The sequence below is a fragment of the Lynx rufus genome, unplaced genomic scaffold, assembly GCF_022079265.1.
Source record: "Lynx rufus isolate CCGP_SWC_20201006 ecotype Redwood Valley unplaced genomic scaffold, mLynRuf1.p SCAF_48, whole genome shotgun sequence".
Taxonomy (NCBI): domain Eukaryota; kingdom Metazoa; phylum Chordata; class Mammalia; order Carnivora; family Felidae; genus Lynx; species Lynx rufus.
The window spans coordinates 480645-541558 of NW_025814865.1; the positions used below are offsets into that span (position 1 = coordinate 480645).

Consider the following 60914-nt stretch of genomic DNA (forward strand, 5'->3'; position numbering starts at 1 on the left):
GATATGAACCTGGGCGCTGGCCTTTCTCTCAGGTTTGTGCCCTGTCCTCCCTCACTCAACTCCCCATTGGTTCAATCTTACTGACCTCACACGCAATCCCAATGTGTGACCCATCCCTACGGACAATGTCCTACGTCCCGCCCTTCCTGGGAACTGCAATGTGCAGGCACAGAACACTTACACCTCTGGACAGCCGCATGTATACATGGACACGCCCCAGAGCGTACCTGAGCAGAAAACACACACAAACACTTCATGCTGTGTATCTCCCATTCTATATTTCTTCAAATGTATATTCTTCAAATGTACTTCTTCCAATGTCTTTCTTCAAAACCCTGTGCCACGTGTCACCACCAGCCTTGTCCTTCTTTCACGGGCAGGAGAATCTTGTGGACCATCGGTGAGCATCGGAAGGGTTTCCACTGGGGTCCGTGAAGTGCGATGCTCCTTCATAGTCTTCTCAAGATCGTGCATATCCCTGGGATATACGGGTACACACAGACAGAGGCACACAGACACACCCACACCCACATCGATACACACACACACACACACACACACACACACACACACACACACACACACGACAGGTGAGAGTCTCATCTGGGCCCTGTTTAAGGTTGCTTGAATGTTTCCAAACGGAAGGTAGAATGGGAGGGTGTGATAAGCTGTGCCAAAGCTGACAAGTGGCTCCAGAAGCCAGACAACATGTCAGTTGGTGGCAGGAGGCCTGAGGGTGGGGCTCATGGTCCTGGAATGACAGTTGTCACCGTGCTATCTGATGAGCCAGCTTGGGATGTCCCGCTCTGCTCATTCTTGTTGTCTAGCCCACTGCCCACCTTCAGCCTCCCCAAAGGGGCAAAGCCTCTTTGACACGTTACGTCTTAAGACTCCCTGTCTCAGGCCGATGCCCTTTTGACCTGGCGTCACCTCCTGTGCCACTGTGAGTCTCGGTGCCTCCGTGCAGAAGAGAATTGTGCCATGGGCCCCACGGCACACATTTCAGTGCCCACACCCTTGGCTGCTCACCTCTTTCCCTCTCAGTGCTCTCTCCTGGGGCCTCCTCCACCTTGAAATACGGCAGGGGATTGCGCCAAAGATCCTCTATGATTATCTGGTAGGGGAGACAGGCCAGGCCTCAGGTAGCTATCCCACGCAGTGGGGGAACCCATGAAAATCACCTCCCTTCCTCGTTACAGGGCCCCACCTCAGCAATCCTGCTAGAGCCGGCAACGCTGTGGTCAGAGAACCAGTTGAAGAAGTTGAGGCTGCTGTTGTCATGCCTGCGTCTGTAGGCCTCCTGTCTGTACCTTGGGTACCACTGGATGGGACTGGAATGAGACGCCCTATACCCTGCAGGAAGACGAGTATATGAGAAGGCGCCAGAGAACTAATCACATTCAACCCTCCACCCACTGCCGCCCATGCATTCAGTGGACACTTACCAGCAAGGCCAAGGACATACTCCTTCGTGACGACTTCATTCTGGAAGTAGGGGTTCTTGCCAAAAAACAGCAGGATCGTCCGGCATTCCCTGGGAAACTTGTGTTCCTCCACCTGCCGTGGTAGAAATGTGGGGCAGAAATGTGAAATCTTGTTCCAGGAGACCCGCCCTCCCCTGAGGAAGGAACACACCACTTCTCCCCACCACCTCCCCTGCCCACACAGCCACCCACCCACACCGCCTCCCACTCCCAGGCCCACCTTCAGATTGGTCATGTGGCGAAGCATGCTTTCATCGTGCTTGCTAATCAGGGCTGACATCTGAGGGTGGTTCACAAACTGCTGCAGGTCAAAGAGCCTTCAGGTGCTGGGCATGAGAGAGCTCGACCCAGAGAACCAGTGTGGACAGCATCCTGGCGTCCTCCCCCAGGGACTGGCGTCCTCCCCCAGGGCCTCACGCCCTCCCCACGGGCTGCATCCAGGCCCACGGGGTCTCCGCATTCCGCAGGGCTCTGCTACACACGCACAGGAGGCTGTGCACGCCCAGACGCCCGCATCCACGCCTAGCCTTGTGTGCTCATGAGGACACTGAGGACGCTTACTTCCACACAGCCACACAGCACACATCCGGTCTCGCGCCGACCGGACCGGAGGGCATTCGCATCGCCTAACCCGCAGCAGGAGGCTTAGCGGGACCCAGACACGTGCCCCCACGCGGCTTTGCGTGGGAAGAAGCCCTCGGTCATTTCCCCGTCCTGGCCTGGACCTCCACCGCCACTCCCCACTCTCGCAGCGCTGTTTCCGTGCCAGGTGCCACGGACAGCACACGTGCCTCCACCACCCCAGCACTGCCCTCCTCCCACACTCATTGCAGAGCCAGGACCACTGGATGGGATCACGTTTGCACCTTCCCGGCCACTGGAGCGTGGCTTAGCTCCAGTCCCTGTCCCGGGTTCCTCTAAATGTCACCTCCCTTTCCTTCCTCTTGTGCAAGCCCAGTCCCCTCTGGACCCTCCCCCAGCAGCAGGAAGGATACAGCCTTGGCCCAGAAACCACGGATGCCCTGGATGAGGGCACTTCTCCGTTCCAGATGATGCCGCCGCCTCTGCCACATCCTGAGTTTGAGTCGAGCGTGCTCCCGGCTGGCTTGTTTATTCACGGGCTGTAGCTCTATCTGAAGGGCCTCCAGAGCCTCCAGCGGGGAAGGGCAAGGACGGAGGCCTGTCTCGAACTGCTCCTTCTTATCCTGCTTCACCTGCAGCTCCAGGGCTTCTTCCACCCATCGGCCTTCCTGCTCACGCGGCTTCCGTTCCTCCTCCTCCCGCTCCTCCTTGTCCTCCTTTCCTTCCACCTCCTCCTCGCCCTGCTGCTGCTCCTCCAGCGCTCCCTTCTCCTGCTCCTCTTCCTCCTCGGTTTGCAATTCTGCTCTCCCTTTAATGGCTCCCACGCCTTCCCTGCCTCCTCCTGCTCCTCCCCCTGGTCCTCTTCCCCTGCCACTGCTGCCGCCGCCGCCGCCCCCACCGCCGCCGCCGCCCCCGCCCCCGCCGCCCCGGTCCAGGCCCCGGTCCCCGCCGCCGGCGCCGCCGCCCCCCCCGCTGCCGCCCCCGCCCCCGCTTGGATACCCTGGTGCTCCTGCTCCTCCCCTTTCATTTCCGCCAACTCCTCCTCCTTCCGCTCTTCCTCCTTCTGCTTGGGCTTCTGCTTCTCCTCCTCCTTCTAATCTTTTACTCCTGCTGCCTCTCCCCCGCTTCCTCCTCCTCCTCCTCCTTCTGCTCTTCTGTTCCTGCTGCTCCCCCTCGTCCTTCAGGTCCTCCTCCTCGTGAACCTGGACCTTCTCCTTCCCCGGCTCCTGCTCCTCGTCCTCCTCCCCCTTCTTCCTCTGGTCATGCCCCTCTTCCCCAGGCGCGTCCTCTTCCGCGGCCGCCACCTCAACCTCGTGCTCCACCAGGCCCCACAGCGCCTCCACCGCCACTATGTCATGCCCCAGCGGCACGGATATCTCGCTGGGGCCGCCCACCTGCCCCTCGGGTCGGGCCTGGCCTTGCTGCACAGGCTGTTCGCTGGTGGCCTGCAAGCCTTCGGCCTGCGCCACCTCCGGCCCTGCCGGAGACCCAGTGTCCCCATGGGCCCTCGTCTCTCGACCGCCCCCTTCCCGGTCGAAGGCGGCATGGGGCCTCCGGGCATCCCCAGTGTTTCGGAAACACGAGTCGCGCAACATGCGGCCCCGGCCCGAGACACGAACGGTGGCTCCTACCGACGACGAAGCGGGAGGTGAGAGCACGGCCCCCCTCCCCAGACCCAGTCGGGGGAGCCCGGAGGGCAATGGCTGGCAACTCGCTCCCCCTTCCTCCCAGAGCCCAAACGTCGACGGGGCGCATGCGCACGGTGCTGTACCCAGGATGCCTTGGCGGTGGCTATCGCTCTGCTGCCGCTGCCTCAGAGGCCTTTGTGGTGAGAGGGGTGCGCCTGCGGCTTTGAGGCTGAGGGAGCTCCAAGCCACGCCCAGGCTGCTTCACTGCCTTCAGGACCAATCATAGGGAGGGTGGTGTGCGTGGCTTCGGCGGTCCCGCCCCCTAGGTCACCCGGAAACTGGGGCGCGTCTGTTGCCTAGGCGGGAAGGCTCTGGGCCCCACGCAGTGCAACTCCTCCCGGGGGCTTGCAGCCGGCCCTCTGTGCCCTCTGGGTGTCCTGTTTGGCTTCTGGCCACGCGAAAGCGACCTTTGCATTCCACGGTGCGCTGGGCACGCGGCTATCTACACACACGGGTAAAGGGGGACCTCCACGCTTTTCCCACTTACACCGCCACCTTTGTTCATTGTGCCCCGAGTCCGACCAATCCACTGAGCGGATCACCTTGGCTGTCCGCGAGACGCACTTCAGCTGTGCGCCTGCTGTCTGTGCCCCCTGGTTTTCCATCTGCTCAGCCTCCTTTGCATACTCTCTACGTCCATCCTTGCTCCAAGAAGACATGTATGTCATGACAGCAGTCTAGCAGTGCACCGGCTAGGGAAGGTCGGTGACAAGAGGTGTGTGACGTGGGGAGGACGCCACACTAGGGGAGGCTGCGTAGCATGCGCGCTGCTCTTGCCGTTTGTCCCCGTTGCCTGCAAAGTGACACACTGGCAAGCACACACCGCCCCCCTCATGATCGGCTGCCCATCCCTCCCGTGTGTGGCAGTGCACAGGAAAGACCCGTGACCATGGGCCCTGGGACTCCTGGGGCTTGTGTCTGTCTCACGGACAGCGGTCCCCTTCCGCCCACAGTGCTTGGCCATCTTCTCACAGGGAGCCTCCCCAGGCCTTCGTTGGCCGTATGTCTGTTCATCCTGGTCCCATTTCCTTTACCACTCACTTAGGCGGCAGGCTGCCATGAGCGTGGGCGCTGACTCCAAACACTGTCCCCCTGTGCCACAGACAGCATGATTTCAAGGGCCTCCGAAAGGTGTCAGGGGGCTGGGGGATGTAGCTCTGGGAGGCAAGTGAGGGACACGCCCCAGGGTCTACACGAAGCCACATTACCACTTTGGGGAACCAATGAGCTGCAGAGGGTGTGAAGTGAGGGCAATGATGTGGTCTCCCTCCCTGTCAGGGCACTGGTGATGTGGACTCCCTGCCTGTCTCCTTCAGACAGCAGCAGCTACACACACACACACACACCCCACACAGAGCCACTGCAGGATTGGAGGCTCGAGATGCATTGCCTGGCCAGGCACCACACTCATGCGCTGCCTTTTCCCTTTGGTGGAATGCAGCGCTCCCCTCCCTCTTCATGGGACCAGGAGGCTGCCAGGCAGGCGGGGGCTTCTAGGATTGCCAAATTGGTGTGCCGGGCCCTGTGGCCAACATGTTGCTTCCGTGACACAGAAGAGGTTCCTCCAGACTCGCTGGGCCACGTCAGGAGACGTACGGGGTACCGAAATGCTCCGGGGTGGCTGTGATATACGAGGCAGCACACCACAGCTTCAGGGGACAGCAATGCATAGAAACGCAGGTGGATGGGGAGAGGCTGAACAGGTGGTAGGGGGCTGAGAGGGGGTGGCCACTGTGACAGACAGAGAGGCAAACATTTACCCCGAAAGGGAGAGGAACAGGTCCAGTGGTGAGCCCTCAAGCTGCCCTCAGCAGAGGATGTAGGGGGTGGGCAAGACAGGAAAGCAGGCCCAGACCCTGGTGCACCTGGCCTATGCAACTCACTCCCTCCAGAGAAATGGGGCCGGTCAAACGCCCATGCATCGCTGGAAGACCCCGTGGCAGGAACGTGGGAGCAAGTGTGGGTCCCAGGTGCAGGGACTGCCTGGGACAAGCAGGCAATGCCTTTCAGTTTGAACAACACCTACCACAATATTGGGGCCCAGGGGCCGGGCCCCAACTTCGCAAGGGACCCTAGACCAGCCAGGCCTGTCTCTGCAGGGTCATCCGGGAGGATGTTCACCGAGACCCACACCCTGGCTGGGTACACAAGGCCTTGCGATGATCCCCCTAGGCCGGTCCAGGAGCAGGACCGGACTTACTCAGGCTATCTGCTGCCTCCCTCCACTAATCCCCACTTCCTCGCAGGGAACTTTGGTCCTCCTCCACTGGGCCATGCAAGGCCCAACCCCAGCTTGCCCCTGGCCAAGGCAACACAGGACGAGCGGGCCCAGGCAAAGTCCAGGCTTTCCTCCCGTCACGAAAGGTGATCAGCTAGCTCCGTGTCGATCCCAGGAGCGAAGGGACTGCACTCGCTGGACTTTGGCACTTGAGCCTCCCCCTTACCCACCAAGTCAGGAAAGCCCCCAGTCTCTCTCCTTCGCTAGCCAACGGCCTACACACACTCACTCGGGCACAAAGATGCACGGCCACGCGGCACGTGGACACACACACGCACGCGCTGCCAGCACAAACGCTAGGTCTCAGGCAAAAGTACTCACAGGCGCCAGCCACAATACACTCACAGACACTCTACTGGACCTCTGCACTCACTCATGCCCTCTGCCACATCCCACTCACGAGGCTAGCGCCTCCCCACGACCCACACTTGCTTCTCCCCCTCACACAACACATGCATTTGTCCTGGGGCCCAAACCCGGCTGAAAACTAGGGCAGATTCAGGACTTCCATTGGGTCACGGAAGCTGGCATTGAGATGCCAAGGAAAGGGAGCCACAACTGATACCAACCTTACAGTACCAATGGCATTGGAACATGGCATGTGGAGAAACAGCAGCCACGACTAGGTTCCCAGCCTCCTCGGCTCCTGCCCTTTCTTCACACCCTCTAAACACTGGGGACTCCCTTGGGTGTCAGTACCTCCCAGCTGGCTGCAACCTACAGGGCAAGGGCCAAGGGACTGACCTTTCACAGTTCACATGTATACCCAGCTTGTGTGGGCTGCCTGGAGGCACTCACGGCTTAGGAGGTCTGGATGTGCTCTGACCCCGTTACTTACGCGTTCCTTTGTGTGTTCCCTTGCAGCCCTGTGCCATCAGCAGCCTACTATGTCCATAAGGACATGCACAGCACACGGAAACCCAGATGCACTGATACTGTCCAGGGACAGGACAGAGACAGAGAAAGAGAGACGGAGGTGGGGGAGGGAGAAAGCGTTCCCTAAAGAAAATGATCACAGGGACTCAGAGACAGACAGACACCAGAGGGACATGGAAGGAGGCAGAGGAAGGAGAGTAAGTCATGACTATAGATAGCCACAGAGGGGGAGTGTGTGTGTGTGTGTGTGTGTGTGTGTGTGTGTGTGTGTGTGTGTGTGTGTGTGCCAGTGCCTGTGCGTGTGCGTGTGCATGCGTATGAATGGGTGAAATTGTCTGGGACTGAGACAGGGGTGTTGCCACGATTCCTGGACTCTCGAACGCCCTCTTCCAGCAGAACGGAGGCCCGGTATTCTCAGGAGTCTCAGCGTTTTCCGGAACACGACTCATTCGCTTTGGGGCCCTAGCCCATCCTCAGGCTGGGGCCATAGAGCACACGGAGTGGGAACATGAGACATGAGGCTCCAGACTAGGCCCAGCAGGTGGAGCGTCGAGGCCCAAGGTGTTTAAATGCCTGCTGCCTCCTTCTGGAGCCCACCAGCATTTGGGAAGCACGCCCATGGCCCCGTGGCCCTTCGGACACTGCAGTAGTTGTGGCTGTGGCTGGGGCTGTGGCTCTGGCGGTGGCTGTGGTGGAGGTGGGGCAGAGGCAGGGCACTGAACTCTTTGACCGTGGGTCCTTGGGGAGAAGGATCTCCAGACCAGACCCAGACAGTTGGCTGCTGTTCAGGAACAATCAGCAGGAAGGGAAGTGGGCGTGGCTCCAGCATTTGAGCCCCTTCCTCCCCTTCCCGGGTCTGGAGCCAGTGCTCTGCCTCCCCCTCCAGGGTGGCCTCCCTGTTTGGTGCATGTCCTTTTCCGCTTTGTCATCGACCACAACTGTCCTGTGGGATAGCTCATATCGGAGAACTGGTGCTACAGATCTCACCTCTTTGGGGAGGAGCCAAGATGGCAGACAGCATGGAAGTTTCTTAAGTGTCTCGTGTGCATGAAATACAGCCAGACCAACACTAAACCATCCTACCCACCCAGGAAACTGACGGGAGGATTAGCACAGCAATCTGCATATCCTGAACCACAGACTTCAACAGGTACGTGGCATGGAGGAGTGAACTTGGAGAGCGAGGAGGCTCAGGAAGGGAGGTGCTTCTGTGCCCGGAGAGGCGAAGGAGACTGGGCAGGTGGAAATTTTACCAATTTTCTTTAATATTCTTCTACATTATTCTTTCCTTTCGTGTCTATATTCACAAATTCTGTTTTACTCCCATATTCTCCTTCTAGTCTATTTCAGTGTTTTGATTTTTCAAATTCTCGCAACATTTCCCTTTGTAATATTTGTTATTTTCTAAATTTTTCTCCACTCCCACTTTTTTTCTCTCGTGTCAAACCCCTTTCAACACCCAGATGAAACATGCCTAGAATCTACCATCATTCATTCCCTTTTTTACGTGTGTGTTTTTAATTTCTTTACTTTTAACATTTTATAATTTGAATATTTCATTTGAATTTTCTACCTCATGAGTTCCTTTTCTCCCTTCAAAATGACAAAAGGAAGGAATTCACCCAGAAAGAAAGAGCATGAAGCAACGAGAGCCAGGGATTCAACCAACACAGATACAAGCAAGATGTCTGAAGCAGCATTTAGATGTCTGAAGCAGCATTTAGAAGCACGATGATAAGAACACTAGCTGCGGTCCAATGTAGATTAGAGTCCCTTTGTGCAGAGAAACCATGAAGTAAAAACTGGCCAGAATGAAATTAACAATGATATAACTGAGCTGCAATGACGGATGGATGCAGCGGTGTCAAGCATGGAGGAGACAGAACAGAGAATCAGCGATATGGAGGACAAACTGATGGAGAATATGGAAGCAGGAAAATCGAGGGAGATTAAGGAAAAGAGCACGGTTGAACAATTAGAGAAATCAGTGACTCATGCAGAGGGAACAACATCAGAATCACAGGGGTCCCGAAGAGGAAGAGAGAGAAATAGGGGCAGCAGGGTTATGTGAGCAAATCATAGTGGAAAATTTTGCTAACCTGGGGAAAGACACAGCCATTGAAATCCAGGAAGCACCGAGGACCCCCATTAGATTCAACAAAAACTGACCCTCAGCAAGGCAGCAAGGCATATCATATTCAAGCTCACAAAGTACTCAGGCAAAGAGAATCATGAAGGCAGCAAGGGGAAACAAGTCCCTAAACTACAAGAGAAGATAGATCAGGTTTGCAGCAGACCTACCCAGAGAAACTTGGCAGGCCTGAAAGGGGGGGGGGGTAGGATTTGTTCACAGTGCTGAATTAGAAACTTACGCAGCCAAGAATTCTTTATCCAGCAAGGCTGTCATTCAACTTAGGAGAGACAAAAAGGTTCCCAGACAAACAAAACTTAAAGGAGTTTGTGACCACTGAATCACACCTGCATGCAATTTTAAGGGGGGACACTCAGAGGGGAGAAATGATTATCTATCTATCTATCTATCTATCTATCTATCTATCTATCTATCTATCTATCTATCATCATCTATCATCTCTCTATGTATATGTATATGTATATGTATACTTATAATTCTATTTTTATTTATTTATATTTATTTATATTTATAGGTAGAAATATAATTAGATATATAGAGATATATAGATATATAGATGTAGATGTAGATATAGATATAAAGATATATAGATTTTTTTTCTCCAACTCTTCAAAGAAGATAATGGCCATAAATTCATAAATTTCAGTACTCAGTTTATTTTTTTTTCAACGTTTATTTATTTTTTGGACAGAGAGAGACAGAGCATGAACGGGGGAGGGGCAGAGAGAGAGGGAGACACAGAATCGGAAACAGGCTCCAGGCTCTGAGCCATCAGCCCAGAGCCCGACGCGGGGCTCGAACTCACGGACCGCGAGATCGTGACCTGGCTGAAGTCGGACGCTTAACCGACTGCGCCACCCAGGCGCCCCTTTCAGTACTCACTTTAAATGTCAGTGGACTCAATGCTCCAATCAAAAGACATAGGGGAACAGAATGGATGAGAGAACAAGCTCCATCGATATGCTGTTTACAAGAGACCCACTTTAGTTGTAAACACAACTTCAGAGTGAAAATAAGAGGATGGAGAATCATCTGTCATGCTAACGGTCAGCAAAACAAAGCCAAAGCAGCCATACTTCTATGAGACAATCTAGACTTTAATGTAAAGACTGTGTCAAGTGATGCACAAGGGCATGATGTCATAATCAAGGGGTCTATCCACCAAGAAGACCTAGCAATTGAAAACATTTATGTGGCGTATTTGAGAGCAACCAAATACACAAATCAATTAATCACAAACATAAGGAACCTCATTCTTAGTAATGCCATCATAGGAGGAGACTTCAACACCCCCCTCGCTGCAATAGACAGATCATCTAAACAAAAAAATCAACAAGCAAACGGGGGCTTTGAATGACACACTGGACAAGATGGGCTTCACAGATATCTTCAGAACATGTCATAATAAAGCAGCAGAATATACGTTCTTCTCCAGTGCTCATGGAACATTCTCCTCTACAGATCATATCCTGGGGAAAAAAGTCAACCCTAAGGAAGTTCAAAGAGATCGAGGTCACACCGTGCATATTTTCAGACCACAACACGACGAGACTCGAAATCAACTGCAAGAAACAATTTGGAAAGGTAACAAATACTGGGAGACTGAAGGACAGCCTACTAAAGAATGAATGGGCTAACCAGGGTCTTAAAGAGGACATGAAAAGTATATGGAAGTCAATTAGAAAGTATATGGAAATGATAACACCTTTATATCCTTAAAGAGGATATGAAAAGTATATGGGAGTCAATGAAAAAGTATATGCGAGTCAGGGATAACACCACAACCCAAAACCTCTGGGACGCACCAGAGTCGGGAATAAGAGGACCTATCTAGCAAGTCAGGTCTTCCTAAAGAAGAAAGAAAGATCTCAGAGACACAACCTCACCTGACGCCTTAGGAGGCTGTAAAAAGAACACCATAGGAAACCCAAAACATTCAGAAGACAGGAATTAACAATGATTAGAGCGGAAATTAATGCTATTGAAACCAAAAGTCAAACAAAACAAAAACACACACAACCTCAAACAAACAAACAAACAAACAAACAAACCAAAATAGGAGAACAGATCAATGAGCCCAGAAGCTGCTTCTTTGAAGGAATTAACAAAATTGATAAGCCAGTCATCAGTTTGGTGAAAGAGGAAAAGGAAAGGGCCCAAATTAATAAACTCAAGAATGAAAGAGGAGCGATCACAAGAAACACAGCAGAAAGGCAAACAATAATAAGAGAACTTGGGGCGCCTGGGTGGCGCAGTCGGTTAAGCGTCCGACTTCAGCCAGGTCACGATCTCGCGGTGCGTGAGTTCGAGCCCCGCGTCAGGCTCTGGGCTGATGGCTCAGAGCCTGGAGCCTGTTTCTGATTCTGTGTCTCCCTCTCTCTCTGCCCCTCCCCTGTTCATGCTCTGTCTCTCTCTGTCCCAAAAATAAATACACGTTGAAAAAAAAATTTAAAAAATAAAAAAAAAATAATAAGAGAACTTCAGGAGCAATTATTTGCCAATACAATGGGCAATGTGGGAGAAATGGACAAATTCCTAGAAACATACACACTACCAAAGCTGAAAGAGGAAGAAGAGCCAAATTTGAACAGACCCATAGCCAGTAAAGAAATCAAACTGCTAATCAAAGACCTGCCGAAGGAAGAAGACTGCAGGGCCAGATGGCTTTCCAGGGGAGTGCCAGCAAACATTTCAGGAAGAGGTAACACTTATTCTCTTGCAGCTGTTCCCAAAATAGAAATGGAAGGAAAACTTCCAAACTCTTTCTATGAAGCCAGCGTTACCTTGATGCCAAAACCAGAAAGAGACCCCACTAAAAAGGAGAAGTATAGACCAATTTCCCTGATGCACATGGATGCAAAACTCCTCAACCAGATATGAGACACTCGGATCCAACAACACATTAAAATGTTATTCACCACGACCCAGTGGGATTTGTACCTGGGATGCAGGGCTGGTTCAACATCCACGAAACAATTAACGGGATTCATCACATCAATAAAAGAAAGGACGAGAACCACAGGATCCTCTCAATCGATGCAGACAGAGTGTTTGACAAAATACAGCATCCTTTCCTGGTAAAAACCCTCAAGAGAGCAGGGATGGAAGGAGCACCCATCGAGATCATAAAGCCATGTATGGACGACCCGACGTTACTATCATCTCAGTGAGCAAAAGCTCTCAGCTCAAGTCACGAACGAGACAGGAATGTCCACCCTCTCCACTGTTATTCAACATAGTATTGGAAGTCTGAGCCTCGGCCTCTTCACCCTTCTGCTCCCCCTCTTCAGCTACTGCTCTTCCAGCCCTGGCTCTACCTTTTCTCCTCCTCTTCTTCTCCCTCTGCTCACGTCCTCCTCAATTTCCTCCCCCAGCTGCTCCTGCTCTTTGACTCGTGCTCCTCCTCTTGCTCGTCCTGGACTTACTCCTCCTCCACTTCTTCCCTCGCCTGCACCCCATCATTCACTCTTCCTCCTCCTCCTCCTGTAACTCCTCCCAGTCGTCTTCCTCCATCTGATCCTCCACCTCCTCCTCCAACTCTTCCTCCTAGGCATCTTCCTCCTTCCCCAGGTCCTCTCCTGCTACTGCCCTTCCTGCCCTACCTCTGACTTTTGACCTCCTCTTCTTCCCTCTGCTCTCGTCCTCCTCAACTCCCTCCTCCAGCTGCCCCTGCTCCTTTGGCTCGTGATCCTCCTCTTCCTCGTGCTGCACATCATCCTCTTCCATTTGTCCTTCTCCTGTACCCAGTCATTCACTCCCCCTCCTCCTCCTCCACTTCTTCTTCTAACCCCTCCCAATCCTCTTCCTCCAGCTCCTCCCGCTCCTCCTCTTCCTCCTCGGTCTCTTCCTCCTTCTGCTCCTACACTTCTGCTCACGCCATTCCAACCCTGGCTCTACCTTTTCTCCTCATCCTCTTCCCTCTACTCTCGTCCTCCTCAACTTCCTCCCCCAGCTGCTCCTCCTCCTTTGGCTCGTGCTCCTCCTCATCCTGGACATCCTCCTCCTCCACTTGTTCCCTCTCCTGCACCCAATCATTCACTCCTTCTCCTCCTGCTCTAACGCCTCCCAGTCCTCTTCCTCCAACTCCTCCTCATCCTCCTTCTCCTCCTCGTCCTCGTCCTCCTCCTCCTCCAATGCTTCCTCTGGTCATCCTTCTCTTCCCCAGGCACATCTTTGTCCCTTAAGACCACCACAATCTCCTCTAAGAATGGGAGCAAAAGCTCTCGCACTGCCCCCAAGCCATCCGCAGTGAGCACCGGACCCTGGGGCATGGGCCCTCACAAGCCATCGTGTCCCTGCAAAAGGAGCCTGGCAACCTCCCGGGGAGACCTGGTAGTGGGAACCTGGGACAGCGACAGGGTCCCCGGTGCAGCGACACCCAAGGGACGATCGTATCGTGCTCTGTCTTTTCAACAACACCTATAAGCGGTATCGGATCTAGAGGCCAGGCCCCAACGGGCCTCACATGCGGCCCCTGACCAGCCAGCCCTGTGTCGGCAGCGCCATCCAGGAGGAAGCTCACCGACACACATGCCATGCCTGGGACCCCAAGGCGCTCCGATCACCCCCTAGGCAGATAAGGCCAGGGCTAGGTTACTCCATGGGACCTGATGCATCCCTACAGTCGTCCCCAATTCCTTGTAGGACAGGTCGGACTTCCTCCACTGGGCCATGGGGTCTCCATGCTGTCCAGCTGGCAGCAGCCAACACATGACCAGCGGTACTGGGACACTGTCCAGCCTTTCCTCTCATGCCGGACGGTGGCCGCGTCTTTACCGAAAGCCCTGTAAGGGGGCAAAGGGCTGTGGGGAAGGCAGGTAGGCGGGTAGCCAGGCACAGATGAGACCACCCGCTGTGATCCCGCAGGGTCACTGGGACTTCAATCCATCTGGCCCACACGCAAATGCTAGGGATGGGGCTTTGGGGGCAGTGCGGCTTCAGGCTTGCAGCTTCAGCGTCAGGGAGCTGGGCACACACACCTGTGGGCAGAGCCGGCAGCAGACTGGGACCAGTGTTCCTCCGTAGGCCCCCTTGACCCTCCACCACCTGAGAAGAATATGGGGGGTGGGCTGTAAGGCTTTAGACTCCCCAAAGCGCACACACAGTGGGCCACGTGCTGCCCGCTGCAGTTTGGGGCGGGGCGGGGGGAGCACGGTCGGGATTCCTGACTCCAATGCCCACAGCATTCTCCGTCGACATGCAACCGCTGAGACACTGAGAAAGGAACCCAGTTCCCCATGTTACATGAGGCCAGGAGTCGACAAAGCCTGAGGCTAATCAGGGACGCCCGCACAGGGGCTGAGAGGCTCATGCTGGCACCACTTACGTGCAAGGGGAACAGAGTTCTGGGACACACCTTGACATGTCCCGAGCCCAGCTGCAGCGGCAGTGGTGATCTAGTGTGGCGGGGAGAGGTGTTGCAGGCAACGAACTGTCCCCTAAGAGAGCAGCTGGCAGGCTGCTCACCTGCCCATCCACACTCGGATCCCCACACACCACACTGCTGCGGCACTCCAGGGGGACGCAAGTCACCTGAGGGCTAGGGTCCAAGCTCCTCCCTTTCCCTGGGCCTGGTGCACAGGAAGCAGAGAGGAGAGCCCCGAGGAAGAGCTGACTGGTGACAACACATGGCACGTCGCCTAGAGCAGAGATTCTTGCTGGACGCCTCCCTCCAGCGAATTACCTACGCCCTCTGCACACAACGTAGCCTGACAGCTTGGGTTCTTTAGCTACTCTGTGCACAAAGTCTGGGCACAACCTTGTAGCCCCTCCGTATTTGCTACTGTAGGCCCACCAGGGCAACTCAACACACACACACACACACACACACACACACTCACTCACTCACTCACTCACATAGGCACACACTAACACACACACAAGCACACTCACTCACAAGTGGTCCACTGGCCGCTGGGCACAGGCTTTCCTCCCCTCGGTCCCCGTCTTGACCTTGCACCAATTTCCCTTTTGCACCTGACTTGAGCCCCCTGGCAGAGCAACGGTTGCACCGTCCCAGCGATTACCATCAGGATTCAGGAGGGAAGGGACTGCACTCTTGTATTGTGGCACCTGACCGTCCCACATAAGCACCTCATCCACAGAGACCCCTGTGTCTCCTCTTGTCTCGCCAGCGGCCTACACACACACTCCCGCACACACAGAGACACACGGCTACGCAATTGCACGAACATATGCACGCACACACTGCCGGCACCACCACGGATCTCAGGCCCAGTGTGCCACAGACGCCCACACACACTCGCAGGAACTCACGCTGGATCTCCGCCCTCGCGCGTACTCTCTCCATGAAATCCCACTCATAAGCCTCTGTGCTGCCCACAACCCACACCTGCCTCTTCCCCTCACACATCTCCCATCCTGAGCCACTGTCTCAGGACAGGGCTCGGGGTCAAAGGGACCCCGGGTGTGGGAGGCAGCAGCAAGGTATACTGGCATCGACTGTGAGAAGCCTGCCTACTCCTGAGTTCTCCGGGGACACGGGGCCTTAGCTCTGATCCTCACTGGAGGCGTTGCTCACTGGATTCTCTCTCACCAAGGAGACGACACCCCTCTGGGAGCAAGGGTCCTGGCTGAAATTCCCCAAGTCCTGGCCACACTGTACCAGGACCCAATGGACCAATTTGCTCCCGCTGTGCAATCCCCTTCCCTGCCTTTCGGCTCTGGCCTATACAACAAGTCTCCACATAACAGGTCTGTCTCTTCCTCCTCCTCCTTGCAGACTCTGCCTGCCCAGGAAGGCAGGCCTCTGTGCACATGGCAACACCTGCCCCACACTGGTACTGCACCTCTCCTGCACACACAGAATCACCCTGGCAGCGGCTAGGACAGTCACACTCAGGTTCCGTCCTCGTCGTCCCTCCTCGGGTCCCCCATAAACACACACACACACACACACACACACACACACACACACACACACACACACACAGACACACAGACACACACACACACACACACAGACACACACACACACACACACACACACACACACACACACACACAGAAACAGAAGGGTTTTTAGCTTCCTGTATGTGTCCGCATAAACATCGTGGCAACTCTTCAAGGCTGCCACATGTGATCACTTCCCCAATTGTCTCCGGGGCTCGTAGAAGACAGGAGACGCATCCACCCATCTCTTCCAGCACTGGTCGCGTCCTCCATTGTTCCTGATGGGCAAACATAGAAGTTCTGTGCCTTTCACGTCCACACAGATGCAGAGCCCCTGATGCATATGGGCACACGCAGACACATTCGCGTACATGCACACACACGCACCCCCACACAACAGACACCAAGAGTGATATGGGATATTTTCAAATACATCCCAGATGGTGCCACTCTTTTGCCTCGCCCTTTTGGGATCCCTCTTGCTTTGTCACCCAGGGATTCCTTTCCAGCCCCCAATGGCCTTGGGCTAGTTCTAAGAATGGCTGTCAGGTTGCGGGAGGACATGGCGTGGTGGGGCACATGGAAGGAAGTGCGAGATTCTCACCACAGTGGCGCCTGGGGACACGGCAGCTCCAGTCCCAAAGACTGGCAGGCAAATCCAGACTGAAGGAGCAGGGGGAAGCCCGGGAGAGGGCGGACATCCACGGGGAGCATCTGTGGTGGAGAAGCATTGCTCCTCCCGAGTGGCCCTCCAAAGCCCCAGCCCACAGCACAACTGCATTTGGTTTGCAGGCATCGACCCACTGTGTGTTTGCAGCTGAGTCCCTGCAGGTCCCTTGTCATCCTCCCACCCGCTCCCCATGCTACCTGGGTCCCAGTCTCGGCGGACCTTCCATTTCCAAGCCAATGTCTGGCCCACGTTCCTTGCCCATACAACACATGTGTCAACACACTGCATACTGGGGTTCTCACCGACACGTGCGCACGTCAGGTCATTGTCCTCTGGTCCCTTCCTCCCACAGGTAGTACTGCAGGGGATTGGGCCACAGGTCCTCGATGATGATCTGGTAGGGGACACAGGCCGGCGCCACATTGGGCATAGCCCACTCTCCTCTCTGGCCGGGGGCCACCCACATCCCACTGCTGACGAAGGCCTCAGGGGCCCCACCTCGGCAAACCTGTTCGTCCCTGGGCAGCTATGCTCACACAGCCAATTCAACAAGTTAAGCCTGGTGGGGTCATGCCTGCGACTGGGAGCTCCACGTTCATAATCCCAAAACCACTGGACTGGAGTGGAACGAATTGCCCTGTAGCCTAAAGGAAGAGGGGATTTGAGGAGCAACCAGACGGCCTCCTCTCCACCCACCCCTCCCTCCTGCCCCTGATTCATGCTCATCATCCCCCTGCCCAGCACCACCATGGGACCCACACTCTACCAGCAAAGCTAAGCTGATACTCCTTAATGATCACTGGGTTCCAGAAGTACGGGTTGTCCCCAAAGAAAAACATCACTCTGCAGCGGTACTTGGGATGGCCCACTTCCTCCACCTGCCGTGAGCAACGGGACAGGAAGGGCAAGTGTCCTCCCTCGGGGTCCTGACCTCCTTGCCTGGCTGTGAGGGTGAGCACCTTTGCCTCACCCTCTCCTGCCCAAATCCCACACCCGACGGGACGGCCCCCAGCCACAGCCTCCCCGGTCTGACCTCTAAGTTGACCACGTAGCTGAGCACGTCTTTGTCCTGGGCACCGTTCAAGGCCGACAACTGGGGGTGATTCAGAATCTGTGCTGGGTCAAGGAGCTGTGCCTTCAGATGCTGTGGAATCAGACACGGCCCACAACCACAACCCTCCCAGGCTAAGAGCAAGGGACTAGATCATGGCATGTGCAGAAAGACCAGGAAACACTAGCCCCCACACTCCTCAGCCTCTGCAAATGCATCAGACCCCATCGACACTGCGCTGTCCGTTGGCTTCCTGTACCTCCCACGCTGTCTGCACACAGCAGGGAGAGACTCCGCTGCCTGGACTCCTCACAGTTCCTTCATATACCTGACCTGTGTGGGTTGCCAGCAGCCCATCATAGCTTGTGATGTCGGCATGTGCTCTGACCCCTCCTCACGGCTGGGTGTCTTGGCATATTCCCGTGAAGACCAATGTTGTCACCGGCCTTCTGAGTCCAGAAGGAATAACACGGCTTACAAGAAACCGACTGCACACTTACGATGCAAACGGAGGGTGTGGGAGGGAGAAAGAGATCGAGAAGCACGGACAAGGAGGGCAGAGGAGGGAAAAGAAAGTAGACACAGTGACACAGCCAGTCAGGAGAGAAAGACATGGGTGGGACCCAGCCGGAGCCTGTGGACAGAGAGGGAAGCAGGAGTGGAGATACCAGGAGAGAGTCCTGTGTGTGTGTGTGTGTGTGTGTGTGTGTGTGTGTGTGTGTGTGTGGGTGTGTGTGTGTGGGTGTGTGTGGGTGGGTGGGTGGGTCTGTGGAGGCAGATTGTACCCCGCTCGGAGTAGGTCTGAGTCGTCCTCCTGTCTGGATCAGGGGGGTGGCATGGTTCCACTAAAGGCCATGAGTGTGTGTCTGAAATGCTCTCTTTTGACGGAACTGCTAGAAAACGTGCACAGCCTGTGAATGTGAAGGTGGGTGTGCGGCCTGTGTCACTCTCCCATTTGGCAGCGAAACGTTTCCTTGCCTTATCTGCTCTGAGTGAAGGCTGCTCTGTGCTACCCTAGCTCTGGTAGCATGGGGACACATGCCTCACGTCCACAAATAACGTGTGAGAGCAGCCTGCAGGCCAACGCTGGCGGACACCTAGAGGAAGCAGGTCCAAGTCCCCAAGTCCCCCCATCCCCAACAACCGCCCCTGTCCAAGGCCTTACATTGGATCCCAGACCGCACCAACCCAGGGCCAGGGACCACTGCCCAGCTCTCCTCCCTGGGGGCCATCGCCCTGAGGCACCCTGCTCTCAGGGCCCAGCCCTCCTGCACAACACCCCCGCCATCACCCACCAGCACAAGGAAGGATACCGCCTGGGCCCAGAAGCCAGGGATGTGCTCGATGATGGCCCTTCTCTGATCCAGGTAAGAAATCCGCCTCCGAAGAATCCTGCGCTTCAGCCGCCATAAGGCCCTGGAATCTTGGGCATTCCCAGCGCTGATCTCCAGCTGAAGACGCTCCAGCGCTGCCAGCGGGTCCTGGGCTGAGGCAGGACACAGCACTGGCTCCTGCTGCTGCGGCTCCTGTGAGAGCTGGGGCCCCTCCTCCGCCTCTGCATCTGCCTCGGGCTTCTCCTCTTGCTCCGGAATCTCCTCCAGCTGCTGTCTCCCCTCCTCCACCTCCTCCTGCTCGCGCATGTCCTCTGCTTCTGGCTTGGCTCCCTCAGAATTCTCCTCTCCAGCCACCTCTTCCTCGGTCGCCTCCCCGTCCTCTTCCTCCACCCCGATCACCACCTCAGCCGCCACCATTCCGTCATCCAATATCACCACCAATTCCTCCGCTGGGCTTGCCCCCTGTATCTCACACCCGGCCTGGGCTTCCTGCACCCCTGAACCTGGGGACTGCGGCCAGCCCACGCCCTCCAGCGCCCCTGCATTCCCACGGGCCCGGGACTCTCGACCTTTCTCATCCAGGACGATCAGGGCCCTGGGTCGACGGGAATCACCGCTTTTTCCGGACCGCGACACGCTGGCCATGACGCTCGGCCCCGGCCCCAGTGTAGCTAGGGCAGCCTCAGGACAAGGACAGGGAAATGGCAGCAGGTGGAGAGAGCCTTGCCCTCAAGGCGGTTGGCTCCCTGTTGCCTCCCGCCTCAGCCCGCCCAAGTTGGGCGCAGGCGCACAGGCTCTGGGATTTGACGACTCCGCATTGGCCGCGGCTGCCGTGGAGGCGGGGCCTAGACAGAGGCAGTGAGGAGTGTGCGCATGCGGCCTGCGGGCGAAGTGGTTCCAGGGCAGGTCAGGCCCGCTGGCCAGGTTGGCGGAGCAATCAGTTGCACGACAGCAGGGCAGGGTGTTGGCCGCCGGCTAGCGCACGCCAGCGGCCGGTCCGGGCTCTGGAGCAAGGGCCCAGCCGCCAGCGTGGACCCCGTTTTGCCGCATGTCCTCTTCAGCGCTGTCACCTTCCAGGCCTGACTCGCGAGGTCCCCGGTGTCACACAGTCTGTGTTCGCTTGTACACCCTTTCCCCAGAGGCCTCACTACGGGCACCAGAGCACTCAGCACAGGAACGTCCGCAGCGTGAGCCACTGTCTGCTCCGTCCCCTTGCCCCTGTTTCATGAAGCTGGGGCAAGGCCTGGAGAAGTCCTTAGGTGTCGCGCCTACCGGCGCCACATGCCCGTCCGCACGGTTTCTCCTCCTTGGCCATCAGGCTGAGGGCGGCGGTAAGGTGGGCGCCCACCCAGAACCAGTGACACCCACCCTAGACATACCCCACGGCCGTGTCCTTGCAAGAAAGCAGCTCAGCAGAATTCACTGCACTGCAATTCAGAGCAAACAACAACCCCCAGAGCCCCATCTGCCACTGGTGCCCTGCTGATCTCCGTACAGAGCACCAGGGAGATGGGGTAGTAGGATTTAGCAGTTTCCTCCGGTCCGGAAATCTAACCTTCCACTAAAAGGAGGACGACTCCAAGCAGGGCGCTTAGGGGCCCCTCACCGAGAATTACAAACTTGTCTGTGTCTGTCTCTGAGAAAGCCCCGTGCCTGCTGTCACTAGTACACACGAAAGCAGACGAGTTCCCTCCACGTTTCCCAGGTGCCAACGAGAATTCTGAAGAAGCGTGCACCCAGACACAGAATGTCCACTGAGAGAGACAGCGAGAAACAGACACGCAGGGAGACAGAGATATAGAGGGAGAGAGAGAGACACACATGCAAGCAGATGAAGGAAGGACGAGTGGGGGGGAAGACCGGCCTGGAGAGGGAGAGTCACAGGGAGACTGGCGGGAGAGACAGGGAGGAGGAGCAAGACAAGAAGAGACAGAGGGGCACCTATTACAAGGAAGACAGGCGGAGACAGGGGGAGGCATTAGTGAGGGAGAGGAGGGAGACGAAGACAAAGAGAGCTGGAAGGAAAGTGGGAGGGAGGGACAGGAAGAAGACAAGGGAGGGGGAGGCAAGGGGAGGGTAGGAGGAAGGAGAGCAGGGGCAGCCGAGGCGGAGACAGGTGGGCTGACTCTGATGACAGGGCAACTGCAGTGTGCACATTCATCTGGTGAAGTTCACCTGTGCAATTTCCACAGAGACGAATGCTGTACGGTGGTCAGCCCTCAGCACAAACGGCACCGTTCCCACCTGGACCTTAAGGGCAGTCTGAAACGATCCCTGAACTAGAAGGAAGCTGCAGTGAGGCCATTCTGGGTGAGGAAGAGGCCACCGCAGGGAGGAAAGCAAGGACCCGATCCCCACAGGGCTGCTGGAGGCCCTGTACTGACCAGCAGCAGACAGGAAACGGGACTGCCGGAAAGAGACCGCAGAGACCTAGGGACAGCACGTGCGGGAAGAAATCACGTCCCCAAGCTCGGCAAATGCAGGGAAAAGCAGAGGCTGCACATCCGTGAAAGTCAATGCTTTCCGAGTGGAACCAACGAGGTTCTCACAGATGCCCAGGAAATGTGCTCCACTCTGAGGCCCCTCGCCTCTGGCAAGCTTCTCATCCAGAGCGACTCATCACAGAGAAAGGGTGCACCGTGAGCAAAAGAGCCAAGGTCTCCTTCGCATCCCCGGACGCAGACAGGTGATCCGCCCAGTAATTTCAAGCCAACGTATGGTGATAAAGGTTACATTCCACCACAGTGATGGAGGAAACTCGCACCCGAGGGGAGGACAATGAGTGAGAACCGCATCCCAGGCTGTAAGGTAAGGACAGACCGTCCAGCTGTATTGACGGGTCACGAGACCGTGACTCAAATGTCTGTACAGACACCGAGGGTCTGCACAAGCACGAGGGCTGGATACTTGTAAGCAGGTAGCTGGATTTCTGAGTCTGGGCTGCCCGTATGATATGAAAGGCTAACACGTGCAAGCAGAGCTATGCCCATGTGATGCGGCTCAGCCCCCTGGGGCGGTACTTTGTACCCTGTGGAGGACCCGGGAGACGCATGCAGGCGGGCTCCTTGTGCACCTCTGCCACCGGGCACATATGTGGGAAACGTAGGGCCAAAGGGTCCGCCGTCGGGCTTAGTGTGGCTCACCCTTCAGCGGGTGCATTGAGCATCAGTGCAGAAAGCACTGGGCTCCCTGAAAGAGGCCAACGCCTGACAGAAACACAGTGGTGCTGACCCCTGCTTGATGGGCTCCTGAGGAGACTAAAAGGAGTTAAAGGCATGCAGTCCACCAGAGAGTGGAGTGGTGTTAAGCAGGGGAGGGTGCGATGAGGAGGTGTCGGGCCTAGGGTGTGAAGAGGCGGTCATGCCATGTGCATGAGTTCTGGAGATCTCACTTGCACAGGGCAGCCGTAAGCAACGCTTCACCGCCTCGTCAGGTTTCTCAGAGCTAAGTGCTCTCACCACAAACATAGAGGGTTTGCTGAGAAATGTCCCGGTGAAGGGGGCTGGACGGGGCGCTTGCACGTGAAGGATACGGGCACCTCCGTGACTGCCCGTTGTGTACCTCAGTCACGCACTAGTCCTGGTGGACTAAGCTGAGCTCAGTACCCTGCAGTCAAAGGTGTCTGCACGGTTCCCGCAAACATGAATCAGACTCCCAGGTAGGAAGTAAGGGACCAATGAGGGACCAGAACACACAGGAGGCACACGGAAACGAGACACACGCTGGCAGGGGGAAGTCTCTCCCAGCCAGGAACATGCCACATGGCAAAAGAGTAAGTGGGAAAACGTTGCTAGACCGCTTTTCACACTTCACGCCTGCACCTGCAACGTGCAAGCCAGTGACGTTTGAGCCCCTAGGGTCCAAAGGGTTTGGAAACAGAAGGACGGAAAATAGAGGCGCGACTTAATGCTCACAGCAAGGCACCTGCGTTTGGGGACATTACCTGGCTGGCAGTGAGTGCATGGCCAATCCTCTGACGAAGGTCCTACGGGCACGGAAGGATTTCTGGCTCCGGGAACATATCAGAGACCACGCAGAAGCCCCTCCCCCTGACAGCAGGACAGCAATTGGATCTGTCAGTGGAAGAAAGGGGTTGAATTCAGAGGGAAACCCACTCAAGCGCAGGAGCATACACCAAAGACAAGACAGGCCAGCAGAGCCGCAGCTGACACAACACGCAGGTGTGCAGAGACGAAGGCGGTTACACGGGTACAGCTGTGCCCACTTGGGCCAGGCAAGGAGGCATCACCAGAGAGGCGTTGGCACAGGCAAAGCCAGGGAAGGACCCAGACACGCCAGGGCTCACTCAGGGAGACAGAGGAGCACAGGCAAGGCAAGACATTTCCTGGACACAGAGAACAACAGGACGATCCCGACAGGCCAATGAGAGACACGTGTGGTTCAGAGACATGGAAGTCAGAAGGCTCCTGAATTGCCGAGGGTGTCCCCTGTCGAGGGACAGCACTCTGGAGCCCACACACGCTGGTGTTGTGGTGGAAGAGGCCGCTAGGCAGCACATAGAGTTGTGCAGGGGGTTTAGCAGCTCCTGGACCCTGGGGCTCCCCAGGGAGTGCTGCGGCGACGGGAGGACACCCGGGGCTGCAGGGTGTGCGGCATGAGGGCTGTAATCCGTCGGACACAGAGCACCCAGGCCTCTGACCACGGTCCCTGGACACAAGTGTCCACACTTGAGGGTTCGGCTCTGGGGGCCGTGAGCGCATTCCACACCCACACCTTGCCCGTACCTTCTCTTTGGGACAGGCCGGGCGGAAAAGTCACCCTGGCCCCTCAGCAGGTATTGGCGGCAGATATGAACGTGTGGGGGACCCTGTGTTCCCCTGTCCCGTAAAGTGTTCCTGTTGGGCAAGACCTATCAAGTAACGGCCTGCTTGTGCAGAACGATGCCCCAAAGGGCCCGGCCCCGTGACCACTGAGGCCGTGTTCCCACTGCAGAATCATGGGCCATACTTTCTTTGGATGTTCACACCCAAAGACACGGGCCAGCACAGGGAGCTTTTCCAGGGTACCCCGACGTTTACACATCAAGCAGCTGAGAAGACGTGCTTCTCCAGCCAGTGTGCAGACAGCAGCGAGAGAAAGACCTGCCTTCCCTTCTAGAGAGTGCGACAGCCTCCGCCCTGGAAGAGGTAAGGCTTGGGCGTACAGATCCCCAACTCCACAGCGTGCTGACACCCCGCTGACCATGTTGTCTGCATACTGGTAGGGGCAAGAAGCCTCCATGCATTGGGACTGCCAACGCCTTCTCCGGAATAGAGCCACTGCAGAGAAGGCTCTTGTACTGCAGAGCTGTGCAGTGGGGATCCTGGGGGGCTTGGGCAGCTTGGGAGACGGGAAGATTAGTGTGGGGATGTCAGTCTCAGGCACGCTGTGCTGGGGGCCGTGCAACTTGGGGATAGAGAAGAGCCTGCGATGGACAGGGCTGAACTCTGTCTATTGCCCTGCTAGCACGGTGGAGCCTTTGCCCCATCCCTAGCACAGACATCTCTGGCAAGCAGCCATCTGCTGTGTAAGGAGTACCCCAGCACTCGCCTCTTCCCAGGTGAGGCTCGTCCCAGTCCTTTCTAAGCTCCAGGCCTGCCCGGGACCTCTGCACAGAATGCTAAGGCTGCACAAGTCCATCGTTCCCTATGTGGCCGAGGCAGCCTTTGTCCAGGCACTCGGGCCAAGGAACGCAGGCTGCCTGGGACGAGGCGACCTCTCTGAGCGCCTGCTGGTGTTTGCCCTTGGGAGTCTTCTCACAAGTCTCACATGGTGTGTTGGGCACACGGCAGAAGACTGTGGACCCAGAGGAAGAGCAGCACCAGACTCATCACGGCTGATGATGAGAGGGAAGCGGGCACAAGGGAGAGGATGGCGTGTCCGTGGCCTTTAAGAGCCCCACCTCCCCGCGACCCTCCCCTCTGTTGGCTTGCAATCTGGGCCCCCCAGTCGTAACCTGAGGTCATTTCAGAAACAGCAAAGGTCACACAAGGGCATCCGTACTAGGACTCCTTCAGGAGTCTTGTGGGTGTGTGTGTGTGTGTGTGTGTGTGTGTCAATATGTGAGAGTAAGTGAAGCAGAGGGTGGGAGGCTCAGCTTCAGGAAGTGGAACCAGGAAAGTTGGCTGTGATTTTGGAGTTGCGTGAGACTGTAGTGGGCTGTTTCCTCTGCAGTGTGTACGTTCTCCCTGCCAACTCTGCCTGAAGCAGAACTTCATCGGTCTTACCCACCCACTCTCCCTCTGGTCCCTCGGTTCCCTCCCCTGGACACCACCAATCCGACAGCCTGCTCACAATCCCTCAAATATGTATGGCTGCTCCTGAGATCCTGACCTTGTCCACGAGACAGTCTGCATTCGTAGACATCTGAAAACCAGAGGGTATTCAACCCTGGGAATTCCTCCCTGTGTGGCGGTTCAGTCAACATGACTGAGGATGTCACCATGCGGGATTCTGGGGGCACCATCATGGACATCCCCAAACCCTGAGTATTGGACATCCCTGGCCTGTGCTGGCCTCTGCATTTCCTTGAACTTCCTCATTTTCACAGGAAAGATATGAACCTGGGCGCTGGCCTTTCTCTCAGGTTTGTGCCCTGTCCTCCCTCACTCAACTCCCCATTGGTTCAATCTTACTGACCTCACACGCAATCCCAATGTGTGACCCATCCCTACGGACAATGTCCTACGTCCCGCCCTTCCTGGGAACTGCAATGTGCAGGCACAGAACACTTACACCTCTGGACAGCCGCATGTATACATGGACACGCCCCAGAGCGTACCTGAGCAGAAAACACACACAAACACTTCATGCTGTGTATCTCCCATTCTATATTTCTTCAAATGTATATTCTTCAAATGTACTTCTTCCAATGTCTTTCTTCAAAACCCTGTGCCACGTGTCACCACCAGCCTTGTCCTTCTTTCACGGGCAGGAGAATCTTGTGGACCATCGGTGAGCATCGGAAGGGTTTCCACTGGGGTCCGTGAAGTGCGATGCTCCTTCATAGTCTTCTCAAGATCGTGCATATCCCTGGGATATACGGGTACACACAGACAGAGGCACACAGACACACCCACACCCACATCGATACACACACACACACACACACACACACACACACACACACACACACACACACACACACACACACGACAGGTGAGAGTCTCATCTGGGCCCTGTTTAAGGTTGCTTGAATGTTTCCAAACGGAAGGTAGAATGGGAGGGTGTGATAAGCTGTGCCAAAGCTGACAAGTGGCTCCAGAAGCCAGACAACATGTCAGTTGGTGGCAGGAGGCCTGAGGGTGGGGCTCATGGTCCTGGAATGACAGTTGTCACCGTGCTATCTGATGAGCCAGCTTGGGATGTCCCGCTCTGCTCATTCTTGTTGTCTAGCCCACTGCCCACCTTCAGCCTCCCCAAAGGGGCAAAGCCTCTTTGACACGTTACGTCTTAAGACTCCCTGTCTCAGGCCGATGCCCTTTTGACCTGGCGTCACCTCCTGTGCCACTGTGAGTCTCGGTGCCTCCGTGCAGAAGAGAATTGTGCCATGGGCCCCACGGCACACATTTCAGTGCCCACACCCTTGGCTGCTCACCTCTTTCCCTCTCAGTGCTCTCTCCTGGGGCCTCCTCCACCTTGAAATACGGCAGGGGATTGCGCCAAAGATCCTCTATGATTATCTGGTAGGGGAGACAGGCCAGGCCTCAGGTAGCTATCCCACGCAGTGGGGGAACCCATGAAAATCACCTCCCTTCCTCGTTACAGGGCCCCACCTCAGCAATCCTGCTAGAGCCGGCAACGCTGTGGTCAGAGAACCAGTTGAAGAAGTTGAGGCTGCTGTTGTCATGCCTGCGTCTGTAGGCCTCCTGTCTGTACCTTGGGTACCACTGGATGGGACTGGAATGAGACGCCCTATACCCTGCAGGAAGACGAGTATGTGAGAAGGCGCCAGAGAACTAATCACATTCAACCCTCCACCCACTGCCGCCCATGCATTCAGTGGACACTTACCAGCAAGGCCAAGGACATACTCCTTCGTGACGACTTCATTCTGGAAGTAGGGGTTCTTGCCAAAAAACAGCAGGATCGTCCGGCATTCCCTGGGAAACTTGTGTTCCTCCACCTGCCGTGGTAGAAATGTGGGGCAGAAATGTGAAATCTTGTTCCAGGAGACCCGCCCTCCCCTGAGGAAGGAACACACCACTTCTCCCCACCACCTCCCCTGCCCACACAGCCACCCACCCACACCGCCTCCCACTCCCAGGCCCACCTTCAGATTGGTCATGTGGCGAAGCATGCTTTCATCGTGCTTGCTAATCAGGGCTGACATCTGAGGGTGGTTCACAAACTGCTGCAGGTCAAAGAGCCTTCAGGTGCTGGGCATGAGAGAGCTCGACCCAGAGAACCAGTGTGGACAGCATCCTGGCGTCCTCCCTCAGGGACTGGCGTCCTCCCCCAGGGCCTCACGCCCTCCCCACGGGCTGCATCCAGGCCCACGGGGTCTCCGCATTCCGCAGGGCTCTGCTACACACGCACAGGAGGCTGTGCACGCCCAGACGCCCGCATCCACGCCTAGCCTTGTGTGCTCATGAGGACACTGAGGACGCTTACTTCCACACAGCCACACAGCACACATCCGGTCTCGCGCCGACCGGACCGGAGGGCATTCGCATCGCCTAACCCGCAGCAGGAGGCTTAGCGGGACCCAGACACGTGCCCCCACGCGGCTTTGCGTGGGAAGAAGCCCTCGGTCATTTCCCCGTCCTGGCCTGGACCTCCACCGCCACTCCCCACTCTCGCAGCGCTGTTTCCGTGCCAGGTGCCACGGACAGCACACGTGCCTCCACCACCCCAGCACTGCCCTCCTCCCACACTCATTGCAGAGCCAGGACCACTGGATGGGATCACGTTTGCACCTTCCCGGCCACTGGAGCGTGGCTTAGCTCCAGTCCCTGTCCCGGGTTCCTCTAAATGTCACCTCCCTTTCCTTCCTCTTGTGCAAGCCCAGTCCCCTCTGGACCCTCCCCCAGCAGCAGGAAGGATACAGCCTTGGCCCAGAAACCACGGATGCCCTGGATGAGGGCACTTCTCCGTTCCAGATGATGCCGCCGCCTCTGCCACATCCTGAGTTTGAGTCGAGCGTGCTCCCGGCTGGCTTGTTTATTCACGGGCTGTAGCTCTATCTGAAGGGCCTCCAGAGCCTCCAGCGGGGAAGGGCAAGGACGGAGGCCTGTCTCGAACTGCTCCTTCTTATCCTGCTTCACCTGCAGCTCCAGGGCTTCTTCCACCCATCGGCCTTCCTGCTCACGCGGCTTCCGTTCCTCCTCCTCCCGCTCCTCCTTGTCCTCCTTTCCTTCCACCTCCTCCTCGCCCTGCTGCTGCTCCTCCAGCGCTCCCTTCTCCTGCTCCTCTTCCTCCTCGGTTTGCAATTCTGCTCTCCCTTTAATGGCTCCCACGCCTTCCCTGCCTCCTCCTGCTCCTCCCCCTGGTCCTCTTCCCCTGCCACTGCTGCCGCCGCCGCCGCCCCCACCGCCGCCGCCGCCCCCGCCCCCGCCGCCCCGGTCCAGGCCCCGGTCCCCGCCGCCGGCGCCGCCGCCCCCCCCCGCTGCCGCCCCCGCCCCCGCTTGGATACCCTGGTGCTCCTGCTCCTCCCCTTTCATTTCCGCCAACTCCTCCTCCTTCCGCTCTTCCTCCTTCTGCTTGGGCTTCTGCTTCTCCTCCTCCTTCTAATCTTTTACTCCTGCTGCCTCTCCCCCGCTTCCTCCTCCTCCTCCTCCTTCTGCTCTTCTGTTCCTGCTGCTCCCCCTCGTCCTTCAGGTCCTCCTCCTCGTGAACCTGGACCTTCTCCTTCCCCGGCTCCTGCTCCTCGTCCTCTTCCCCCTTCTTCCTCTGGTCATGCCCCTCTTCCCCAGGCGCGTCCTCTTCCGCGGCCGCCACCTCAACCTCGTGCTCCACCAGGCCCCACAGCGCCTCCACCGCCACTATGTCATGCCCCAGCGGCACGGATATCTCGCTGGGGCCGCCCACCTGCCCCTCGGGTCGGGCCTGGCCTTGCTGCACAGGCTGTTCGCTGGTGGCCTGCAAGCCTTCGGCCTGCGCCACCTCCGGCCCTGCCGGAGACCCAGTGTCCCCATGGGCCCTCGTCTCTCGACCGCCCCCTTCCCGGTCGAAGGCGGCATGGGGCCTCCGGGCATCCCCAGTGTTTCGGAAACACGAGTCGCGCATCATGCGGCCCCGGCCCGAGACACGAACGGTGGCTCCTACCGACGACGAAGCGGGAGGTGAGAGCACGGCCCCCCTCCCCAGACCCAGTCGGGGGAGCCCGGAGGGCAATGGCTGGCAACTCGCTCCCCCTTCCTCCCAGAGCCCAAACGTCGACGGGGCGCATGCGCACGGTGCTGTACCCAGGATGCCTCGGCGGTGGCTATCGCTCTGCTGCCCCTGCCTCGGAGGCCTTTGTGGTGAGAGGGGTGCGCCTGCGGCTTTGAGGCTGAGGGAGCTCCAAGCCACGCCCAGGCTGCTTCACTGCCTTCAGGACCAATCATAGGGAGGGTGGTGTGCGTGGCTTCGGCGGTCCCGCCCCCTAGGTCACCCGGAAACTGGGGCGCGTCTGTTGCCTAGGCGGGAAGGCTCTGGGCCCCACGCAGTGCAACTCCTCCCGGGGGCTTGCAGCCGGCCCTCTGTGCCCTCTGGGTGTCCTGTTTGGCTTCTGGCCACGCGAAAGCGACCTTTGCATTCCACGGTGCGCTGGGCACGCGGCTATCTACACACACGGGTAAAGGGGGACCTCCACGCTTTTCCCACTTACACCGCCACCTTTGTTCATTGTGCCCCGAGTCCGACCAATCCACTGAGCGGATCACCTTGGCTGTCCGCGAGACGCACTTCAGCTGTGCGCCTGCTGTCTGTGCCCCCTGGTTTTCCATCTGCTCAGCCTCCTTTGCATACTCTCTACGTCCATCCTTGCTCCAAGAAGACATGTATGTCATGACAGCAGTCTAGCAGTGCACCGGCTAGGGAAGGTCGGTGACAAGAGGTGTGTGACGTGGGGAGGACGCCACACTAGGGGAGGCTGCGTAGCATGCGCGCTGCTCTTGCCGTTTGTCCCCGTTGCCTGCAAAGTGACACACTGGCAAGCACACACCGCCCCCCTCATGATCGGCTGCCCATCCCTCCCGTGTGTGGCAGTGCACAGGAAAGACCCGTGACCATGGGCCCTGGGACTCCTGGGGCTTGTGTCTGTCTCACGGACAGCGGTCCCCTTCCGCCCACAGTGCTTGGCCATCTTCTCACAGGGAGCCTCCCCAGGCCTTCGTTGGCCGTATGTCTGTTCATCCTGGTCCCATTTCCTTTACCACTCACTTAGGCGGCAGGCTGCCATGAGCGTGGGCGCTGACTCCAAACACTGTCCCCCTGTGCCACAGACAGCATGATTTCAAGGGCCTCCGAAAGGTGTCAGGGGGCTGGGGGATGTAGCTCTGGGAGGCAAGTGAGGGACACGCCCCAGGGTCTACACGAAGCCACATTACCACTTTGGGGAACCAATGAGCTGCAGAGGGTGTGAAGTGAGGGCAATGATGTGGTCTCCCTCCCTGTCAGGGCACTGGTGATGTGGACTCCCTGCCTGTCTCCTTCAGACAGCAGCAGCTACACACACACACACACACCCCACACAGAGCCACTGCAGGATTGGAGGCTCGAGATGCATTGCCTGGCCAGGCACCACACTCATGCGCTGCCTTTTCCCTTTGGTGGAATGCAGCGCTCCCCTCCCTCTTCATGGGACCAGGAGGCTGCCAGGCAGGCGGGGGCTTCTAGGATTGCCAAATTGGTGTGCCGGGCCCTGTGGCCAACATGTTGCTTCCGTGACACAGAAGAGGTTCCTCCAGACTCGCTGGGCCACGTCAGGAGACGTACGGGGTACCGAAATGCTCCGGGGTGGCTGTGATATACGAGGCAGCACACCACAGCTTCAGGGGACAGCAATGCATAGAAACGCAGGTGGATGGGGAGAGGCTGAACAGGTGGTAGGGGGCTGAGAGGGGGTGGCCACTGTGACAGACAGAGAGGCAAACATTTACCCCGAAAGGGAGAGGAACAGGTCCAGTGGTGAGCCCTCAAGCTGCCCTCAGCAGAGGATGTAGGGGGTGGGCAAGACAGGAAAGCAGGCCCAGACCCTGGTGCACCTGGCCTATGCAACTCACTCCCTCCAGAGAAATGGGGCCGGTCAAACGCCCATGCATCGCTGGAAGACCCCGTGGCAGGAACGTGGGAGCAAGTGTGGGTCCCAGGTGCAGGGACTGCCTGGGACAAGCAGGCAATGCCTTTCAGTTTGAACAACACCTACCACAATATTGGGGCCCAGGGGCCGGGCCCCAACTTCGCAAGGGACCCTAGACCAGCCAGGCCTGTCTCTGCAGGGTCATCCGGGAGGATGTTCACCGAGACCCACACCCTGGCTGGGTACACAAGGCCTTGCGATGATCCCCCTAGGCCGGTCCAGGAGCAGGACCGGACTTACTCAGGCTATCTGCTGCCTCCCTCCACTAATCCCCACTTCCTCGCAGGGAACTTTGGTCCTCCTCCACTGGGCCATGCAAGGCCCAACCCCAGCTTGCCCCTGGCCAAGGCAACACAGGACGAGCGGGCCCAGGCAAAGTCCAGGCTTTCCTCCCGTCACGAAAGGTGATCAGCTAGCTCCGTGTCGATCCCAGGAGCGAAGGGACTGCACTCGCTGGACTTTGGCACTTGAGCCTCCCCCTTACCCACCAAGTCAGGAAAGCCCCCAGTCTCTCTCCTTCGCTAGCCAACGGCCTACACACACTCACTCGGGCACAAAGATGCACGGCCACACGGCACGTGGACACACACACGCACGCGCTGCCAGCACAAACGCTAGGTCTCAGGCAAAAGTACTCACAGGCGCCAGCCACAATACACTCACAGACACTCTACTGGACCTCTGCACTCACTCATGCCCTCTGCCACATCCCACTCACGAGGCTAGCGCCTCCCCACGACCCACACTTGCTTCCCCCCCTCACACAACACATGCATTTGTCCTGGGGCCCAAACCCGGCTGAAAACTAGGGCAGATTCAGGACTTCCATTGGGTCACGGAAGCTGGCATTGAGATGCCAAGGAAAGGGAGCCACAACTGATACCAACCTTACAGTACCAATGGCATTGGAACATGGCATGTGGAGAAACAGCAGCCACGACTAGGTTCCCAGCCTCCTCGGCTCCTGCCCTTTCTTCACACCCTCTAAACACTGGGGACTCCCTTGGGTGTCAGTACCTCCCAGCTGGCTGCAACCTACAGGGCAAGGGCCAAGGGACTGACCTTTCACAGTTCACATGTATACCCAGCTTGTGTGGGCTGCCTGGAGGCACTCACGGCTTAGGAGGTCTGGATGTGCTCTGACCCCGTTACTTACGCGTTCCTTTGTGTGTTCCCTTGCAGCCCTGTGCCATCAGCAGCCTACTATGTCCATAAGGACATGCACAGCACACGGAAACCCAGATGCACTGATACTGTCCAGGGACAGGACAGAGACAGAGAAAGAGAGACGGAGGTGGGGGAGGGAGAAAGCGTTCCCTAAAGAAAATGATCACAGGGACTCAGAGACAGACAGACACCAGAGGGACATGGAAGGAGGCAGAGGAAGGAGAGTAAGTCATGACTATAGATAGCCACAGAGGGGGAGTGTGTGTGTGTGTGTGTGTGTGTGTGTGTGTGTGTGTGTGTGTGTGTGTGTGTGCCAGTGCCTGTGCGTGTGCGTGTGCATGCGTATGAATGGGTGAAATTGTCTGGGACTGAGACAGGGGTGTTGCCACGATTCCTGGACTCTCGAACGCCCTCTTCCAGCAGAACGGAGGCCCGGTATTCTCAGGAGTCTCAGCGTTTTCCGGAACACGACTCATTCGCTTTGGGGCCCTAGCCCATCCTCAGGCTGGGGCCATAGAGCACACGGAGTGGGAACATGAGACATGAGGCTCCAGACTAGGCCCAGCAGGTGGAGCGTCGAGGCCCAAGGTGTTTAAATGCCTGCTGCCTCCTTCTGGAGCCCACCAGCATTTGGGAAGCACGCCCATGGCCCCGTGGCCCTTCGGACACTGCAGTAGTTGTGGCTGTGGCTGGGGCTGTGGCTCTGGCGGTGGCTGTGGTGGAGGTGGGGCAGAGGCAGGGCACTGAACTCTTTGACCGTGGGTCCTTGGGGAGAAGGATCTCCAGACCAGACCCAGACAGTTGGCTGCTGTTCAGGAACAATCAGCAGGAAGGGAAGTGGGCGTGGCTCCAGCATTTGAGCCCCTTCCTCCCCTTCCCGGGTCTGGAGCCAGTGCTCTGCCTCCCCCTCCAGGGTGGCCTCCCTGTTTGGTGCATGTCCTTTTCCGCTTTGTCATCGACCACAACTGTCCTGTGGGATAGCTCATATCGGAGAACTGGTGCTACAGATCTCACCTCTTTGGGGAGGAGCCAAGATGGCAGACAGCATGGAAGTTTCTTAAGTGTCTCGTGTGCATGAAATACAGCCAGACCAACACTAAACCATCCTACCCACCCAGGAAACTGACGGGAGGATTAGCACAGCAATCTGCATATCCTGAACCACAGACTTCAACAGGTACGTGGCATGGAGGAGTGAACTTGGAGAGCGAGGAGGCTCAGGAAGGGAGGTGCTTCTGTGCCCGGAGAGGCGAAGGAGACTGGGCAGGTGGAAATTTTACCAATTTTCTTTAATATTCTTCTACATTATTCTTTCCTTTCGTGTCTATATTCACAAATTCTGTTTTACTCCCATATTCTCCTTCTAGTCTATTTCAGTGTTTTGATTTTTCAAATTCTCGCAACATTTCCCTTTGTAATATTTGTTATTTTCTAAATTTTTCTCCACTCCCACTTTTTTTCTCTCGTGTCAAACCCCTTTCAACACCCAGATGAAACATGCCTAGAATCTACCATCATTCATTCCCTTTTTTACGTGTGTGTTTTTAATTTCTTTACTTTTAACATTTTATAATTTGAATATTTCATTTGAATTTTCTACCTCATGAGTTCCTTTTCTCCCTTCAAAATGACAAAAGGAAGGAATTCACCCAGAAAGAAAGAGCATGAAGCAACGAGAGCCAGGGATTCAACCAACACAGATACAAGCAAGATGTCTGAAGCAGCATTTAGATGTCTGAAGCAGCATTTAGAACCACGATGATAAGAACACTAGCTGCGGTCCAATGTAGATTAGAGTCCCTTTGTGCAGAGAAACCATGAAGTAAAAACTGGCCAGAATGAAATTAAAAATGATATAACTGAGCTGCAATGACGGATGGATGCAGCGGTGTCAAGCATGGAGGAGACAGAACAGAGAATCAGCGATATGGAGGACAAACTGATGGAGAATATGGAAGCAGGAAAATCGAGGGAGATTAAGGAAAAGAGCACGGTTGAACAATTAGAGAAATCAGTGACTCATGCAGAGGGAACAACATCAGAATCACAGGGGTCCCGAAGAGGAAGAGAGAGAAATAGGGGCAGCAGGGTTATGTGAGCAAATCATAGTGGAAAATTTTGCTAACCTGGGGAAAGACACAGCCATTGAAATCCAGGAAGCACCGAGGACCCCCATTAGATTCAACAAAAACTGACCCTCAGCAAGGCAGCAAGGCATATCATATTCAAGCTCACAAAGTACTCAGGCAAAGAGAATCATGAAGGCAGCAAGGGGAAACAAGTCCCTAAACTACAAGAGAAGATAGATCAGGTTTGCAGCAGACCTACCCAGAGAAACTTGGCAGGCCTGAAAGGGGGGGGGGGGGTAGGATTTGTTCACAGTGCTGAATTAGAAACTTACGCAGCCAAGAATTCTTTATCCAGCAAGGCTGTCATTCAACTTAGGAGAGACAAAAAGGTTCCCAGACAAACAAAACTTAAAGGAGTTTGTGACCACTGAATCACACCTGCATGCAATTTTAAGGGGGGACACTCAGAGGGGAGAAATGATTATCTATCTATCTATCTATCTATCTATCTATCTATCTATCTATCTATCTATCTATCTATCATCATCTATCATCTCTCTATGTATATGTATATGTATAAGTATACTTATAATTCTATTTTTATTTATTTATATTTATTTATATTTATAGGTAGAAATATAATTAGATATATAGAGATATATAGATATATAGATGTAGATGTAGATATAGATATAAAGATATATAGATTTTTTTTCTCCAACTCTTCAAAGAAGATAATGGCCATAAATTCATAAATTTCAGTACTCAGTTTATTTTTTTTTCAACGTTTATTTATTTTTTGGACAGAGAGAGACAGAGCATGAACGGGGGAGGGGCAGAGAGAGAGGGAGACACAGAATCAGAAACAGGCTCCAGGCTCTGAGCCATCAGCCCAGAGCCCGACGCGGGGCTCGAACTCACGGACCGCGAGATCGTGACCTGGCTGAAGTCGGACGCTTAACCGACTGCGCCACCCAGGCGCCCCTTTCAGTACTCACTTTAAATGTCAGTGGACTCAATGCTCCAATCAAAAGACATAGGGGAACAGAATGGATGAGAGAACAAGCTCCATCGATATGCTGTTTACAAGAGACCCACTTTAGTTGTAAACACAACTTCAGAGTGAAAATAAGAGGATGGAGAATCATCTGTCATGCTAACGGTCAGCAAAACAAAGCCAAAGCAGCCATACTTCTATGAGACAATCTAGACTTTAATGTAAAGACTGTGTCAAGTGATGCACAAGGGCATGATGTCATAATCAAGGGGTCTATCCACCAAGAAGACCTAGCAATTGAAAACATTTATGTGGCGTATTTGAGAGCAACCAAATACACAAATCAATTAATCACAAACATAAGGAACCTCATTCTTAGTAATGCCATCATAGGAGGAGACTTCAACACCCCCCTCGCTGCAATAGACAGATCATCTAAACAAAAAAATCAACAAGCAAACGGGGGCTTTGAATGACACACTGGACAAGATGGGCTTCACAGATATCTTCAGAACATGTCATAATAAAGCAGCAGAATATACGTTCTTCTCCAGTGCTCATGGAACATTCTCCTCTACAGATCATATCCTGGGGAAAAAAGTCAACCCTAAGGAAGTTCAAAGAGATCGAGGTCACACCGTGCATATTTTCAGACCACAACACGACGAGACTCGAAATCAACTGCAAGAAACAATTTGGAAAGGTAACAAATACTGGGAGACTGAAGGACAGCCTACTAAAGAATGAATGGGCTAACCAGGGGTTTAAAGAGGACATGAAAAGTATACGGAAGTCAATTAGAAAGTATATGGAAATGATAACACCTTTATATCCTTAAAGAGGATATAAAAAGTATATGGGACTCAATGAAAAAGTATATGCGAGTCAGGGATAACACCACAACCCAAAACCTCTGGGACGCACCAGAGTCGGGAATAAGAGGACCTATCTAGCAAGTCAGGTCTTCCTAAAGAAGAAAGAAAGATCTCAGAGACACAACCTCACCTGACGCCTTAGGAGGCTGTAAAAAGAACACCATAGGAAACCCAAAACATTCAGAAGACAGGAATTAACAATGATTAGAGCGGAAATTAATGCTATTGAAACCAAAAGTCAAACAAAACAAAAACACACACAACCTCAAACAAACAAACAAACAAACAAACAAACCAAAATAGGAGAACAGATCAATGAGCCCAGAAGCTGCTTCTTTGAAGGAATTAACAAAATTGATAAGCCAGTCATCAGTTTGGTGAAAGAGGAAAAGGAAAGGGCCCAAATTAATAAACTCAAGAATGAAAGAGGAGCGATCACAAGAAACACAGCAGAAAGGCAAACAATAATAAGAGAACTTGGGGCGCCTGGGTGGCGCAGTCGGTTAAGCGTCCGACTTCAGCCAGGTCACGATCTCGCGGTGCGTGAGTTCGAGCCCCGCGTCAGGCTCTGGGCTGATGGCTCAGAGCCTGGAGCCTGTTTCTGATTCTGTGTCTCCCTCTCTCTCTGCCCCTCCCCTGTTCATGCTCTGTCTCTCTCTGTCCCAAAAATAAATACACGTTGAAAAAAAAATTTAAAAAATAAAAAAAAAATAATAAGAGAACTTCAGGAGCAATTATTTGCCAATACAATGGGCAATGTGGGAGAAATGGACAAATTCCTAGAAACATACACACTACCAAAGCTGAAAGAGGAAGAAGAGCCAAATTTGAACAGACCCATAGCCAGTAAAGAAATCAAACTGCTAATCAAAGACCTGCCGAAGGAAGAAGACTGCAGGGCCAGATGGCTTTCCAGGGGAGTGCCAGCAAACATTTCAGGAAGAGGTAACACTTATTCTCTTGCAGCTGTTCCCAAAATAGAAATGGAAGGAAAACTTCCAAACTCTTTCTATGAAGCCAGCGTTACCTTGATGCCAAAACCAGAAAGAGACCCCACTAAAAAGGAGAAGTATAGACCAATTTCCCTGATGCACATGGATGCAAAACTCCTCAACCAGATATGAGACACTCGGATCCAACAACACATTAAAATGTTATTCACCACGACCCAGTGGGATTTGTACCTGGGATGCAGGGCTGGTTCAACATCCACGAAACAATTAACGGGATTCATCACATCAATAAAAGAAAGGACGAGAACCACAGGATCCTCTCAATCGATGCAGACAGAGTGTTTGACAAAATACAGCATCCTTTCCTGGTAAAAACCCTCAAGAGAGCAGGGATGGAAGGAGCACCCATCGAGATCATAAAGCCATGTATGGACGACCCGACGTTACTATCATCTCAGTGAGCAAAAGCTCTCAGCTCAAGTCACGAACGAGACAGGAATGTCCACCCTCTCCACTGTTATTCAACATAGTATTGGAAGTCTGAGCCTCGGCCTCTTCACCCTTCTGCTCCCCCTCTTCAGCTACTGCTCTTCCAGCCCTGGCTCTACCTTTTCTCCTCCTCTTCTTCTCCCTCTGCTCACGTCCTCCTCAATTTCCTCCCCCAGCTGCTCCTGCTCTTTGACTCGTGCTCCTCCTCTTGCTCGTCCTGGACTTACTCCTCCTCCACTTCTTCCCTCGCCTGCACCCCATCATTCACTCTTCCTCCTCCTCCTCCTGTAACTCCTCCCAGTCGTCTTCCTCCATCTGATCCTCCACCTCCTCCTCCAACTCTTCCTCCTAGGCATCTTCCTCCTTCCCCAGGTCCTCTCCTGCTACTGCCCTTCCTGCCCTACCTCTGACTTTTGACCTCCTCTTCTTCCCTCTGCTCTCGTCCTCCTCAACTCCCTCCTCCAGCTGCCCCTGCTCCTTTGGCTCGTGATCCTCCTCTTCCTCGTGCTGCACATCATCCTCTTCCATTTGTCCTTCTCCTGTACCCAGTCATTCACTCCCCCTCCTCCTCCTCCACTTCTTCTTCTAACCCCTCCCAATCCTCTTCCTCCAGCTCCTCCCGCTCCTCCTCTTCCTCCTCGGTCTCTTCCTCCTTCTGCTCCTACACTTCTGCTCACGCCATTCCAACCCTGGCTCTACCTTTTCTCCTCATCCTCTTCCCTCTACTCTCGTCCTCCTCAACTTCCTCCCCCAGCTGCTCCTCCTCCTTTGGCTCGTGCTCCTCCTCATCCTGGACATCCTCCTCCTCCGCTTGTTCCCTCTCCTGCACCCAATCATTCACTCCTTCTCCTCCTGCTCTAACGCCTCCCAGTCCTCTTCCTCCAACTCCTCCTCATCCTCCTTCTCCTCCTCGTCCTCGTCCTCCTCCTCCTCCAATGCTTCCTCTGGTCATCCTTCTCTTCCCCAGGCACATCTTTGTCCCTTAAGACCACCACAATCTCCTCTAAGAATGGGAGCAAAAGCTCTCGCACTGCCCCCAAGCCATCCGCAGTGAGCACCGGACCCTGGGGCATGGGCCCTCACAAGCCATCGTGTCCCTGCAAAAGGAGCCTGGCAACCTCCCGGGGAGACCTGGTAGTGGGAACCTGGGACAGCGACAGGGTCCCCGGTGCAGCGACACCCAAGGGACGATCGTATCGTGCTCTGTCTTTTCAACAACACCTATAAGCGGTATCGGATCTAGAGGCCAGGCCCCAACGGGCCTCACATGCGGCCCCTGACCAGCCAGCCCTGTGTCGGCAGCGCCATCCAGGAGGAAGCTCACCGACACACATGCCATGCCTGGGACCCCAAGGCGCTCCGATCACCCCCTAGGCAGATAAGGCCAGGGCTAGGTTACTCCATGGGACCTGATGCATCCCTACAGTCGTCCCCAATTCCTTGTAGGACAGGTCGGACTTCCTCCACTGGGCCATGGGGTCTCCATGCTGTCCAGCTGGCAGCAGCCAACACATGACCAGCGGTACTGGGACACTGTCCAGCCTTTCCTCTCATGCCGGACGGTGGCCGCGTCTTTACCGAAAGCCCTGTAAGGGGGCAAAGGGCTGTGGGGAAGGCAGGTAGGCGGGTAGCCAGGCACAGATGAGACCACCCGCTGTGATCCCGCAGGGTCACTGGGACTTCAATCCATCTGGCCCACACGCAAATGCTAGGGATGGGGCTTTGGGGGCAGTGCGGCTTCAGGCTTGCAGCTTCAGCGTCAGGGAGCTGGGCACACACACCTGTGGGCAGAGCCGGCAGCAGACTGGGACCAGTGTTCCTCCGTAGGCCCCCTTGACCCTCCACCACCTGAGAAGAATATGGGGGGTGGGCTGTAAGGCTTTAGACTCCCCAAAGCGCACACACAGTGGGCCACGTGCTGCCCGCTGCAGTTTGGGGCGGGGCGGGGGGAGCACGGTCGGGATTCCTGACTCCAATGCCCACAGCATTCTCCGTCGACATGCAACCGCTGAGACACTGAGAAAGGAACCCAGTTCCCCATGTTACATGAGGCCAGGAGTCGACAAAGCCTGAGGCTAATCAGGGACGCCCGCACAGGGGCTGAGAGGCTCATGCTGGCACCACTTACGTGCAAGGGGAACAGAGTTCTGGGACACACCTTGACATGTCCCGAGCCCAGCTGCAGCGGCAGTGGTGATCTAGTGTGGCGGGGAGAGGTGTTGCAGGCAACGAACTGTCCCCTAAGAGAGCAGCTGGCAGGCTGCTCACCTGCCCATCCACACTCGGATCCCCACACACCACACTGCTGCGGCACTCCAGGGGGACGCAAGTCACCTGAGGGCTAGGGTCCAAGCTCCTCCCTTTCCCTGGGCCTGGTGCACAGGAAGCAGAGAGGAGAGCCCCGAGGAAGAGCTGACTGGTGACAACACATGGCACGTCGCCTAGAGCAGAGATTCTTGCTGGACGCCTCCCTCCAGCGAATTACCTACGCCCTCTGCACACAACGTAGCCTGACAGCTTGGGTTCTTTAGCTACTCTGTGCACAAAGTCTGGGCACAACCTTGTAGCCCCTCCGTATTTGCTACTGTAGGCCCACCAGGGCAACTCAACACACACACACACACACACACACACACTCACTCACTCACTCACTCACATAGGCACACACTAACACACACACAAGCACACTCACTCACAAGTGGTCCACTGGCCGCTGGGCACAGGCTTTCCTCCCCTCGGTCCCCGTCTTGACCTTGCACCAATTTCCCTTTTGCACCTGACTTGAGCCCCCTGGCAGAGCAACGGTTGCACCGTCCCAGCGATTACCATCAGGATTCAGGAGGGAAGGGACTGCACTCTTGTATTGTGGCACCTGACCGTCCCACATAAGCACCTCATCCACAGAGACCCCTGTGTCTCCTCTTGTCTCGCCAGCGGCCTACACACACACTCCCGCACACACAGAGACACACGGCTACGCAATTGCACGAACATATGCACGCACACACTGCCGGCACCACCACGGATCTCAGGCCCAGTGTGCCACAGACGCCCACACACACTCGCAGGAACTCACGCTGGATCTCCGCCCTCGCGCGTACTCTCTCCATGAAATCCCACTCATAAGCCTCTGTGCTGCCCACAACCCACACCTGCCTCTTCCCCTCACACATCTCCCATCCTGAGCCACTGTCTCAGGACAGGGCTCGGGGTCAAAGGGACCCCGGGTGTGGGAGGCAGCAGCAAGGTATACTGGCATCGACTGTGAGAAGCCTGCCTACTCCTGAGTTCTCCGGGGACACGGGGCCTTAGCTCTGATCCTCACTGGAGGCGTTGCTCACTGGATTCTCTCTCACCAAGGAGACGACACCCCTCTGGGAGCAAGGGTCCTGGCTGAAATTCCCCAAGTCCTGGCCACACTGTACCAGGACCCAATGGACCAATTTGCTCCCGCTGTGCAATCCCCTTCCCTGCCTTTCGGCTCTGGCCTATACAACAAGTCTCCACATAACAGGTCTGTCTCTTCCTCCTCCTCCTTGCAGACTCTGCCTGCCCAGGAAGGCAGGCCTCTGTGCACATGGCAACACCTGCCCCACACTGGTACTGCACCTCTCCTGCACACACAGAATCACCCTGGCAGCGGCTAGGACAGTCACACTCAGGTTCCGTCCTCGTCGTCCCTCCTCGGGTCCCCCATAAACACACACACACACACACACACACACACACACACACACACACACACAGACACACAGACACACACACACAGACACACACACACACACACACACACAGAAACAGAAGGGTTTTTAGCTTCCTGTATGTGTCCGCATAAACATCGTGGCAACTCTTCAAGGCTGCCACATGTGATCACTTCCCCAATTGTCTCCGGGGCTCGTAGAAGACAGGAGACGCATCCACCCATCTCTTCCAGCACTGGTCGCGTCCTCCATTGTTCCTGATGGGCAAACATAGAAGTTCTGTGCCTTTCACGTCCACACAGATGCAGAGCCCCTGATGCATATGGGCACACGCAGACACATTCGCGTACATGCACACACACGCACCCCCACACAACAGACACCAAGAGTGATATGGGATATTTTCAAATACATCCCAGATGGTGCCACTCTTTTGCCTCGCCCTTTTGGGATCCCTCTTGCTTTGTCACCCAGGGATTCCTTTCCAGCCCCCAATGGCCTTGGGCTAGTTCTAAGAATGGCTGTCAGGTTGCGGGAGGACATGGCGTGGTGGGGCACATGGAAGGAAGTGCGAGATTCTCACCACAGTGGCGCCTGGGGACACGGCAGCTCCAGTCCCAAAGACTGGCAGGCAAATCCAGACTGAAGGAGCAGGGGGAAGCCCGGGAGAGGGCGGACATCCACGGGGAGCATCTGTGGTGGAGAAGCATTGCTCCTCCCGAGTGGCCCTCCAAAGCCCCAGCCCACAGCACAACTGCATTTGGTTTGCAGGCATCGACCCACTGTGTGTTTGCAGCTGAGTCCCTGCAGGTCCCTTGTCATCCTCCCACCCGCTCCCCATGCTACCTGGGTCCCAGTCTCGGCGGACCTTCCATTTCCAAGCCAATGTCTGGCCCACGTTCCTTGCCCATACAACACATGTGTCAACACACTGCATACTGGGGTTCTCACCGACACGTGCGCACGTCAGGTCATTGTCCTCTGGTCCCTTCCTCCCACAGGTAGTACTGCAGGGGATTGGGCCACAGGTCCTCGATGATGATCTGGTAGGGGACACAGGCCGGCGCCACATTGGGCATAGCCCACTCTCCTCTCTGGCCGGGGGCCACCCACATCCCACTGCTGACGAAGGCCTCAGGGGCCCCACCTCGGCAAACCTGTTCGTCCCTGGGCAGCTATGCTCACACAGCCAATTCAACAAGTTAAGCCTGGTGGGGTCATGCCTGCGACTGGGAGCTCCACGTTCATAATCCCAAAACCACTGGACTGGAGTGGAACGAATTGCCCTGTAGCCTAAAGGAAGAGAGGATTTGAGGAGCAACCAGACGGCCTCCTCTCCACCCACCCCTCCCTCCTGCCCCTGATTCATGCTCATCATCCCCCTGCCCAGCACCACCATGGGACCCACACTCTACCAGCAAAGCTAAGCTGATACTCCTTAATGATCACTGGGTTCCAGAAGTACGGGTTGTCCCCAAAGAAAAACATCACTCTGCAGCGGTACTTGGGATGGCCCACTTCCTCCACCTGCCGTGAGCAACGGGACAGGAAGGGCAAGTGTCCTCCCTCGGGGTCCTGACCTCCTTGCCTGGCTGTGAGGGTGAGCACCTTTGCCTCACCCTCTCCTGCCCAAATCCCACACCCGACGGGACGGCCCCCAGCCACAGCCTCCCCGGTCTGACCTCTAAGTTGACCACGTAGCTGAGCACGTCTTTGTCCTGGGCACCGTTCAAGGCCGACAACTGGGGGTGATTCAGAATCTGTGCTGGGTCAAGGAGCTGTGCCTTCAGATGCTGTGGAATCAGACACGGCCCACAACCACAACCCTCCCAGGCTAAGAGCAAGGGACTAGATCATGGCATGTGCAGAAAGACCAGGAAACACTAGCCCCCACACTCCTCAGCCTCTGCAAATGCATCAGACCCCATCGACACTGCGCTGTCCGTTGGCTTCCTGTACCTCCCACGCTGTCTGCACACAGCAGGGAGAGACTCCGCTGCCTGGACTCCTCACAGTTCCTTCATATACCTGACCTGTGTGGGTTGCCAGCAGCCCATCATAGCTTGTGATGTCGGCATGTGCTCTGACCCCTCCTCACGGCTGGGTGTTTTGGCATATTCCCGTGAAGACCAATGTTGTCACCGGCCTTCTGAGTCCAGAAGGAATAACACGGCTTACAAGAAACCGACTGCACACTAACGATGCAAACGGAGGGTGTGGGAGGGAGAAAGAGATCGAGAAGCACGGACAAGGAGGGCAGAGGAGGGAAAAGAAAGTAGACACAGTGACACAGCCAGTCAGGAGAGAAAGACATGGGTGGGACCCAGCCGGAGCCTGAGGACAGAGAGGGAAGCAGGGGTGGAGATACCAGGAGAGAGTCCTGTGTGTGTGTGTGTGTGTGTGTGTGTGTGTGTGTGTGTGTGTGTGTGTGTGGGTGTGTGTGGGTGGGTGGGTGGGTCTGTGGAGGCAGATTGTACCCCGCTCGGAGTAGGTCTGAGTCGTCCTCCTGTCTGGATCAGGGGGGTGGCATGGTTCCACTAAAGGCCATGAGTGTGTGTCTGAAATGCTCTCTTTTGACGGAACTGCTAGAAAACGTGCACAGCCTGTGAATGTGAAGGTGGGTGTGCGGCCTGTGTCACTCTCCCATTTGGCAGCGAAACGTTTCCTTGCCTTATCTGCTCTGAGTGAAGGCTGCTCTGTGCTACCCTAGCTCTGGTAGCATGGGGACACATGCCTCACGTCCACAAATAACGTGTGAGAGCAGCCTGCAGGCCAACGCTGGCGGACACCTAGAGGAAGCAGGTCCAAGTCCCCAAGTCCCCCCATCCCCAACAACCGCCCCTGTCCAAGGCCTTACATTGGATCCCAGACCGCACCAACCCAGGGCCAGGGACCACTGCCCAGCTCTCCTCCCTGGGGGCCATCGCCCTGAGGCACCCTGCTCTCAGGGCCCAGCCCTCCTGCACAACACCCCCGCCATCACCCACCAGCACAAGGAAGGATACCGCCTGGGCCCAGAAGCCAGGGATGTGCTCGATGATGGCCCTTCTCTGATCCAGGTAAGAAATCCGCCTCCGAAGAATCCTGCGCTTCAGCCGCCATAAGGCCCTGGAATCTTGGGCATTCCCAGCGCTGATCTCCAGCTGAAGACGCTCCAGCGCTGCCAGCGGGTCCTGGGCTGAGGCAGGACACAGCACTGGCTCCTGCTGCTGCGGCTCCTGTGAGAGCTGGGGCCCCTCCTCCGCCTCTGCATCTGCCTCGGGCTTCTCCTCTTGCTCCGGAATCTCCTTCAGCTGCTGTCTCCCCTCCTCCACCTCCTCCTGCTCGCGCATGTCCTCTGCTTCTGGCTTGGCTCCCTCAGAATTCTCCTCTCCAGCCACCTCTTCCTCGGTCGCCTCCCCGTCCTCTTCCTCCACCCCGATCACCACCTCAGCCGCCACCATTCCGTCATCCAATATCACCACCAATTCCTCCGCTGGGCTTGCCCCCTGTATCTCACACCCGGCCTGGGCTTCCTGCACCCCTGAACCTGGGGACTGCGGCCAGCCCACGCCCTCCAGCGCCCCTGCATTCCCGCGGGCCCGGGACTCTCGACCTTTCTCATCCAGGACGATCAGGGCCCTGGGTCGACGGGAATCACCGCTTTTTCCGGACCGCGACACGCTGGCCATGACGCTCGGCCCCGGCCCCAGTGTAGCTAGGGCAGCCTCAGGACAAGGACAGGGAAATGGCAGCAGGTGGAGAGAGCCTTGCCCTCAAGACGGTTGGCTCCCTGTTGCCTCCCGCCTCAGCCCGCCCAAGTTGGGCGCAGGCGCACAGGCTCTGGGATTTGACGACTCCGCATTGGCCGCGGCTGCCGTGGAGGCGGGGCCTAGACAGAGGCAGTGAGGAGTGTGCGCATGCGGCCTGCGGGCGAAGTGGTTCCAGGGCAGGTCAGGCCCGCTGGCCAGGTTGGCGGAGCAATCAGTTGCACGACAGCAGGGCAGGGTGTTGGCCGCCGGCTAGCGCACGCCAGCGGCCGGTCCGGGCTCTGGAGCAAGGGCCCAGCCGCCAGCGTGGACCCCGTTTTGCCGCATGTCCTCTTCAGCGCTGTCACCTTCCAGGCCTGACTCGCGAGGTCCCCGGTGTCACACAGTCTGTGTTCGCTTGTACACCCTTTCCCCAGAGGCCTCACTACGGGCACCAGAGCACTCAGCACAGGAACGTCCGCAGCGTGAGCCACTGTCTGCTCCGTCCCCTTGCCCCTGTTTCATGAAGCTGGGGCAAGGCCTGGAGAAGTCCTTAGGTGTCGCGCCTACCGGCGCCACATGCCCGTCCGCACGGTTTCTCCTCCTTGGCCATCAGGCTGAGGGCGGCGGTAAGGTGGGCGCCCACCCAGAACCAGTGACACCCACCCTAGACATACCCCACGGCCGTGTCCTTGCAAGAAAGCAGCTCAGCAGAATTCACTGCACTGCAATTCAGAGCAAACAACAACCCCCAGAGCCCCATCTGCCACTGGTGCCCTGCTGATCTCCGTACAGAGCACCAGGGAGATGGGGTAGTAGGATTTAGCAGTTTCCTCCGGTCCGGAAATCTAACCTTCCACTAAAAGGAGGACGACTCCAAGCAGGGCGCTTAGGGGCCCCTCACCGAGAATTACAAACTTGTCTGTGTCTGTCTCTGAGAAAGCCCCGTGCCTGCTGTCACTAGTACACACGAAAGCAGACGAGTTCCCTCCACGTTTCCCAGGTGCCAACGAGAATTCTGAAGAAGCGTGCACCCAGACACAGAATGTCCACTGAGAGAGACAGCGAGAAACAGACACGCAGGGAGACAGAGATATAGAGGGAGAGAGAGACACACACATGCAAGCAGATGAAGGAAGGACGAGTGGGGGGGAAGACCGGCCTGGAGAGGGAGAGTCACAGGGAGACTGGCGGGAGAGACAGGGAGGAGGAGCAAGACAAGAAGAGACAGAGGGGCACCTATTACAAGGAAGACAGGCGGAGACAGGGGGAGGCATTAGTGAGGGAGAGGAGGGAGACGAAGACAAAGAGAGCTGGAAGGAAAGTGGGAGGGAGGGACAGGAAGAAGACAAGGGAGGGGGAGGCAAGGGGAGGGTAGGAGGAAGGAGAGCAGGGGCAGCCGAGGCGGAGACAGGTGGGCTGACTCTGATGACAGGGCAACTGCAGTGTGCACATTCACCTGGTGAAGTTCACCTGTGCAATTTCCACAGAGACGAATGCTGTACGGTGGTCAGCCCTCAGCACAAACGGCACCGTTCCCACCTGGACCTTAAGGGCAGTCTGAAACGATCCCTGAACTAGAAGGAAGCTGCAGTGAGGCCATTCTGGGTGAGGAAGAGGCCACCGCAGGGAGGAAAGCAAGGACCCGATCCCCACAGGGCTGCTGGAGGCCCTGTACTGACCAGCAGCAGACAGGAAACGGGACTGCCGGAAAGAGACCGCAGAGACCTAGGGACAGCACGTGCGGGAAGAAATCACGTCCCCAAGCTCGGCAAATGCAGGGAAAAGCAGAGGCTGCACATCCGTGAAAGTCAATGCTTTCCGAGTGGAACCAACGAGGTTCTCACAGATGCCCAGGAAATGTGCTCCACTCTGAGGCCCCTCGCCTCTGGCAAGCTTCTCATCCAGAGCGACTCATCACAGAGAAAGGGTGCACCGTGAGCAAAAGAGCCAAGGTCTCCTTCGCATCCCCGGACGCAGACAGGTGATCCGCCCAGTAATTTCAAGCCAACGTATGGTGATAAAGGTTACATTCCACCACAGTGATGGAGGAAACTCGCACCCGAGGGGAGGACAATGAGTGAGAACCGCATCCCAGGCTGTAAGGTAAGGACAGACCGTCCAGCTGTATTGACGGGTCACGAGACCGTGACTCAAATGTCTGTACAGACACCGAGGGTCTGCACAAGCACGAGGGCTGGATACTTGTAAGCAGGTAGCTGGATTTCTGAGTCTGGGCTGCCCGTATGATATGAAAGGCTAACACGTGCAAGCAGAGCTATGCCCATGTGATGCGGCTCAGCCCCCTGGGGCGGTACTTTGTACCCTGTGGAGGACCCGGGAGACGCATGCAGGCGGGCTCCTTGTGCACCTCTGCCACCGGGCACATATGTGGGAAACGTAGGGCCAAAGGGTCCGCCGTCGGGCTTAGTGTGGCTCACCCTTCAGCGGGTGCATTGAGCATCAGTGCAGAAAGCACTGGGCTCCCTGAAAGAGGCCAACGCCTGACAGAAACACAGTGGTGCTGACCCCTGCTTGATGGGCTCCTGAGGAGACTAAAAGGAGTTAAAGGCATGCAGTCCACCAGAGAGTGGAGTGGTGTTAAGCAGGGGAGGGTGCGATGAGGAGGTGTCGGGCCTAGGGTGTGAAGAGGCGGTCATGCCATGTGCATGAGTTCTGGAGATCTCACTTGCACAGGGCAGCCGTAAGCAACGCTTCACCGCCTCGTCAGGTTTCTCAGAGCTAAGTGCTCTCACCACAAACATAGAGGGTTTGCTGAGAAATGTCCCGGTGAAGGGGGCTGGACGGGGCGCTTGCACGTGAAGGATACGGGCACCTCCGTGACTGCCCGTTGTGTACCTCAGTCACGCACTAGTCCTGGTGGACTAAGCTGAGCTCAGTACCCTGCAGTCAAAGGTGTCTGCACGGTTCCCACAAACATGAATCAGACTCCCAGGTAGGAAGTAAGGGACCAATGAGGGACCAGAACACACAGGAGGCACACGGAAACGAGACACACGCTGGCAGGGGGAAGTCTCTCCCAGCCAGGAACATGCCACATGGCAAAAGAGTAAGTGGGAAAACGTTGCTAGACCGCTTTTCACACTTCACGCCTGCACCTGCAACGTGCAAGCCAGTGACGTTTGAGCCCCTAGGGTCCAAAGGGTTTGGAAACAGAAGGACGGAAAATAGAGGCGCGACTTAATGCTCACAGCAAGGCAGCTGCGTTTGGGGACATTACCTGGCTGGCAGTGAGTGCATGGCCAATCCTCTGACGAAGGTCCTACGGGCACGGAAGGATTTCTGGCTCCGGGAACATATCAGAGACCACGCAGAAGCCCCTCCCCCTGACAGCAGGACAGCAATTGGATCTGTCAGTGGAAGAAAGGGGTTGAATTCAGAGGGAAACCCACTCAAGCGCAGGAGCATACACCAAAGACAAGACAGGCCAGCAGAGCCGCAGCTGACACAACACGCAGGTGTGCAGAGACGAAGGCGGTTACACGGGTACAGCTGTGCCCACTTGGGCCAGGCAAGGAGGCATCACCAGAGAGGCGTTGGCACAGGCAAAGCCAGGGAAGGACCCAGACACGCCAGGGCTCACTCAGGGAGACAGAGGAGCACAGGCAAGGCAAGACATTTCCTGGACACAGAGAACAACAGGACGATCCCGACAGGCCAATGAGAGACACGTGTGGTTCAGAGACATGGAAGTCAGAAGGCTCCTGAATTGCCGAGGGTGTCCCCTGTCGAGGGACAGCACTCTGGAGCCCACACACGCTGGTGTTGTGGTGGAAGAGGCCGCTAGGCAGCACATAGAGTTGTGCAGGGGGTTTAGCAGCTCCTGGACCCTGGGGCTCCCCAGGGAGTGCTGCGGCGACGGGAGGACACCCGGGGCTGCAGGGTGTGCGGCATGAGGGCTGTAATCCGTCGGACACAGAGCACCCAGGCCTCTGACCACGGTCCCTGGACACAAGTGTCCACACTTGAGGGTTCGGCTCTGGGGGCCGTGAGCGCATTCCACACCCACACCTTGCCCGTACCTTCTCTTTGGGACAGGCCGGGCGGAAAAGTCACCCTGGCCCCTCAGCAGGTATTGGCGGCAGATATGAACGTGTGGGGGACCCTGTGTTCCCCTGTCCCGTAAAGTGTTCCTGTTGGGCAAGACCTATCAAGTAACGGCCTGCTTGTGCAGAACGATGCCCCAAAGGGCCCGGCCCCGTGACCACTGAGGCCGTGTTCCCACTGCAGAATCATGGGCCATACTTTCTTTGGATGTTCACACCCAAAGACACGGGCCAGCACAGGGAGCTTTTCCAGGGTACCCCGACGTTTACACATCAAGCAGCTGAGAAGACGTGCTTCTCCAGCCAGTGTGCAGACAGCAGCGAGAGAAAGACCTGCCTTCCCTTCTAGAGAGTGCGACAGCCTCCGCCCTGGAAGAGGTAAGGCTTGGGCGTACAGATCCCCAACTCCACAGCGTGCTGACACCCCGCTGACCATGTTGTCTGCATACTGGTAGGGGCAAGAAGCCTCCATGCATTGGGACTGCCAACGCCTTCTCCGGAATAGAGCCACTGCAGAGAAGGCTCTTGTACTGCAGAGCTGTGCAGTGGGGATCCTGGGGGGCTTGGGCAGCTTGGGAGACGGGAAGATTAGTGTGGGGATGTCAGTCTCAGGCACGCTGTGCTGGGGGCCGTGCAACTTGGGGATAGAGAAGAGCCTGCGATGGACAGGGCTGAACTCTGTCTATTGCCCTGCTAGCACGGTGGAGCCTTTGCCCCATCCCTAGCACAGACATCTCTGGCAAGCAGCCATCTGCTGTGTAAGGAGTACCCCAGCACTCGCCTCTTCCCAGGTGAGGCTCGTCCCAGTCCTTTCTAAGCTCCAGGCCTGCCCGGGACCTCTGCACAGAATGCTAAGGCTGCACAAGTCCATCGTTCCCTATGTGGCCGAGGCAGCCTTTGTCCAGGCACTCGGGCCAAGGAACGCAGGCTGCCTGGGACGAGGCGACCTCTCTGAGCGCCTGCTGGTGTTTGCCCTTGGGAGTCTTCTCACAAGTCTCACATGGCGTGTTGGGCACACGGCAGAAGACTGTGGACCCAGAGGAAGAGCAGCACCAGACTCATCACGGCTGATGATGAGAGGGAAGCGGGCACAAGGGAGAGGATGGCGTGTCCGTGGCCTTTAAGAGCCCCACCTCCCCGCGACCCTCCCCTCTGTTGGCTTGCAATCTGGGCCCCCCAGTCGTAACCTGAGGTCATTTCAGAAACAGCAAAGGTCACACAAGGGCATCCGTACTAGGACTCCTTCAGGAGTCTTGTGGGTGTGTGTGTGTGTGTGTGTGTGTGTGTCAATATGTGAGAGTAAGTGAAGCAGAGGGTGGGAGGCTCAGCTTCAGGAAGTGGAACCAGGAAAGTTGGCTGTGATTTTGGAGTTGCGTGAGACTGTAGTGGGCTGTTTCCTCTGCAGTGTGTACGTTCTCCCTGCCAACTCTGCCTGAAGCAGAACTTCATCGGTCTTACCCACCCACTCTCCCTCTGGTCCCTCGGTTCCCTCCCCTGGACACCACCAATCCGACAGCCTGCTCACAATCCCTCAAATATGTATGGCTGCTCCTGAGATCCTGACCTTGTCCACGAGACAGTCTGCATTCGTAGACATCTGAAAACCAGAGGGTATTCAACCCTGGGAATTCCTCCCTGTGTGGCGGTTCAGTCAACATGACTGAGGATGTCACCATGCGGGATTCTGGGGGCACCATCATGGACATCCCCAAACCCTGAGTATTGGACATCCCTGGCCTGTGCTGGCCTCTGCATTTCCTTGAACTTCCTCATTTTCACAGGAAAGATATGAACCTGGGCGCTGGCCTTTCTCTCAGGTTTGTGCCCTGTCCTCCCTCACTCAACTCCCCATTGGTTCAATCTTACTGACCTCACACGCAATCCCAATGTGTGACCCATCCCTACGGACAATGTCCTACGTCCCGCCCTTCCTGGGAACTGCAATGTGCAGGCACAGAACACTTACACCTCTGGACAGCCGCATGTATACATGGACACGCCCCAGAGCGTACCTGAGCAGAAAACACACACAAACACTTCATGCTGTGTATCTCCCATTCTATATTTCTTCAAATGTATATTCTTCAAATGTACTTCTTCCAATGTCTTTCTTCAAAACCCTGTGCCACGTGTCACCACCAGCCTTGTCCTTCTTTCACGGGCAGGAGAATCTTGTGGACCATCGGTGAGCATCGGAAGGGTTTCCACTGGGGTCCGTGAAGTGCGATGCTCCTTCATAGTCTTCTCAAGATCGTGCATATCCCTGGGATATACGGGTACACACAGACAGAGGCACACAGACACACCCACACCCACATCGATACACACACACACACACACACACACACACACACACACACACACACACACACACACACACACGACAGGTGAGAGTCTCATCTGGGCCCTGTTTAAGGTTGCTTGAATGTTTCCAAACGGAAGGTAGAATGGGAGGGTGTGATAAGCTGTGCCAAAGCTGACAAGTGGCTCCAGAAGCCAGACAACATGTCAGTTGGTGGCAGGAGGCCTGAGGGTGGGGCTCATGGTCCTGGAATGACAGTTGTCACCGTGCTATCTGATGAGCCAGCTTGGGATGTCCCGCTCTGCTCATTCTTGTTGTCTAGCCCACTGCCCACCTTCAGCCTCCCCAAAGGGGCAAAGCCTCTTTGACACGTTACGTCTTAAGACTCCCTGTCTCAGGCCGATGCCCTTTTGACCTGGCGTCACCTCCTGTGCCACTGTGAGTCTCGGTGCCTCCGTGCAGAAGAGAATTGTGCCATGGGCCCCACGGCACACATTTCAGTGCCCACACCCTTGGCTGCTCACCTCTTTCCCTCTCAGTGCTCTCTCCTGGGGCCTCCTCCACCTTGAAATACGGCAGGGGATTGCGCCAAAGATCCTCTATGATTATCTGGTAGGGGAGACAGGCCAGGCCTCAGGTAGCTATCCCACGCAGTGGGGGAACCCATGAAAATCACCTCCCTTCCTCGTTACAGGGCCCCACCTCAGCAATCCTGCTAGAGCCGGCAACGCTGTGGTCAGAGAACCAGTTGAAGAAGTTGAGGCTGCTGTTGTCATGCCTGCGTCTGTAGGCCTCCTGTCTGTACCTTGGGTACCACTGGATGGGACTGGAATGAGACGCCCTATACCCTGCAGGAAGACGAGTATGTGAGAAGGCGCCAGAGAACTAATCACATTCAACCCTCCACCCACTGCCGCCCATGCATTCAGTGGACACTTACCAGCAAGGCCAAGGACATACTCCTTCGTGACGACTTCATTCTGGAAGTAGGGGTTCTTGCCAAAAAACAGCAGGATCGTCCGGCATTCCCTGGGAAACTTGTGTTCCTCCACCTGCCGTGGTAGAAATGTGGGGCAGAAATGTGAAATCTTGTTCCAGGAGACCCGCCCTCCCCTGAGGAAGGAACACACCACTTCTCCCCACCACCTCCCCTGCCCACACAGCCACCCACCCACACCGCCTCCCACTCCCAGGCCCACCTTCAGATTGGTCATGTGGCGAAGCATGCTTTCATCGTGCTTGCTAATCAGGGCTGACATCTGAGGGTGGTTCACAAACTGCTGCAGGTCAAAGAGCCTTCAGGTGCTGGGCATGAGAGAGCTCGACCCAGAGAACCAGTGTGGACAGCATCCTGGCGTCCTCCCCCAGGGACTGGCGTCCTCCCCCAGGGCCTCACGCCCTCCCCACGGGCTGCATCCAGGCCCACGGGGTCTCCGCATTCCGCAGGGCTCTGCTACACACGCACAGGAGGCTGTGCACGCCCAGACGCCCGCATCCACGCCTAGCCTTGTGTGCTCATGAGGACACTGAGGACGCTTACTTCCACACAGCCACACAGCACACATCCGGTCTCGCGCCGACCGGACCGGAGGGCATTCGCATCGCCTAACCCGCAGCAGGAGGCTTAGCGGGACCCAGACACGTGCCCCCACGCGGCTTTGCGTGGGAAGAAGCCCTCGGTCATTTCCCCGTCCTGGCCTGGACCTCCACCGCCACTCCCCACTCTCGCAGCGCTGTTTCCGTGCCAGGTGCCACGGACAGCACACGTGCCTCCACCACCCCAGCACTGCCCTCCTCCCACACTCATTGCAGAGCCAGGACCACTGGATGGGATCACGTTTGCACCTTCCCGGCCACTGGAGCGTGGCTTAGCTCCAGTCCCTGTCCCGGGTTCCTCTAAATGTCACCTCCCTTTCCTTCCTCTTGTGCAAGCCCAGCCCCCTCTGGACCCTCCCCCAGCAGCAGGAAGGATACAGCCTTGGCCCAGAAACCACGGATGCCCTGGATGAGGGCACTTCTCCGTTCCAGATGATGCCGCCGCCTCTGCCACATCCTGAGTTTGAGTCGAGCGTGCTCCCGGCTGGCTTGTTTATTCACGGGCTGTAGCTCTATCTGAAGGGCCTCCAGAGCCTCCAGCGGGGAAGGGCAAGGACGGAGGCCTGTCTCGAACTGCTCCTTCTTATCCTGCTTCACCTGCAGCTCCAGGGCTTCTTCCACCCAGCGGCCTTCCTGCTCACGCGGCTTCCGTTCCTCCTCCTCCCGCTCCTCCTTGTCCTCCTTTCCTTCCACCTCCTCCTCGCCCTGCTGCTGCTCCTCCAGCGCTCCCTTCTCCTGCTCCTCTTCCTCCTCGGTTTGCAATTCTGCTCTCCCTTTAATGGCTCCCACGCCTTCCCTGCCTCCTCCTGCTCCTCCCCCTGGTCCTCTTCCCCTGCCACTGCTGCCGCCGCCGCCCCCGCCCCCCGCCGCCCCCGTCCCGGCCCAGGTCCCCGCCGCCGCCGCCGCTGCCCCCCCCGCTGCCGCCCCCGCCCCCGCTTGGATACCCTGGTGCTCCTGCTCCTCCCCTTTCATTTCCGCCAACTCCTCCTCCTTCCGCTCTTCCTCCTTCTGCTTGGGCTTCTGCTTCTCCTCCTCCTTCTAATCTTTTACTCCTGCTGCCTCTCCCCCGCTTCCTCCTCCTCCTCCTCCTTCTGCTCTTCTGTTCCTGCTGCTCCCCCTCGTCCTTCAGGTCCTCCTCCTCGTGAACCTGGACCTTCTCCTTCCCCGGCTCCTGCTCCTCGTCCTCCTCCCCCTTCTTCCTCTGGTCATGCCCCTCTTCCCCAGGCGCGTCCTCTTCCGCGGCCGCCACCTCAACCTCGTGCTCCACCAGGCCCCACAGCGCCTCCACCGCCACTATGTCATGCCCCAGCGGCACGGATATCTCGCTGGGGCCGCCCACCTGCCCCTCGGGTCGGGCCTGGCCTTGCTGCACAGGCTGTTCGCTGGTGGCCTGCAAGCCTTCGGCCTGCGCCACCTCCGGCCCTGCCGGAGACCCAGTGTCCCCATGGGCCCTCGTCTCTCGACCGCCCCCTTCCCGGTCGAAGGCGGCATGGGGCCTCCGGGCATCCCCAGTGTTTCGGAAACACGAGTCGCGCAACATGCGGCCCCGGCCCGAGACACGAACGGTGGCTCCTACCGACGACGAAGCGGGAGGTGAGAGCACGGCCCCCCTCCCCAGACCCAGTCGGGGGAGCCCGGAGGGCAATGGCTGGCAACTCGCTCCCCCTTCCTCCCAGAGCCCAAACGTCGACGGGGCGCATGCGCACGGTGCTGTACCCAGGATGCCTCGGCGGTGGCTATCGCTCTGCTGCCCCTGCCTCGGAGGCCTTTGTGGTGAGAGGGGTGCGCCTGCGGCTTTGAGGCTGAGGGAGCTCCAAGCCACGCCCAGGCTGCTTCACTGCCTTCAGGACCAATCATAGGGAGGGTGGTGTGCGTGGCTTCGGCGGTCCCGCCCCCTAGGTCACCCGGAAACTGGGGCGCGTCTGTTGCCTAGGCGGGAAGGCTCTGGGCCCCACGCAGTGCAACTCCTCCCGGGGGCTTGCAGCCGGCCCTCTGTGCCCTCTGGGTGTCCTGTTTGGCTTCTGGCCACGCGAAAGCGACCTTTGCATTCCACGGTGCGCTGGGCACGCGGCTATCTACACACACGGGTAAAGGGGGACCTCCACGCTTTTCCCACTTACACCGCCACCTTTGTTCATTGTGCCCCGAGTCCGACCAATCCACTGAGCGGATCACCTTGGCTGTCCGCGAGACGCACTTCAGCTGTGCGCCTGCTGTCTGTGCCCCCTGGTTTTCCATCTGCTCAGCCTCCTTTGCATACTCTCTACGTCCATCCTTGCTCCAAGAAGACATGTATGTCATGACAGCAGTCTAGCAGTGCACCGGCTAGGGAAGGTCGGTGACAAGAGGTGTGTGACGTGGGGAGGACGCCACACTAGGGGAGGCTGCGTAGCATGCGCGCTGCTCTTGCCGTTTGTCCCCGTTGCCTGCAAAGTGACACACTGGCAAGCACACACCGCCCCCCTCATGATCGGCTGCCCATCCCTCCCGTGTGTGGCAGTGCACAGGAAAGACCCGTGACCATGGGCCCTGGGACTCCTGGGGCTTGTGTCTGTCTCACGGACAGCGGTCCCCTTCCGCCCACAGTGCTTGGCCATCTTCTCACAGGGAGCCTCCCCAGGCCTTCGTTGGCCGTATGTCTGTTCATCCTGGTCCCATTTCCTTTACCACTCACTTAGGCGGCAGGCTGCCATGAGCGTGGGCGCTGACTCCAAACACTGTCCCCCTGTGCCACAGACAGCATGATTTCAAGGGCCTCCGAAAGGTGTCAGGGGGCTGGGGGATGTAGCTCTGGGAGGCAAGTGAGGGACACGCCCCAGGGTCTACACGAAGCCACATTACCACTTTGGGGAACCAATGAGCTGCAGAGGGTGTGAAGTGAGGGCAATGATGTGGTCTCCCTCCCTGTCAGGGCACTGGTGATGTGGACTCCCTGCCTGTCTCCTTCAGACAGCAGCAGCTACACACACACACACACACCCCACACAGAGCCACTGCAGGATTGGAGGCTCGAGATGCATTGCCTGGCCAGGCACCACACTCATGCGCTGCCTTTTCCCTTTGGTGGAATGCAGCGCTCCCCTCCCTCTTCATGGGACCAGGAGGCTGCCAGGCAGGCGGGGGCTTCTAGGATTGCCAAATTGGTGTGCCGGGCCCTGTGGCCAACATGTTGCTTCCGTGACACAGAAGAGGTTCCTCCAGACTCGCTGGGCCACGTCAGGAGACGTACGGGGTACCGAAATGCTCCGGGGTGGCTGTGATATACGAGGCAGCACACCACAGCTTCAGGGGACAGCAATGCATAGAAACGCAGGTGGATGGGGAGAGGCTGAACAGGTGGTAGGGGGCTGAGAGGGGGTGGCCACTGTGACAGACAGAGAGGCAAACATTTACCCCGAAAGGGAGAGGAACAGGTCCAGTGGTGAGCCCTCAAGCTGCCCTCAGCAGAGGATGTAGGGGGTGGGCAAGACAGGAAAGCAGGCCCAGACCCTGGTGCACCTGGCCTATGCAACTCACTCCCTCCAGAGAAATGGGGCCGGTCAAACGCCCATGCATCGCTGGAAGACCCCGTGGCAGGAACGTGGGAGCAAGTGTGGGTCCCAGGTGCAGGGACTGCCTGGGACAAGCAGGCAATGCCTTTCAGTTTGAACAACACCTACCACAATATTGGGGCCCAGGGGCCGGGCCCCAACTTCGCAAGGGACCCTAGACCAGCCAGGCCTGTCTCTGCAGGGTCATCCGGGAGGATGTTCACCGAGACCCACACCCTGGCTGGGTACACAAGGCCTTGCGATGATCCCCCTAGGCCGGTCCAGGAGCAGGACCGGACTTACTCAGGCTATCTGCTGCCTCCCTCCACTAATCCCCACTTCCTCGCAGGGAACTTTGGTCCTCCTCCACTGGGCCATGCAAGGCCCAACCCCAGCTTGCCCCTGGCCAAGGCAACACAGGACGAGCGGGCCCAGGCAAAGTCCAGGCTTTCCTCCCGTCACGAAAGGTGATCAGCTAGCTCCGTGTCGATCCCAGGAGCGAAGGGACTGCACTCGCTGGACTTTGGCACTTGAGCCTCCCCCTTACCCACCAAGTCAGGAAAGCCCCCAGTCTCTCTCCTTCGCTAGCCAACGGCCTACACACACTCACTCGGGCACAAAGATGCACGGCCACGCGGCACGTGGACACACACACGCACGCGCTGCCAGCACAAACGCTAGGTCTCAGGCAAAAGTACTCACAGGCGCCAGCCACAATACACTCACAGACACTCTACTGGACCTCTGCACTCACTCATGCCCTCTGCCACATCCCACTCACGAGGCTAGCGCCTCCCCACGACCCACACTTGCTTCTCCCCCTCACACAACACATGCATTTGTCCTGGGGCCCAAACCCGGCTGAAAACTAGGGCAGATTCAGGACTTCCATTGGGTCACGGAAGCTGGCATTGAGATGCCAAGGAAAGGGAGCCACAACTGATACCAACCTTACAGTACCAATGGCATTGGAACATGGCATGTGGAGAAACAGCAGCCACGACTAGGTTCCCAGCCTCCTCGGCTCCTGCCCTTTCTTCACACCCTCTAAACACTGGGGACTCCCTTGGGTGTCAGTACCTCCCAGCTGGCTGCAACCTACAGGGCAAGGGCCAAGGGACTGACCTTTCACAGTTCACATGTATACCCAGCTTGTGTGGGCTGCCTGGAGGCACTCACGGCTTAGGAGGTCTGGATGTGCTCTGACCCCGTTACTTACGCGTTCCTTTGTGTGTTCCCTTGCAGCCCTGTGCCATCAGCAGCCTACTATGTCCATAAGGACATGCACAGCACACGGAAACCCAGATGCACTGATACTGTCCAGGGACAGGACAGAGACAGAGAAAGAGAGACGGAGGTGGGGGAGGGAGAAAGCGTTCCCTAAAGAAAATGATCACAGGGACTCAGAGACAGACAGACACCAGAGGGACATGGAAGGAGGCAGAGGAAGGAGAGTAAGTCATGACTATAGATAGCCACAGAGGGGGAGTGTGTGTGTGTGTGTGTGTGTGTGTGTGTGTGTGTGTGTGTGTGTGTGTGTGTGTGCCAGTGCCTGTGCGTGTGCGTGTGCATGCGTATGAATGGGTGAAATTGTCTGGGACTGAGACAGGGGTGTTGCCACGATTCCTGGACTCTCGAACGCCCTCTTCCAGCAGAACGGAGGCCCGGTATTCTCAGGAGTCTCAGCGTTTTCCGGAACACGACTCATTCGCTTTGGGGCCCTAGCCCATCCTCAGGCTGGGGCCATAGAGCACACGGAGTGGGAACATGAGACATGAGGCTCCAGACTAGGCCCAGCAGGTGGAGCGTCGAGGCCCAAGGTGTTTAAATGCCTGCTGCCTCCTTCTGGAGCCCACCAGCATTTGGGAAGCACGCCCATGGCCCCGTGGCCCTTCGGACACTGCAGTAGTTGTGGCTGTGGCTGGGGCTGTGGCTCTGGCGGTGGCTGTGGTGGAGGTGGGGCAGAGGCAGGGCACTGAACTCTTTGACCGTGGGTCCTTGGGGAGAAGGATCTCCAGACCAGACCCAGACAGTTGGCTGCTGTTCAGGAACAATCAGCAGGAAGGGAAGTGGGCGTGGCTCCAGCATTTGAGCCCCTTCCTCCCCTTCCCGGGTCTGGAGCCAGTGCTCTGCCTCCCCCTCCAGGGTGGCCTCCCTGTTTGGTGCATGTCCTTTTCCGCTTTGTCATCGACCACAACTGTCCTGTGGGATAGCTCATATCGGAGAACTGGTGCTACAGATCTCACCTCTTTGGGGAGGAGCCAAGATGGCAGACAGCATGGAAGTTTCTTAAGTGTCTCGTGTGCATGAAATACAGCCAGACCAACACTAAACCATCCTACCCACCCAGGAAACTGACGGGAGGATTAGCACAGCAATCTGCATATCCTGAACCACAGACTTCAACAGGTACGTGGCATGGAGGAGTGAACTTGGAGAGCGAGGAGGCTCAGGAAGGGAGGTGCTTCTGTGCCCGGAGAGGCGAAGGAGACTGGGCAGGTGGAAATTTTACCAATTTTCTTTAATATTCTTCTACATTATTCTTTCCTTTCGTGTCTATATTCACAAATTCTGTTTTACTCCCATATTCTCCTTCTAGTCTATTTCAGTGTTTTGATTTTTCAAATTCTCGCAACATTTCCCTTTGTAATATTTGTTATTTTCTAAATTTTTCTCCACTCCCACTTTTTTTCTCTCGTGTCAAACCCCTTTCAACACCCAGATGAAACATGCCTAGAATCTACCATCATTCATTCCCTTTTTTACGTGTGTGTTTTTAATTTCTTTACTTTTAACATTTTATAATTTGAATATTTCATTTGAATTTTCTACCTCATGAGTTCCTTTTCTCCCTTCAAAATGACAAAAGGAAGGAATTCACCCAGAAAGAAAGAGCATGAAGCAACGAGAGCCAGGGATTCAACCAACACAGATACAAGCAAGATGTCTGAAGCAGCATTTAGATGTCTGAAGCAGCATTTAGAACCACGATGATAAGAACACTAGCTGCGGTCCAATGTAGATTAGAGTCCCTTTGTGCAGAGAAACCATGAAGTAAAAACTGGCCAGAATGAAATTAAAAATGATATAACTGAGCTGCAATGACGGATGGATGCAGCGGTGTCAAGCATGGAGGAGACAGAACAGAGAATCAGCGATATGGAGGACAAACTGATGGAGAATATGGAAGCAGGAAAATCGAGGGAGATTAAGGAAAAGAGCACGGTTGAACAATTAGAGAAATCAGTGACTCATGCAGAGGGAACAACATCAGAATCACAGGGGTCCCGAAGAGGAAGAGAGAGAAATAGGGGCAGCAGGGTTATGTGAGCAAATCATAGTGGAAAATTTTGCTAACCTGGGGAAAGACACAGCCATTGAAATCCAGGAAGCACCGAGGACCCCCATTAGATTCAACAAAAACTGACCCTCAGCAAGGCAGCAAGGCATATCATATTCAAGCTCACAAAGTACTCAGGCAAAGAGAATCATGAAGGCAGCAAGGGGAAACAAGTCCCTAAACTACAAGAGAAGATAGATCAGGTTTGCAGCAGACCTACCCAGAGAAACTTGGCAGGCCTGAAAGGGGGGGGGGTAGGATTTGTTCACAGTGCTGAATTAGAAACTTACGCAGCCAAGAATTCTTTATCCAGCAAGGCTGTCATTCAACTTAGGAGAGACAAAAAGGTTCCCAGACAAACAAAACTTAAAGGAGTTTGTGACCACTGAATCACACCTGCATGCAATTTTAAGGGGGGACACTCAGAGGGGAGAAATGATTATCTATCTATCTATCTATCTATCTATCTATCTATCTATCTATCTATCTATCTATCTATCTATCATCATCTATCATCTCTCTATGTATATGTATATATATAAGTATACTTATAATTCTATTTTTATTTATTTATATTTATTTATATTTATAGGTAGAAATATAATTAGATATATAGAGATATATAGATATATAGATGTAGATGTAGATATAGATATAAAGATATATAGATTTTTTTTCTCCAACTCTTCAAAGAAGATAATGGCCATAAATTCATAAATTTCAGTACTCAGTTTATTTTTTTTTCAACGTTTATTTATTTTTTGGACAGAGAGAGACAGAGCATGAACGG

General features: G+C 56.2%; 5 protein-coding genes across 5 annotated transcripts in view; all 5 read right to left on the bottom strand.

Moving 5' to 3' along the window:
- Window positions 1–449: 449 nt before the first annotated feature.
- LOC124525796 (testis-specific Y-encoded protein 2-like) lies at window positions 450–12786 on the bottom strand. The gene is made up of 9 exons (XM_047098378.1): window positions 12663–12786; window positions 4796–4846; window positions 3371–3693; window positions 2480–2926; window positions 1705–1782; window positions 1446–1557; window positions 1208–1353; window positions 1030–1114; window positions 450–478 (listed from the first exon to the last, which is right to left on the bottom strand). The coding sequence occupies exons 1-9, from the start codon at window positions 12784–12786 to the stop codon at window positions 450–452; spliced, it is 1395 nt and encodes a 464-aa protein (XP_046954334.1).
- Window positions 12787–16964: 4178 nt separating this feature from the next.
- LOC124525774 (testis-specific Y-encoded protein 1-like) lies at window positions 16965–19672 on the bottom strand. Its single transcript, XM_047098357.1, has 5 exons — window positions 19007–19672; window positions 17676–17753; window positions 17409–17520; window positions 17141–17286; window positions 16965–17036 (listed from the first exon to the last, which is right to left on the bottom strand). The coding sequence occupies exons 1-5, from the start codon at window positions 19670–19672 to the stop codon at window positions 16965–16967; spliced, it is 1074 nt and encodes a 357-aa protein (XP_046954313.1).
- A 6358-nt stretch (window positions 19673–26030) lies between these two features.
- LOC124525797 (testis-specific Y-encoded protein 2-like) lies at window positions 26031–38388 on the bottom strand. The gene is made up of 9 exons (XM_047098379.1): window positions 38265–38388; window positions 30392–30442; window positions 28865–29289; window positions 28075–28521; window positions 27300–27377; window positions 27041–27152; window positions 26803–26948; window positions 26625–26709; window positions 26031–26059 (listed from the first exon to the last, which is right to left on the bottom strand). Exons 1-9 carry the CDS (start codon window positions 38386–38388, stop codon window positions 26031–26033), a joined length of 1497 nt encoding a protein of 498 aa, XP_046954335.1.
- A 4144-nt stretch (window positions 38389–42532) lies between these two features.
- On the bottom strand, window positions 42533–45232 carry LOC124525773 (testis-specific Y-encoded protein 1-like). The gene is made up of 5 exons (XM_047098356.1): window positions 44567–45232; window positions 43244–43321; window positions 42977–43088; window positions 42709–42854; window positions 42533–42604 (listed from the first exon to the last, which is right to left on the bottom strand). The coding sequence occupies exons 1-5, from the start codon at window positions 45230–45232 to the stop codon at window positions 42533–42535; spliced, it is 1074 nt and encodes a 357-aa protein (XP_046954312.1).
- Window positions 45233–51590: 6358 nt separating this feature from the next.
- The window catches only part of LOC124525798 (testis-specific Y-encoded protein 2-like), a 12346-nt gene continuing 3022 nt past the window's right edge, over window positions 51591–60914 (bottom strand). The window contains exons 2-9 of the mRNA XM_047098380.1: window positions 55929–55979; window positions 54504–54826; window positions 53633–54079; window positions 52858–52935; window positions 52599–52710; window positions 52361–52506; window positions 52183–52267; window positions 51591–51619 (exon numbers count right to left, since the gene is read on the bottom strand). Of these exons, the coding sequence (XP_046954336.1) occupies window positions 51591–51619; window positions 52183–52267; window positions 52361–52506; window positions 52599–52710; window positions 52858–52935; window positions 53633–54079; window positions 54504–54826; window positions 55929–55979 (1271 nt within the window). The remainder of the gene's footprint in view (window positions 51620–52182; window positions 52268–52360; window positions 52507–52598; window positions 52711–52857; window positions 52936–53632; window positions 54080–54503; window positions 54827–55928; window positions 55980–60914) is intronic.

What these genes read in the sequence shown, in the direction of transcription:
- LOC124525796 (XM_047098378.1), bottom strand. Translation starts at nt 12,786, where the DNA reads ATGGAAGAGGATGATGTGCAGCACGAGGAAGAGGAGGATCACGAGCCA. An exon ending in GTGGTTTCTGGGCCAAGGCT is followed by an intron (nt 1,783 to 2,479) that starts GTATCCTTCCTG and finishes GACCTGCAGCAG; the next exon opens with TTTGTGAACCACCCTCAGAT. An exon ending in GAGCACTGAGAGGGAAAGAG is followed by an intron (nt 479 to 1,029) that starts GTGAGCAGCCAA and finishes CGTATATCCCAG; the next exon opens with GGATATGCACGATCTTGAGA.
- LOC124525797 (XM_047098379.1), bottom strand. Translation starts at nt 38,388, where the DNA reads ATGGAAGAGGATGATGTGCAGCACGAGGAAGAGGAGGATCACGAGCCA. An exon ending in CGGGGAAGGAGAAGGTCCAG is followed by an intron (nt 28,522 to 28,864) that starts GTTCACGAGGAG and finishes GGCAGGGGAAGA; the next exon opens with GGACCAGGGGGAGGAGCAGG. An exon ending in GTATGTCCTTGGCCTTGCTG is followed by an intron (nt 26,949 to 27,040) that starts GTAAGTGTCCAC and finishes GTCTTCCTGCAG; the next exon opens with GGTATAGGGCGTCTCATTCC.
- LOC124525773 (XM_047098356.1), bottom strand. Translation starts at nt 45,232, where the DNA reads ATGGCCAGCGTGTCGCGGTCCGGAAAAAGCGGTGATTCCCGTCGACCC. An exon ending in CTGGCTTCTGGGCCCAGGCG is followed by an intron (nt 43,322 to 44,566) that starts GTATCCTTCCTT and finishes GACCCAGCACAG; the next exon opens with ATTCTGAATCACCCCCAGTT. An exon ending in GTATCAGCTTAGCTTTGCTG is followed by an intron (nt 42,855 to 42,976) that starts GTAGAGTGTGGG and finishes CTCTTCCTTTAG; the next exon opens with GCTACAGGGCAATTCGTTCC.
- LOC124525774 (XM_047098357.1), bottom strand. Translation starts at nt 19,672, where the DNA reads ATGGCCAGCGTGTCGCGGTCCGGAAAAAGCGGTGATTCCCGTCGACCC. An exon ending in CTGGCTTCTGGGCCCAGGCG is followed by an intron (nt 17,754 to 19,006) that starts GTATCCTTCCTT and finishes GACCCAGCACAG; the next exon opens with ATTCTGAATCACCCCCAGTT. An exon ending in GGACGAACAGGTTTGCCGAG is followed by an intron (nt 17,037 to 17,140) that starts GTGGGGCCCCTG and finishes GTCCCCTACCAG; the next exon opens with ATCATCATCGAGGACCTGTG.